Genomic DNA, 71345 nt, shown 5'->3' on the forward strand with positions numbered 1-71345 from the left:
GAGGGCGGGAGGCCTGCTGTTGCCAGGTCCACCACGTGAATCACAATGACTGCATGAGGTCATGGAATGTTGAAGATGAAATGAAAGTGGCTCCTGAGTCACAAAGTCACAGGGTGGTGGGCATCCTTTTGACAGGGCTCCCAGCAACAGAGCAGTCTCACTCTCCCGGATGAGCTGGAGAGGTAGCTACCTCTCCCAGACAGAGTTGGGGTCAAATTCATGCACATCCAATTCCCATCAAAGCCCACTCTTCCCAGGGCTTGCTGGGAGGGAAGGATAACTGCAGGCTCCCCTGGGATGCCCCCTCATGAGAGAAGTTCACAAAGTTTGAGACAGAGGCGAATGGACAGTTGTGCTTCTTAGGGAAGCAGTCAAGAGGTGGCAAGAAGTTGGCAGCTGCCCTCAAGAGGGTCCTGGCACCATGGACAATGACAAGCCTCTTCAGCCTGAGACAGAAGGTGAAAGGGCATCCCATCTCTCACCACTCAGGCCCATCCCCGCTGCATCAGTACAACACCTAGTGATCGCAGGACCCTGAAGCCCACTTCTTTCCTCACCTGGGACCCTCTAGAAGTGGGATGATGTGTTATACTGACTTGGGTTCAGGGCTTGGCAAACAGGAAGAGTTGGCTACAGTGCTATGCTAGAACTACATCATACTGGCTCCAGCCAGCTTTAATTTGTATTGTGTGGGCTGGTTGATACCATATTTATAGTCTGAAATCAGCCACATTGGGAATATTTACACCACATGAATTGGCTAACACTATAAATCAGGATGTTTTTGGTGTTGTTGTTGTTTTTTTTTTTTTCCTGGAGAATCAATTGTTAAATATTTACCAGCATCCTACTGGTTGTATGGAATGCTAAATTGTTTGACAAGGAAATTAAGACTTAGAAATTCATCACTTTTCTAAGGCACTCAGCAGTCTGGCTGCCATGCTGCTGTCTGTCTTCTAACTACCAGGCTACTGCTACCTGCACTGTGTATCCCAGACAGGCTGGGAGATAAATGTTGGAACCTGGGTCTATGGACAAGGATTAAGAAAGAACATGGACTCATTAGGAACGCCACCATCCTAGAATCTGGGTGGTCAAAACTGGCGACCCCTGCCACAAATGCTCAGCCCACCCAATGAGTAGGTTGGCTAAATTCTGACAGGTCATTCAGAGGCATGGTGTGGCTTCTTGAAACTACTGAGTCCTGCTGATGCCCAAGGATTGAGCTCTGGATTTTATGTGTGGGTTCCACAAGCCTATGGCTTATCCCAGGTCAATGGCCCAGAGGTGGTAAAACCACATCTAGCAAGCGCAGAGGACTGGTGTGAGGGAAGCTCTGTTCCCAGTAATGAATACGATTAATTCATCACTATGAATTAATCATAGTAATTCATTTCAACCCAAGGGAGATTTTCAAGCCCCTCCTTCTTCCTGATCACAAATCAATGTTAGATTGGAAGGAAGAGAAGGTAAGTCAAATTCTTACCCATGCCTGGGTATCGGGACTGGCTGAGCTGAAACAAAGACTCTGTTAATGCAAACAGCACCTTCACCCTCTCTCTCCTCCCAGTTTCCCCAAGAAGGGAAGCATCAAAAGAGAACACTTGTGAAGCAAGGGGAGAATGACACTGGTTCCATCTGACAGGGCCAGCCTCAAACTTCCCAGGCCAAGGCTAGCCCAGTCACCCTTCCTTCTCTTGCTCTCTGGAACTGCTCCTGGTCCATTTTACTTTCTATTCGACCTAAGTTGCCACCTGCCCTGCCCTGCCCTGCCCCTTATACTCCCTGGCACCATTTGTGCCTGACAATAAGGAAGCCTGTGTATCGGGACCCAACCTTTCACCTGAAAGAGTACCAGCACACCTCAAAACCCACCCAAACACATAAGAAGGGGAAAGTGTGAGCAAGGAGCTGATCTCCAAGGCAGGCCTCAGACAGGGAAGGGGGCAGGAGAAGCCAGTCTCCAGGGAGCAGAAGGGAGTCGGTTTCACAAGCCCCCATGGACCCAGCAGTTGGAGGCAGCGCTATTGGGGAAGGCAGGTTTGTAGAGTGGACTTGCCTTAGCAGGGCTTGGCACCTTGAGGACCTGGGACTCAGAGGAAGGGAGCAGAGACAGAGGGGTGGTAGCGGCAAGCTTTACTGGAGAGGCCAGCAGGTTTTATTCCTGGCATCAAGGAGATGAGTTCTTTTCTTCCAGATGAGACTGAAACTGAGCTAGTACCACAGAGCAGCGATAAAACGCTCTACTGTGAGGCCGAACCCCCGCCAACTGTAGAAAAAGTGAAACCAGCCCAGGAGAATTCGGAAACAGACCTGGAGATTGAAGGTAAGCATGGGCATTTGGGGGCGGTCAGGGCAGCTTCTCCTCAGAAGCTGGAGAAATCTGGTTTCCAGGAGCTGTCATCTCACTCCTTTCCAGAGTCTGCCCCGTGGATGGCCTGTGGAGAAAATGTGGCAGAAAGGCCTGTGCTTGATTTTGCCTGGAGTCCTCCTCCAGGCTGGCCAGGGACAGCAGCTTCAGCTTCCCACGCTTGTCACCTGCCTCAGGAGCAGTACCCTCACGTCAGCTTGTTAAAAGCTAAATCAATACACAAACAGGGTTTTCTGATCTAAATATTTCCACATGGGGCATCCTATGCAATCTTTGCAATAGTCCTAGAAGGTAGACATCATTGCCCATTTTTAACAGAAGAACTGGGCCTTAAAAGAGATCACAGGCATTGCCCAGGGACAATGGGAGTTTGCCCAGCATATTGGCTGATCCCATGTTTGACTCACTCTGATGGTCCTGCCTTCTGTATTCCATATTCCAGGCCCCTGGAGTGTTTCTATGGCCTATCTTGCATCCCAGTGAGTTTCCCACACTCACCTTAGAGCTCTGGTTTCCCCTACTTTTCTTGATAAATCTAAGCATGCCTGGGTATCGGGACTGGCTGAGTTGAAACAAAGACTCTGTTAATGCAAGCAACACCTCCAGCCTCTCTCTTCCCCCAGTTTCCCCAAGAAGGGAAAATCAAAAGAGAACACTTGTGAAGCAAGGGGACACTGGTTCCATCTGACAGGGCCAGCCTCAAACTTCCCAGGCCAAGGCTAGTCCAGTCACCCTTCCTTTCCTGTGGCCTTGCAGCTGGCTGGTGGGCAGTGATTCACAGGCAGCAGAGATGGAGGAAGGCCAATTCTGCCAAATTAAACTGTGAAGTTCATCTGCATCGAGTCAGTTTATAAACCTCTCCACCATGGTCAACATACAACATACATCTTCACCCTTCCACGCAGACCTCCTCCCCACTGTCCCCCAGGCAGCTTGTTGCTCTTTTTCTAGCTTCTTGTCCACTTCAAGTCTGTTGCTAACGTTGCTTCCAACACCCAACTTCATTCACCTGGTTGGAGGAGGTAGCAAAGGACAACACTGGATGTTTGGCCAAAGGGTCCTGTTTCTATCTCATTCCCCCTACCTCTTCCCCTGACCGCAGCAAGTGCTAACACTGTCTCTAGCTGCCCATAAAACATAACAATAGGGAACACAGCTAGAAAGGGTCAGCATCAAACCCAGCAGAATTAGTCCCAAGGACAAAACTGGGGGTTACCTTCCCTGCTTTGGCCAACAGGAACCTCTAATGGCTGAATTTGGCACCAAAAACTGTCCTGAAGGGAAACTCGGGGCTCAGCAGCCCTGGCTCCTGGTGCCCCTGCTGTGGTTGCTGAGACACTGGGAATGAGCAGGGAGGGCATGGGAAATGGGCCAGCTGGGAGCAGTGCTGGCTGTGAGTCTAGAGAAGAGGGGGAGACGAGCCTGGTTTGCTCACATGCCATGAGCTGTTTTTCTCCACAACAGTGGTTCCCACCTGGAAGCAATTTTGCACCAGGGGACATTGGGCAAACTAGGGGGTGGGGGGTTGCTACTGGCATCTTGTGGTTCCATGCCAGGGACCCTACTAAACACCCTACTATGTACAGGACAGCCCTCAAAACAGAATTATCCAACCCAAAATACCTGCAGTGATGAGGTTGAGAAGTGCTGCTGTACAAGCATCCCAAAGATAAGTCTACTTTGTAGTTGTGCTTGCAAAATCAGCTTCCCTGTAAAGCACTTGTCCTTTTACCAACAAAGTTCCCATTGTCAGCCTTAGATTGTTTGGGCGGGGAGGGTGTTGGCCAAAGGTCCTGGGATCTGAAGGAAAAACAGATGCAGACGTAGAGGCCAGCTGGCTCCAGGAAGCCCTGCCATAGGCTGGACTTGCCTAATAAGGACACAGCTGTGGGGCACCCAGAATCCAGGGAGGCCTGATGCCCAGTGACGATGGGCCAGGCTGGCCTAAAGCCTAAGGAATAAAGGCCTCCAGGGGTTAGAATGGAAAGGTGCAGTCCCTACTTCTGTTAGCTGGTTTTAGCACTGACCAACTGTGTGTTACTTGAGGCTAGGTTTGTCGTCGATAAAGCAAGGACGACAGTCCTTTTTATAAGGAAAATGACATGCAAGCTTTCGAAAGAAGAAAGACCATTCACATGCAAGCATGCTTGTTTCTCGCTGATGTGGAGGTCTTTCCATATTCACTGGTTTGCCATTTTGAGAGGTCCACCCTGTCCTAGTTGGGCTTTTTAAATGTCAGTGCCTCTATTAGTCTTTGGTGAAGCTTTTTTCATGACTCAAAACCTTGTGATAGTGGTGGTGAAATTAAAAGTGAAATGGAGACTCCATCAACCATCAAAAGTCATCTGCTTTTGGCCTTTCAGAATTGTCCAAAGGTGGGCAAGAGGGCTTGGGCCTTCTATGTCCTTGACCAGTCACTGGATGTGGCCAACCTGGGCAGGTGGGGTGAAGCACACTGCTCACTTCTAGGAAAGCTTCTGGCCTAAAACCATGGGCCTCATCTCCTACCCAAAGGAAAACATTCATCTGGGATTTTCTGGAGTTAGAGTCTCCCTCTCCCACCATGGACTGATGTCCCAGACAGGAGCTGGCTTCTTAGCACATATCCACAGGGAGAGATCCTCTGGCAGAGGACAGTCTAGACATGAGTGAATGTGACCTGGGGCTAGAGGGGAGAGAAGGCAAAGGTGGAAGAGAAATCCTATTTCAGCCCATCTTTCTCTGCAGATAATGAGAAATTTTTCACCACTGGACAAAAGGAGCTGTACCTGGAGGCCTGCAAACTGGTGGGTGTAGTGCCTGTCTCCTACTTCATTCGGAACATGGAGGAGTCCTACGTGAACCTCAACCACCACGGCCTGGGCCCCAGGGGTACCAAGGCTATTGCTATAGCCCTGGTGGTGAGCATGCTAACGGGGGCTCATGAAACCTCGTGGAGGTGGATGGTTGGCAGAGTGGTAGGCCCAAGATTCAGAGGGCCCTTCCTATGGAGCCTAAATAGTGACCTTTATGCCCACACTGCCCTGGGCTCTGCTTGGCTGCCAGATGGTTTATTTAGCTCCTGGTAGGAGGCTGCTAGCAACCTGGGCCTTAGAAGTCTATGCTCCTTGCAGAGACTTTGGGGAGAAAAAAATAGAAGTCTATATACTCTTTACTGTTCAGGAAGCAAAGGCACCAGCCTCTGGGGCCAGAAAAGTGACCAGGCCCAATGATCAATGTAAGAGCACCAACAAAATGCCAGCCTGGGTCTCCATTCCAAAGCTCACCTTTGCTATAAATGGGTTTACTACTGACCCATTCCATTCAACGTCTGCCTTGTGCAACATTATAATTCATAAAGACTGTGCTGTAGAATAGATCAAGTTTTCCCACAGAAACAGTGTTATCTCTCAGCTTGGTATGACCAAACAAGGACTTGACCTTGAGTTCATCATGACTTCATATAATTATAACTGACTTACACACAAAACTGACTCCCATCACAGAAAAACAGAAAACCTAACAACTGCATGTCAGCACAACACTGTTGAGTCACTTAGAAAAGTAAACAGAAAATTCCATTATACAACAGCTCAGTAAGGTAGAGAGGTAGATGTGTCTTTAGGGGTGACATTTAAAATTGATAATAGTTAAATTATCCATGGAAAGAATTAACAGAGAAAAATAAAGAGTACTTACAGTACCACCAGGTTCATATGCTCACTTTGCAATAAGGACCAATGCACTGAAACAGCAGAGTTTGCAACAAAGAAAGAGTTTAATGATCACAGGGTGGCCAAGCAAAGAAATGAAAGGAACACTTCCATCCATTTCCCTAAGGAGTTCTGGTCTAGAGTTGTTTGTTTGAGACAGGTTTTCTCTATTGCCCAGTCTGGAATGCAGTGGCATTGTCATGGCTCACTGCAGCTTTGACCTCCTGAGCTTAAGTGATCCTCCTGCGTCCGCCTCTTGATTATCTAGGACCACAGGTGTTCACTACTGCACCCAGCTAATTTTTGTATTTTTAGTAGAGAAGGAGGCTTGCTGTGTTGCCCAGGCTAATCTCAAACTCCTGGGTTCAGGCAATCCACCCACCTCAGCATCCTAAACTGCTGGGATTACAGGCATGAGCCACCGGACCTGGCCTGGCCAACAGTTTTTAAGGGGATCTTGGAGGACAAGGGACTGAAAAATTAGGGTCATTGATTGGTCGGGACAAGGGGGATGAAATCATCAGGAGGTAGCAGCTGCATGCTTTGGTGAGTCAGCTTCTCTTGGGGTCCTTCAGACCAGCTGATGTCAGTATAGTTTCACCAGCATCTCAGATGGAAAACTTAACATTTCACAATGCTTGCGATGTTATCTGTAGAGCAGTGAAAAGGAACTATGATCCTGTGACAGAGTCTATGTGATTCTAGGGCAACAGGCAGCAAACAACTCTGAGGAAGGGGTCAGAGAGCAGCTGACCTCATGACCAATGCTGTGTGTGCTGCAAGCTGGGCTGATTTCCGTTTCTTCCCTCCCTTGTTCCCTGATCAATTTTATAAAGTTTATAGGGACAGTTTCAGGACTGAGAAAGAATTCTTTAAAAATATTATTTATAAAGGATCTGAAAGAAGAAAAAGAGTCAGTAAATTCAATAGAGAATGAGTGACTGAGAGACAGGAGAAGCTACAGAATGGTAGAGACAGCCAAAGACAAGCTGCAGGAAGACTGAGTAGGCCAAGTTCAATGATGCAGACATCTGAGAGAGTGATGAATGAGGAAGGCAATTCTGTGCGTCCATATCTATTCAGTTATGAAATGTATGGTGAGCTCCAAAAAGCCTGGAAATACACTGTCATTGTTGGTTGCTAGAAGGTACAGTAGTCCACCCTTATCCACAGTTTCACTGTCTACAGTTTCAGTTGTTCTTACATTACAATAAGGTATTTTGAGAGAGAACAAGAGAGAGAGATGCCACATCCACATCACTTTTATTTTTTTTTTTTTGAGAGACAGTCTTGCTCTGTCTCCCAGTCTGGAGTGCAGGGTCATGATCTGAGCTCACTGCAACTTCTACCTCCCAGGTTCAAGTGATTCTCTTGCCTCAGCCTCCCGAGTAGGTGGGATTACAGGTGTGCGCCACCACGCCTGGCTAATTTTTTGTATTTTTAGTAGAGACAGGGTTTCACTATGTTGGCCAGGCTGGTCTTGCACTTTTGGCCTCATGTGATCCTCCCCACTTGGCCTCCCAAAGTGCTGGGATTACAGGCATGAGCCATGGTGCCCTGGCAATATTACTTGTATGATAGTATATTTTAATAATTGTTCTATTTTATTATTAGTTATTGTTAACATCTTATTGTGCCTAATTTGTGAATTAAACTTTATCATGGGTAAGTACGTATAGGAAAAAAACATAGTATATTTAGGGTTTGGTACTATCTTCGGTTTCAGGCATTTACCAGCAGTCTTGATGTTTTCCCCCAAGGATAGGGGTGGGCTACTGTAATCATTGTTAGAATGTAAGTTCCTTGTACGATAAGAGGGATAAGCTTGTGTGCTGCTGTTCATTTTGAGTGCCTAGCCCCCAGTTGGCATCGAACGGTGTATTCCTAGAATACATGGTCTTATTTTTCTTCACTTTCCCCAACACACTCATTCTTTCTGAAAAATATAACAGCATTTGCATTTAGCATATGCACTTTAAGAAGTGACAGGAAATGTGAGATTGCACTGTTTTCCGGGGATGGGAAGAAAGGGCGGAGAAAGAACAAAGCCGTCTTGAGATTTGTCAAGGGTGGAAAGGCTGATTAATGAAGCGTTAGGAATGCACCATTACCTCAGGAGCTTTGGGGGAAAAACATGGACAATAATGACATCCTCTCGGGACTTGGACCACTTGTTTCTTAGTAACGGCAGTTTCTGTTTGGGAGGAGTTTCTTCTTCCCCCATTCTGTGTATCATTCATTTGACAAGTAATCATAGTGACATTCTGGTGGACTGAACTTCTATTTGCTCTTTGTACTGATTAACGTTTCACGTATTTGTGTTTCCCTGGCTTAGATTAGGAGCAGCCTAATAGCAGGGATAGTATTTCATCCTTGCGTGTATCCCTTGACGGCCCATTACCGTGCCCTTGTATGTGGGGGCAGCAGGTGGGGTGAGAATGGGAATGTTCTCTGTTAATCCTTGTTTCACCAGCAGTGAACACAGAGAGTGACAAATAGACACTGGCCTGTGTGGAATAAACGTGGATGGATTTGAGGACTGGGCCTCCTGCTTCCCCCTAGAATGTGCTGGTCGCCAGTATGAATCTGGCAGTGGTGATTCAACTGATGTTTCTAGACACTGCTAAATATAACCTAGACTGGGAGGCCCCCTGAGCCATCTCCCTCGCCTTTGAGCACAACTCAAGGCAATTGAATTTTGCCCAGCCCCTCACAGAAATGCAGACTAGTGGCCAGGCGCGGTGGCTCATGCCTGTAATCCCACCTCTTTGGGAGGCCAAGGTGGGTGGATCACTTGAGGTCAGGAGTTCAAGACGAGCCTGGCGAACATGGTGAAACCTCGTCTCTACTAAAAAAATACAAAAATTAGCCAAGTGTGGTGGTGGGCACCTGTAATCCCAGCTACTCAGGAAGCTGAGGCAGGGAGGATTGCTTGAACCCGGGAAGCAGAGGTTGCAGTGAGCCGAGATCGTGCCACTGCACTCCATCCTGGGCGACAGAGAAATTACTCCGTTTCAAAAAATAAAAGAAATGCGACTAGTTTGGATCTAGATATTCACCAGACTTATATGTCCAATTCCTTCCAAACGGACTTCAGGTCACCTCCTATTAAAAAGTGTACCAGAGCCAGGTGTGGTGGCTCACGCCTGTAATTCCAGCTACTTGGGAGGCTAAGGCAGGAGGCTCACTTGAGCCCATGGGTTTGAGATCAGCCTGGGCAACATAGACCCCATCTCAAAAAATAACAATTAACAAATAAATAAATACGAATTTAAAAGAGTGTACCAGATAAGACTTAAGCCTAAATTAGAAGAAAGGCCTCTGAAGAAAACAAAATCAATGCTTTAAAGGACCTCCTTGCAAGAATCTTTATGTTTAAATATCCTTATTCAATGTATCAAGTTTTCCTGAATCTTGGAGTAGGTCACAGTTCTTTCTCCTTAGGGCTCAATAGTTCAAATCTGTTTAGCTCATCCTTGTGCCTCCGACTTGTCAGGGTTTTAATTGCTTTCAGGATCCTTTTCTAAATTCTCCCAGAATCAGCGTATTGTCCTAGCAAAACTCTATGGGTTGGTTCGGCCGCTGTTCTGGTCTCCTCACCCTTGCCAGGCCTTCAGAATTCCTAGCCTGCATCTCCATGCCCACTCACATGGCTGGCCCAGGGCGAGCAGAGAACTGACTGGGTCACCAACCGCTTCTGTCTCTCTCTCCCTCCCCTTGTGCTGGCTGAAGTCCAACACGGCTGTTACCAAACTGGAGCTGGAAGACAATTGCATCATGGAGGAGGGCGTCTTGAGCCTGGTGGAGATGCTACAAGAGAACTACTACCTCCAGGAGATGGTACTGTGCCCCGCTGTGCTGGCTCCTACCATCATCCCTGGGGATTCACAACTCACTGGAGACAAGCCGGAGGCCCTGCCGGCCCCTGCCCTTCCCACGTGACTTCTTGGAGGAGGGTCACACGTGACAGGCTGTGTTTCCTATGGCTGTAGAAAATCCTAAGAAACAATTTATGGCCGGGCATGGTGGCTCACACCTGCAATCCCAGCACTTTGGGAGGCCGAGGCGGGTGGATCACCTGAGGTCAGGAGTTCGAGCCCAGCCTGGCCAATATAGTGAAACCCCGTCTCTACTAAAAGTACAAAAATTAGCCAGGCGTGGTAGGTGGGCACCTGTAATCCCAGCTACTCAGGAGGCTGAATCAGGAGAATGGCTTGAATCCAGCAGGTGGAGGTTGCAGTGAGCCGAGATTGTGCCACTGCACTCCAGCCTGGGCAACAAGAGTGAGACTCCATTTCAAAAAAAAAAAAAAGAAAGAAAGAAAGAAAAAAGAACCCATTTCTGTCTGGAACTTAGAAGCCCTTAAAAATGATAAATGTGGCCAGGCATGGTGGCTCACGCCTGTAATGCCAACACTTTGGGAAGGCAAGGCGGGCAGATCACCTGAGGTCAGGAGTTCGAGACCAGCCTGGCCAACATGGTGGAACCCCCGCCTCTACTAAAAATATAAAAAGTTAGCTGTGCATGGTGGTGTGCACCTGTAATCCCAGCTACTCGGAGGCTGAGGCAGGAGAATTGCTTGAACCCCAGAGGCAGAGGTTGCAGTTAGCTGAGATGACGCCACTGCACTCCAGCCTAGGTGACAGAGTGAGACTCTGTTTCAAAAAAAAAAAATTGATAAATGTAGCTCTGCACAGGTGCCTTAAAGTGAACTTTCTTAAAGAAAGTAAAGACATGAAATAATTTCATGAAAGACAATGTGCCTAGAGATGGCTGGTGGTGATGGTTACTCAACGGGAATATGCTTAATACCACAGCACTGGACACTGAAAAATGGCAAAGATGGTAAATCATGTTATGCTTATTTTACCATCTTAAAAAGAAATGCAAAGAAAAGGGGGAGACAACCAATTAAGACCATAATGGCCACTTTACATAAAGTCCTTCCCACTAGCTTAAAAGGACAATTCATACTTCCCGAATCAATGAGTGAAATTTACAATAATTCTGCACTCTGAACTCAATTTTCACTGTTTCACTGCCAAGCTCTCCACATGAAGCTGTTCTGGGTTTTAACACAAAGAAACAAAATAGCGTGCTTATCTGAAGCACCAAGGCTATATTGGGAAAATAGGGAGTCCTTGAAACCAACTTCAAAACACTGAGACCAGCCTAGCCCACGGGTCCCACAGGGAGGCCCTGGAAAAGCCGGCTCTAGAGCCTGGTTTCCTATTGCCCTTCTCTTCGTCCTTGGCACCACCCTATTCCTCCTAAATCCTTCCCCATCCCAACCCGACGCCCTCAGCACAGGACTCAAGTAAACCACAAAAGACATCATTTGTTCATAAGGGCCCTTTGGTGAGCTTTTTTACATACCAAAGTATTTTCTTGCCTTTTAGAATATTTCCAACAATCACCTTGGTTTGGAGGGGGCCAGAATCATCTCAGATTTCTTCGAGAGAAATAGTTCTTCCATCTGGAACCTTGAGCTTTCAGGTGAGCACGTGGAAAGGAAGGGAGAAGGCGCTGGGAATCAGAGGAAGGGAAGAGGGGAAAAACAGATAATTCAATGTCTCTTTGAACCAGACCATGTTCTTCTAGTCTTGGAGACCAGAATACTGCATCTATGCCTGTTAAACCCTCCCAGTCACACTCCTCTAGCCCCCGCCATTTATCATCCATATCTGACATTACAGATGATATATAAACAATAATTTATCATATACTTTACCACCCAAACTGAATAGGGCACTATTAATTAACTGGAACCACAAGCAAACCGAGATATCTTGCACCCAATCATAAACTATGTTTAATATGATTAAGAACATAAAATAAAATCATAAAAGAACAAATCACTTAAAAAAAAATACCTCGGCCGGGCGCGGTGGCTCAAGCCTGTAATCCCAGCACTTTGGGAGGCCGAGACGGGCGGATCACGAGGTCAGGAGATCGAGACCATCCTGGCTAACACGGTGAAACCCCGTCTCTACTAAAAATACAAAAACTAGCTGGGCGAAGGTGGCGGGCGCCTGTAGTCCCAGCTACTGGGGAGGCTGAGGCAGGAGAATGGCGTAAACTCGGGAGGCGGAGCTTGCAGTGAGCTGAGATCTGGCCACTGCACTCCAGTCCGGGCGACAGAGCGAGACTCCGCCTCAAAAAAAAAAAAAAAAAAAAAAATACCTCTCCTCCTCTCCACACCAAGAGTTTCTTACAATGAAAAATTTATAATCACTGATATTAAAGGCTCAACAAATAAATTCAATGGCACATTAGTTACGAGTGAGTAGAATTAGTGGAAAACATTTTACCTTTGCAGCATAGAAAGACAAAGACATAGAGAATATAAAAGATAAAAGAATTAAAAGAATGAGTAGTTTCCAGATGGAGAAGAAATGAATGAGCAGCAATATTGAACAAATAACAGCTAACATATTCCCTAAATTGATAAATTTGCAGATACACGAATTCAAGTAACTCCTAAGAAAGATATATAAAAAGGAATCTACACTGGAGTATATCTCTGAAAAACCCTTAAGATACAGAGAAGATATGAAGAGTGTCTAGGGAAAAAATACAGAAATAAAGTTTGTGTATTTTTCTTTATAAAGATGGAGTCTTGCTATGTTGTCCAGGCTAGTCTTAAACTCCTGGGCTCGAGCAATCCTCCCACCTCAGCCTCCCAAAGTGGTGGGATTACAGGCAAAAGCCACCTTGCCCAGACTTAGTTTGTGTATTTTTAACATAAATGTTATTACAGGTCAGTTATTATTCTCCAATTTCTCTTGTTTTCCACTAAATATATCCTGGATTTCTTTCTATGGCAAAACAAATAGATTTATCTAATTCTCTTGAACTGCTGGCTAGTATTCTGAATTATGGACATAGTACAGTTTATTTAACACTCCCCTATCTGGGAGAAAAGAGATTAAAGTCATTTCTAATTTTGCCTTCAAGTAATGTTTTAAAGGACTTTCTTGTTCATGCATCTTTTAGGCACATGTTCTTGTATTTCTAGATAGACACCCAGGAGCACAATTACTGAATATAAAGATGTATCCATTTTTGTGAACTTAACAATTGATTTCCAAATTTCCCTTTAAAAAGACTGCCAGGTTATAATTCTACCAATGAACTGTTGCCTATACCATCCCCAGAAGGGAAATAGCAAGCTATTTGTGAATCAAAATGGTTAAGTGTGTGGGTGTAGAAGTCACAGTGCTTGGGTTCAAATCCCAGCTTTGACACTGGGCAAGTTTTTTAACCATTTTGTGCCTCATTTTCTCATTCATAAACTAAAGATAATTATATTACCTCAGATGGTTATTGTGAGGATTAAGTGAATTAAAATCTAAAACTCCCAGAACTATACCTAGTACATAAGTATTCGATGTGTTCCTCGCTATTATTTTCTTTGTTACTGTTACACATTCTATTACTATTGAAATAGAACACCTTTTGAGATGCTCACTTCCACTTCTATTTTCTCTTCTGTGAAATGTCAGTTGTTGCATGGGGTTTATAGTATGACTAAGTTTTAGCCATTCTTCATAAACTATAGGTAATCATACTTGAATGTTAGAATGTTAGATAAGGCTATATTTATGGTACTTTCTTTTTTTTTCCTTTTTTTTTTTTTTTTTTTGAGACAGTCTTGCTCTGTCACCAGGCTGGAGTGCAGTGGCTCGATCTCGACTCACTGCAACCCCCGCCTCCTGGGTTCAAGCAATTCTCCTGCCTCAGCCTCCTGAGTGGCTGGGACTAGCATGCCACCATGCCCGGCTAATTATTGTAGTTTTAATAGAGACAGGGTTTCACCATGTTGGACAGGATGGTCTCGATCGCTTGACCTCATGATCTGCCCGCCTCAGCCTCCCAAAATGCTGGAATTACAGGCATGAGACACCGTGCCCAGCCTGTTTATGGTACTTTCTTGTAGCAAAGTTTATGTCTTTTATTGATGTCAAGTTTTATAGTCTTTTTCCTTTATGGATTTAATTTTTGTAGTCTTGCTTTAAAACTCTTTCCCAAAGTTTAAAAAAATATTTTCCTGAACCAGCAGTGGTGGCATGCACTGATAGTCCCATTTACTCAGGAGGCTGAGGTGGGAGAATTGCTTGAGCCCAGGACTGGCTCCCCTGGGCAACATAGTAAGACCTATCTGTGAAAAAGAAAAACAAAACAAAATTAGGTAACAATATTTTCCTTTATTTTCTTCAATTTTTGTTTTTGTTGTTGTTTCTACTCTTAGCTCTCTAATATATCTAATACTTGTTTGTGCATGGCATGAGGTAGAAATCAGATGTTTTATTTCCAAAACTGATAGCCAGGTACTCCAGCATCTCAATGTCATAATTCATCCTTTTATGATTAATTTAAAATATCATCTTTATCATGTATTAAACTCCCATTATAAATATAGGTTTCCTTCTAGATTCTCTATTTCATTTCATTAATCTATTTATGTATTTCCATGTCAACACTGCATTGTCTTAATATTTGTTTAGAATATTAAAATTATAATTACCACACATTATAACATAAGATGTTGTGACTAATACAAAAAAAGATGATGTACTGTTTAATATATGTTATAAAATCTTATAATAAATATTTTTTGTTTGTTTTTGTTTTTGAGATGGAGTCTCCCTCTGTCACCCAGGCTGGAGCGCAGTGGTGCCATCTCAGCTCGTTACAACCTCTGCCTCCTGGGTTCAAGTGATTTTCCTGTCTCAGCATTCCGGGTAGCTGGGATTACATGTGGCTGCTGCCATGCCCAGCTAATTTTTGTATTTTTAGTAGAGACAGAGTTTTGTCATGTTGGCCAGGCTGGTCTCAAAGTCCTGACCTCAAGTGATCCACCTGCCTCGGCCTCCCAAAGTGCTGGGATTACAGGCATGAGCCACTGTGCCCAGCCAATAAATATGTTTTGTATGTGAGTGAGCATACCTTTTTTCAAAGTAATCATCTTGAATCTTTTTTTCAAAATAGTTCTGCAATATTGGCTATTAGTATTGTAAGTAATAGTAATCTTGGCTATTCTTGCACAGTTTCTCCTCCAGGTGAATTTGAGAATCATTTTGTCAAGTTCTATTTAAGAAAAAAATAAAAAGAAGAAAAAAACACCTGTTGGGGTTTTGGTTGGGGTTCCATTTAATATTCTAGATTAATTTATGAAAGAACTGACATATTCGCAATATTGAGTCTCCTCATTTATGAACATGGTTTATCTCTACTCCTTCAGGTCTTTATATATATACATTTTTTTTTTCTTTTTCTTTCTTTTTTTTTTTTTTTTTTTGAGAAGGAGTTTCACTCTTGTTTCCCAGGCTGGAGTGCAATGGTGCGATCTTGGCTCACCACAATCTCTGCTTCCTGGTTTCAAGTGATTCTCCTGCCTCAGCCTCCCAAGTAACTGGGATTACAGGTGTGAGCCACCGTGGCCAGCCCCAGGTCTTTTTATATTCTTGAGTAAAGTTTTAGTTTCTTCTATTATAAGCCTTACATTATTTATATTAGGGTTTATTTCTAGGTCTTCTATTATTTTATCTTATGTGAACAGAATGTTTTTTTCTATCACATTTTCTAATTGGTCATTACTGGTGTGTCTGAAAGCTATTAATTTTTATACATTGATTCCATATCCAGTCACTTTATTAAATTATCTTATGAGTTCTAACATTTTGTTAGTTAATTTTACAGAATTATTTAGATAGGTGACTATATCTGCAAATAATGATATTTTTTTCTTTTCCAATATTTATATCTCCTAATTATTTTTCTGGTTGCATTGGCTAAGACCCCTAACATAATGTGTTAACATAGTACAGAAAGCTCTTTATAAAAATACAAATTGCCCAGTCCTATCCCAGTCTGGTGAAATCAGAATCTTTAGCAGGAGAAATCTTGGAATCTGTGTTTTTTCAAATTTCACAAATAATTCTTTTACAACCAGCTCTGTACTATCTGTAACCACTGATTTAAACACAAGAATTTGAATAACTAATCACCTAGTTTTATGCATTGACTAGCTTATTATCTCACTTTATTGGACCGTTAACAGACACAGCCAAACAAGTATTTGTGTTCCAGTGAATGCATTCATTCATTCATTCGTTCACTCACTTTATTAAGGACCTGTTATGTGCCAAGCACTATGTAGATGGTAAAGATACAAAGCTTATTGAGGGTTCAAAGGAGGAAATTTGGGAATAAGGCTCTATGTCGTGTACTTCCCAGAAATCACCAGTGTCTTACATTGCTTAGCAGGGCCACAACTCGGGTAGAGTGAGTGAGCCACTTGCGTTGGTCACAAACGTAAGGAGTGCCAAAATATCATGATGAGCAAAATATCAAGACATTAAATAAAAACAGCATCCAACAGGTATAGAATGGACTGAGGTGAATAAGGTCTAGTCACGTGTGTGCAGTGTCGGATTCTGTCTCTATTTAAAATTATAAACACACCGGGCATGAAGCCCAGCACTTTAGGAGGCTGAGGTGGACAGGCACGAGGTCAGGAGTTTGAGACCAGCCTGACCAACATGATGAAACCATGTCTCTACTAAAAATACAAAAATTAGCCGGGCGTGGTGTCACACACCTGTAATCCCAGCTACTCAGGAGGCTGAGGCAGGAGAATTGCTTGAACCCAGGAGATGGAGGTTGCAGTGAGCCAAGATCATGCCACTGCACTTCAGCCTGGGTGACAGAGCGAGACTCTATAAAAAATAAATAAATAAAAATTTAAAAATTAAAATAAAAAAACACTTGTTATATATAGATGATTTTGGACTAATTTTGATTTTTTTAGTGTATTAGGATATTCTTCTTCTTGATCACTGAATTTTTAGGTACCCCTTAAATTTTGCACCCATGGCAAGTGTCTCACTCACAAGTGTCCCAGTCCTGCTGCTTGAACTTAGATGAGCATTTTTAGGATGTTACAGACTCTAGGCACTAGACTGGGGGTTGATGTTGCTAATGAATGCACAGGGTATGCTACCAACTCCTGGAATTTCATGGCAGAGAGAAAAGGCAATGTTAAAGGAGACAGTAAACAGTTGCCTTGTTCTCTTTTGTCCACATAATACTTGCTTTAAGTCCCCTTCCCTCCTCTCCCCTCCCCTCCCCTCCCCTCCCTTCCCTTCTCTTCCTTTCCTTTCCTTTCTTACTTGATTTTATTATTTTATTTTATTTTTGAGATGAAGTCTTGCTCTGTCACCCAGGCTAGAGTGCAGTGGTGTGATCTCAGCTCACTGCAATTTCCACCTCCCAGGTTCAAGCATTTCTCATGCCTCAGTCTCCTGAGTAGCTGAGACCACAGGCATGCACCATCTTGCCTAATTTTTTGTATTCTTAGTAGAGACAGGGTTTTCCATGTTGGCCAGACTGGTCTCGAACTCCTGACCTCAGGTGATCCACCCACCTTGGCCTGTAAACGTTCTGGGATTAGAGGCATGAGCCACCATGCCCAGGCTCCTTTTCTTTTTTTTTTTTTTTTTTTTTTTCCAGACAGGATCTTGGTCTGTCACCCAGGCTGGAGTGCAGTGGCACCGACATAGCTCACTGCAGCCTCGACCTCCTAGGTTCAAGTGATCCTCCCACCTCTGCCTCCAAAGTATCTGGGACCACAGGTTCATGCCACCATGCCTGGCTAATTTTTTAAAAAATTCTTTGTAGAGACAAGGACTCACTATGTTGCCCAGGCTGGTCTCAAACTCCTGGGCTCAAGGGATCCTCCCACCTCCGCCTCCCAAAGTTTCTCTGTCTGATTGTTCTAAAGGGAAATGGACTGGGAGGGGCAGGGGGTGGGAGAGGCCATGGTGAACTAGCAGTGCATCGCTGACACACCACCCTCACTACAGGAAATGACTTCAAGGAAGAATCCGCAGCACCGCTCTGCCAAGCCCTGTCGGTAAGAGGCAGGGAGTGCAGCCAAGCCACGTGGGTGATGTCCCTGGGAGATCTGGGCAACCTGGGGCTGCTATGGGCACAGTGACCTGAGGCTACTTTCACATGTTAGGGACTGGGGAGTGTTTAGACCCTGCCAACCCCAGCAAAAGCCGCAGCAAATGGTAGAGCTGTTTATATGGCACTAAGTTCTCCCAGTACAGTCCAAAAAAAATGCCTAAGATAACGTCTTCACCTAAGTTTTGGTACATGAGAGCCCTGCCATCACACTGCCCTAAGTAAGATATTTGCAATCAGAAGACAAAAAATCTTTCTCTTTCCCCTGTTTGTTTCTGTAGACCAATTACCGAATTAAGAAGCTGGATCTCAGTCACAACCAATTCTCTGATATAGGAGGGGAGCAACTGGGCCAAATGCTGGGTGAGTCTCCCTGGAGGAAGGGACAGCAAAGGGGAGGGATAGGGAGGATTACTTGGCAGAGCTGAATCTCCCTTTTTAACATTATTTTTAAATGTTGTGATTATAAAAGTGATGTAAACCATGCCCAAAATATATTCAGAATTGGCTCGGTGCAGTGGCTTATGCCTGTAATCCCAGAACTTTGGGAGCCTGAGGCAGAAGGATTGCTTGAGCCCAGGAGTTCAAGACCAGCCTGGGCAACATAGGGAGACCCCTGTCTCTTTAAAATATCAAAAAATTAGCCAGGTATGGTGGTGCACACCTGTAGTCCCAGCTACCTGGAAGGCTGAGGTGGGAGGATCCTTTGAACCTAGAAAGTCGAGGCTGCAGTGAGCTATAATCATGCCACTCCACTCCAGCCTTGGCAACAGACACCCTGTCTCAAAAGAAGGAGAGGGAGAGGGAGTTGGAGAAGGAGAGGGAGAGGAAGAGGGAGAGGGAGAGGGAGAGGAAGTGGGAGAGGGAGAGGGAGAGGGAGAGTGAGGGAGACAGGGAGGGGGAGGGGGACAGGAAGGGGGAGGGGAAGAAGCAGCAGCAGCAAACACCTGAACATGGGAAGCAAAACTTTACAACGATTAGAAGAACATAGAAACAACTAACAACTGGCTGATCTCAGGAAGGCTAATGACTGTTAAGTAAGGCCCAGTAAGCGTAAACGGTCCAAAAGCAATTGAAAAGTATCTTTTGGGTACTATGCTTATTACCTGGGTGATGAAATGATCAGTACACCAAACCCCTGAGACATGCAATTTACCTATATAACAAACCAGCACATGTACACCTGAATCTAAAAGTTTTAAAAATTCCCATATTTGACAACAATACATTTGAAACATGCATATCATAAAAAGACACATAACCATGAACAACCTTAAAAGACAAGCAACAGGCCGGACGTAGTGGCTCATGCCTGTAATCCCAGCACTTTGGGAGGCCAAGGTGGGTGGATCACAAGGTCAAGATATCAAGACCATCCCGGCCAACATGGTGAAACCCTATCTCTACTAAAAACACAAAATTAGCCAAATGTGGTGGTGTGTGCCTGTAGTCCCAGCTACTCGGGAGGCGAGGTAGGAGAATTGCCTGAACCCAACAGGTGGAGGTTGCAGTGAGTCGAGATCGTGCCACTGTACTCCAGCCTGGGCAACAGAAGGAGACTCCGTCTCAAAAACAAAAACAAAAGACAAGCAACAGACAGGGGGTAGACATTTGCAGCATTTGTAGAGTACAAAAATTAGTATTCAGAATGTTGATAAAAGATCCTTAGCTCAATTAGACAATGGTAAATAGCCTCAATAGAGCAATGGTCAAGGCAAATGCCTTGAAAGTCGAGTGCCCAAATCTCTTTACTAATTAGAGAAATGAAAGGTTCTCCTTGTCATCTATTAAAGCTGTGAAAGTTGAAAGCCAGTGAATGTCAAAGGCTGCGGACAACCGAGCAAAATAAGAATACTTCTAAGCTGCCGGGCACTTTTGAGAACAACTTGACAATCCTGGGTAAATTTGAAAATGTGTCTATTCTCTGATGCAGAAATTCCCTCCCATCAAGGGGAATTGTCTCAGAGAAGCTGTCACACATACACAGAGAAATGTGTGAGGAGGTTATTACAGCATCGTCATAAAAGAGAAAAAAAAATAGTAACAACCTAAATAGTCATCCCCAGGCAAATGAGTAGAAAAAAGGAAGTTGTCACAGGAGTCTAAGCAAGACAGGAAAAGAGCTTGAGCTCAGGGAGGAGGTGGGGATAGAGAAGAGTGAATGAATTAAGAATATATTTTGGGGGTAAAGCCAAAAGGACTTGCTGATGTGAAGAATGGGGGAAAGAGAGAGAGATAGACTCATGGTCATTTTGCTTCAGCTATTGGTTGGATGACGGTGTTGTTTACATGGATGGAGACAACTCAGGGAGTAACAGAGACAGGAGGGACAGGAGATAGGAGCCCCGTTTTCCATTTTGGCTACGTGATGTTTGCAGTGGCCATTTGACACCTACATAGAGAAGTCAGGTAGATGGTTCGCTGTATGAGTTTAGAGCTTGGTGAAGAGATCAGGGCTGAAGATACACATTTGTGGGTCATAGGTATATAGATGTATTTAAAACCATGAGGCAAGATGAGGTCATCTAGGCAGGGAGTGTAGACAGAGAGTTGAGTAGGTGGCCATCGAACTGACCTTTGGGTCACTCCAACATTTTTAGGTTTCACAGAGGAGGAAGAGGAGTCTGAGGAGTGGTCAGTCAAATAGGAGGGATACCAGAAAAGTGAGATGGCAGGAGCCAAGGAAGGGAGCAGTTCAGGAAGAAGGCCGGCAGTTGCATCAAATGCTGTTGAGAGGTCAAATAAGACAAGGATAAAATAGTGACCATGCCACTTGGCAGCATGGAGAGTTAGTGGCTTTGAAAGTACTATTTTAACTATTCACAGTAACAAAGACATGGAATCAACCTAAATGCCCATCAGTGGTAGACTGGATTTAAAAAAAAAAAATGTGGTGCATATACACCATGGAATACAATGCAGTTACAAAAAAAAAAAAAAAAAACAGTGAAATCATGTTCTTGGCAGGAACAGGGATGGAGCTGGAGGCCATTATCCTTAGCAAACTAATGTAAGAACAGAAAACCAAATACCACCTGTTCTCAATTATAAGTGGGAGCTAAATGATGAGAACACACGAACACAGAGAGGGGAACAGACACTGGGGACTAACTGAGGGTGGAGGGAGGGAGGAGGGAGAGGAACGGGAAAAACAATGAGTACTAGGCTTAATACTTGGGTGATGAAATAATCTGTGCAACAAACCCTGTGACACAAGTTTACCTATATAACAAACCTGCACATGTACCCCTGAACTTAAAATTAAAAAAAAAAGAGGAAGTGCTGTTTTAGCGGAGTGGGTGAGTATGGAAACCCAACTGGAGGAGGTTGAGTTGAAAATGGAGGCCTGGCACAGTGGCTCATGCCTGTAATCCCAGTGCTTTGGGAGGCTAAGATGGGAAGCCAGGAGCTCAATACCAGCTTGGGCAACATAGTGAGACCCTCTCACTACAAAAAATTCAAAAATTAGGCCGGGCACAGTGTCTCACACCTGTAATCCCAGCAGTTTGGGAGGCTGAGGCAGGTGGATCACCTGAGGTCAGGAGTTCAAGACCAGCCTGGCCTTGAGGCAGAGGTTGCAGTGAGACGAGATCCTGCTGAAGCCTGGGTGACAGAGTGAGACTTCATCTAAAAAAAAAAAAAAATCAAAAATTAGCTGGGCATGGTGGCACATGCCTATAGTCCCAGCTACTTGGGAGGCTGAGGTGGGAGAATTGCTTGAGCCCAGGAGTTAGAGGTTATAGTGAGCTGTGATCATGCCACTGTACTCCAGCCTGAGCAACAGAGTGAGACCCTGTCCTCTAAAAATAGAAAATAGGATGCAAAGCAAAAAGAACACTATAGGCAACTGCAGAAGTTCTGCTGGGAAAGTTGGAACAGAAAGAGGGGGCAGGAGCCAAGGGAGACATAGAGTCCAAGGAGGGTTCTTAAGGATGGAAAATGCTGAGAGGAAGAAAGAAAAAACTGATGTTACAGAAGAAGAAGGAGGTAATTACAGGAGCAAAGTCCATGAGAAGGCTGCAGGCAATGGAGTCCAGAACAGAAGTGCAGAGCTCGCCAGCCTGAGAGAGCAGGAGGGACAGTTCATTCATGGAAAAACAGACGAGGAAAGGATGGTGCAGGTGCAGGTAAGTGGATAGATTTCATGGTGGCATTTGAAGCCTGTCATTGCTGCTATTTTCTCAGTGAAGTAGGAGGCAAGATCTTCAGCTGAAAGTTCAGTTCACATCACTAGGGTTGATGCGAGGGCAGGAGGTATAAAATACCGTGTAGGAGGGAGGAGCAACATGTAATGGAAGCACCTTTCCATGTGGGGCAGTTTGAGTCTCTGTCTGAAAGCTGAGGTCATAAATTTAACGTGAGACAGACTGTGCTCTCTTTTTTGTTTTTGACACGGAGTCTCACTCTGTCGCCCAGGCTGGGTGGAATGCAGTGGCACGATCTTGGCTCACTGCAGCCTCTGCCTCCCGGGTTCAAGCAATTCTCATCCCTCAACCTCCTGAGTAGCTGGGATTATACACCCAAGCCATCACGCCCAGCTAATTATTTTGTATTTTTGGTAGAGATGGGTTTTCACCATGTTGGCCAGGCTGGTCTCCAACTCCTGGCCTCAAGTGATCCACCCTCCTTGGCCTCTCAAAGTGCTGGGATTACAGACGTGAGCCACTGTGCCCGGCCTGTGCCCTCTTTTAAAATGGTTATAATCGTACTGCAAATGCAGCTTTTAAAAACATTTACTATTGCTGGGTGCGGTAGCTCATGCCTGTAATCCCAACACTTTCGGAGACTGAGGCGGGTGGACCACCTGAGGTCAGGAGTTCAAGACCAGCCTGGCCAATATGGTGAAATCCTGTCTCTACTAAAAATACAAAAAAATTAGCTGGACGTGGACTTGGGTGTATAATTCCAGCTACTCGAGAGGGTGAGTAGCTTGAACCTGGGAGGCGGAGGTTGCGGTGAGCAGAGATCGCGCCATTGCACTCCAGCCTGGGCAACAACAGCGAAATTCCGTCTCAAAAATAAAAAAAAATAAAAAACAAAAAATTAAAAAAAAAAAACACTTATTATTTGAAGTGATTGCTATGTGACAGGCATCATGTTGGGCATTTTACATCGATCCTCATAAAAACTCTATATAGGTTGATTTATCCATTGTACAGATAAGGAAACAAATGTAAAGGAAGGATAAGTAACCTGCCTGAAATCACACATGTAGTAAGTGGTGAGATCAGAATTACAATCTAACATGTGTGGCCATTTGAGTGATGCGGGTGTGTAAGGTGTGGCTTAAATGAGGGAACTGGAGAGAAGAGGAAATAAGGGTAAGAAGAGAGTGAGGGAGAAAGGAGAGGTGGTAATGAAGACAGGAGAAAGTTTGTTCCCAAAATTATATAAGGTGTTGTGCACTTTTTACTAAAAATTCACACTGAGGGTTGACACAAAGAGAAGCATGATCAGAACATAGTGCACTGTTCATAAAAAATAAGAAATAGGCCAGCTGCAGTGGCTCATGCCTGTAATCCCAGCACTTTGGGAGGCCGAGGTGGGTGGATCACCTGGGGTGAGGAGTTCCAGACCAGCCTGGCCAACATGATGAAACCCTGTCTCTACTAAAAATACAAAAAATTAGCTGGGCGTGGTGGCAGGCACCTATAATCCCAGCTACCCGGGAGGCTGAAGCAGGAGAATCACTTGAACCCAGGAGGTGGAGGTTGCAGTGAGCCGAGATTGTGCCATTGCACTCCAGCCTGGCAACAAGAGCAAAACTCTGTCTCAAAAAAAAAAAAAAAAAAAGAAAGAGCAAAAGAAAAGAAATAAGACATTATTCCTGGGCCAGAGGCCTAAAGGCAGTTCCTCCCATTCAGTAATGGTTCAAGAGGACTTTAGCCTTTCCATCAATGGCCTCCTTGGCATAACTGTCCTACCCAAATAAAAACAACAATAATAGTGTGTTTAAATAGGATGTTCCAACCCTGTGGAACATGTAAGCAAAATCATCTTCAGGTCAGAACAAAAGTATGATTTCTGTGCAAACCCAGCTTCTCACCAAGCCTGATGCCTCCCCACTTCCAACTCATTGTGCCCCTGAGCCTCTCCTGGAGAGAAATTCTAGAGTCACCACTGCAGCCATGGCCTGCCATGATAAAGACATCACGTGACGTAATATGCCAGGTCCATCACAGCCTTCCTGTGTAAATACAGCCCCTGAAGATGTTTTCCAGCTGCTTCTATTTTAATTCATAAAATTCCACCAGATAAATAATTCTTGCTTTTATTTATTTATTTATTTTTGAGATGCAGTCTTGCTCCGTCACCCAGGCTGGAGTGCAATGGCGCCATCTTGGCTCACTGCAACCTCCGCCTCCCAGGTTCAATCAATTCTCCTGCCTCAGCCTCCTGAGTAGCTGGGACTACATGTGTGAGCCACCATGCCCAGTGAATTTTTGTATTTTTAGTAGAGACAGAGACAGGGTTTCACCATGTTGGCCAGGCTGGTCTCAAACTCCTGACCTCTGGTGATCCACCTGCCTTGGCCTCCCAAAGTGCTGAGATTACAGGTGAGCTACCATGCCCGGCCAAATAATTCTTACTTTTCTTTTTTTTTTTTTTTTTTGAGACAGAGTCTCGCTCCATTGCCAGGCTGGAATACAGTGGCACGATCTCGGCTCACTGCAACCTCTGCCTCCCAGGTTCAAGCGATTCTCCTGCCTCGGCCTCTCAAGTAGCTGGGACTAAAGGCACATGCCACCACACCCAGCTAATTTTAGTATTTTTAGTAAAGACGCAATTTCACCATGTTGGCCAGGATGGTCTCGATCTCTTGACCTCGTGATCTGCCCACCTTGGCCTCCCAAAGTGCTGGGATTACAGGCGTGAGCCACTGTGCCCGGCTAATTTTTACTTTTATAAATGATGCCATGGTAAACATCTACAAGCACCTTGCTCTTCCCATATTCTGTGCTGTCGTCTTAGATAGAGTCTCAGAGGTGAGTGATAGAGTATGCATATTTTAATGGGAAAATATCTGTGATCAGATAATATCTGCCAAATAGACTATACCAATTTCCTTCCCACCTAAACTGTGTAAGGAGGATTATTTCACCACATCTTTGCCAGCTTTGGGGATCATCTTACAATTTTGTGTTTAAATGAATAACTAAAAAAATTATTATCTGAGAATTTTACTTTGCATGACCTCTGAGTGGTCTTTATCCCCAATGTCATGGGCATCTGTTAACTCTGAGAATGCGGTTTTCTGGGCTGTGGGAGATGCTAAGCCAGTTCCCTCCCTGTTTCAGCCATCAATGTGGGGCTCACGTCACTGGATCTGAGCTGGAATAACTTCCACACAAGGGGAGCTGTGGCCTTGTGCAACGGTCTCCGGGTAAGGCACTCTCCAGGAGGGGTGGGTGGGGTCCAGTTGAAGACAGCCAGGGCCTCCCATTTGGCCATCCTAAGCCTCTTCCTCATGGTCCCCATCAATGGTCACCATCAATGAGGGTATACTGAGCTCTCATCAGATACTTTTCAAGACCAATGTCTCCCTCCCACAATTCCTGGATGCACGTTATTCTTTTTTTTTTTTTTGAGATGGAGTCTCACTGTGGGGCCCAGCCTGGAGTGCAGTGGTGCATTCTCCGCTCACTGCAACCACCACCTCCCGGGTTCAAGCGATTCTCCTGCCTCAGCCCCCTGAGTAGCTGAGACTACAGGTGTCCGCCACCATGCCCAGCTAATTTTTGTATTTTTAGTAGAAACATGGTTTCACCATATTGGCCAGGCCGATCTCGAACTCCTGACCTTGTGATCCGCCCGCCTCCCAAAGTGCTGGGATTACAGGTGTGAGCCACCGCGCCTGGCCTGTACATTATTCTTTAGTATAAATCATATCTGCTGAGGCCAGAGTGGCATCTTTGGATACACTTCAAGAGGGCAGTTTAATTAGTGGGTAGGGAATGACCAGAAGCCAAAGGGAGGGAGTCTCATGAGCACTTGAGACTGAGCCCAGCTGGGAGCTCTGAATGATCTGGCAAATCCATCAGTCCTGGGGACCACTGAGCGCCCAGTCTGGATGCCAACAGGGGGTGGAAGTCAGGGCCCTTGTGGTTGGATGAGTCACGCGCAACCTTGATGCTGGTGCTGTTCTCCCCTCTTCCTGGAGGGTAATGTAACCCTGACAAAGCTGGATCTCTCCATGAATGGCCTTGGGAATGAGGGGGCTGTGGCCCTAGGGGAGGTCCTCCGACTCAACAGCTGCCTGGTCTACCTGGATGTCGGCAGCAATGACATTGGCAATGAAGGGGCCTCCAAAATCAGCAAAGGACTGGAATCCAATGAAAGCCTCAGAGTTCTGAAGGTAGTCTTTAGCTGGAAAGGTGCTATTTTGTGTGTGTGTGTGTGTGTGTGTGTGTGTGTGTGTGTGTGTGTGTTGGGGTGAGTTGGGGGCTGCATAATACTGGAGAGAATAATTGGAAACATCTGTACTTCATATATGCATGTATTTTTTTTTTTTTTTACCACCTCTTGGCTGTAAATGCAGTGACCATTCTCTACTATAAAGCCAGTGTCACCCTCAGTGTTCCCTGGTGCACTACAGATCTTACTAACAGGGCTTCCTTCCTCCCATCTGGGTCTCCTTCAGGATCTTCTCCACATTGCCACCAGAGTGTGATTTTTTTTTCTTCTTTTGAGACAGGGTCTGGCTCTGTCCCCCAGGTTAGAGTGCAGTGGTGCAAACTCGGCTCACCGCAACCTCCGCCTCCCAGGTTCAAACCATCCTCCCACCTCAGTCTCCTAAAGTGCTGGGATTACAGGCATGAGCCACTGTGCCTAGCCCTCAGAATGTGCTTTTTGAATACAAACCTGACGTCCATTCCCCTTCCTCCAGCCCCTCAGTCTCCTGTCTTTCAGCTTACACCCCCACATGGCTTCCTGTTGCTCAGATCCCGTTGGCTGAGCCCCAAGTGCCCCTCTAGCCTCAGTCCACCCGGTGCTCTCCCTTGCTCTGCACCCAAGACCCCCTGGTCTTCTCTCCGCTCCTTTCCTCCTACCACAGAGGCTTGGCCGCTCCCCCTCCACTTGCTTGCTGCTGGGATCCTCCGTCTAGGGGACCTGCTCCGAGAGCCCTGCTCCCTACTTCCCATAGAACTTGCTGCCCTTTCTAATTCCATGCACATAAGGGCTCTTTGCTCACCTGTCATCCCCTCGAATGTGAAAGCTTCATCAGAACGAAGACTGTGTTTGGGCCAGGTACAGTGGCTCACGCCTGTAATCCCAGCCCTTTGGGAGGCCGAAGTGGGTGGATCACTTGAGGTCAGGAGTTCAAGACCAGTGTGGCCAACATGGTGAAACCTGTCTCTAATAAAAATAAAAGGCCGGGCACGGTGGCTCAAGCCTGTAATCCCAGCACTTTGGGAGGCCGAGACGGGCGGATCACGAGGTCAGGAGATCAAGACCATCCTGGCTAACACGGTGAAACCCCGTCTCTACTAAAAAATACAAAAAACTAGTCAGGCGAGGTGGCGGACACCTGTAGTCCTAGCTATTCGGGAGGCTGAGGCAGGAGAATGGCGTGAACCCGGGAGGTGGAGCTTGCAGTGAGTTGAGATCCGGCCACTGCACTCCAGCCTGGGTGACAAAGCGAGACTCTGTCTCAAAAAAAAAAAAAAAAAAATACAAAATTAGCCAGGCGTGGTTGTGCATGCTTGTAATCCCAGCTACTTGGGAGGCTGAGGCAGGAGAATCACTGAACCCAGGAGACGGAGGTTGCTGTAAGCCGAGACCATGCCACTGCACTCCAGCCTGGGTGACAGAGCGAGACTCCGTCTCAAAAAAAAAGATCAAAGACTGGTTTTCCCATCATTAAACTCCTTATACCTAGTCCCTCATACCTAGCATAGTGTTGGGCACATAGTAGAAGCCCAGTGAATATTCATCAAATGAATGAATTAATGAATACATATTTCATTTTAAATTAATTTACTTGTAGATGCTAATTTATAATATAGATGCTATTGAGTGGTTGGAAAATAAATGAAAGGTGAGGACTTCTATTAATCATCTCCCTTTCTGGGGCTCCTGCCAAGAGCCAGCTCTCATTACTCATAGCCTCACCTGGTAATGTGGGCTCTGTTAGCCCTACTTGTCAGATGAGAAAACTGAGGTTGTGTGACTTGCTTACGCCACACAAGTAGCAGGAGGCAGAGGGAAGCCTGCTCTACCTGGTTTTCCATGGCAACTCCAAATCCCTCAATATGTGAGGGTGACTGGGGAGACCACAGATGTCAGGGTCCTGAAGAAAAAAAAAACAGTAAGGAAACAGTGAGGAAGGGGATGCCATCTGAGAGGACAACCATGAGGAGCTGCTAAGAGGACAGGAGGAAGCCAGATTCTGACAGGCAGGAGCACAGTGACTACAGACCAAACAGATTGGCCATCTAGTGACCAGTAGATCTGGGAGTCCCAGCTGGGGTGGAGTGGGGCCAGGCATAACTCAGATAGAGACTGACCCAGGCTGTGGGTGGCTCAGCCCCATTGGCTGAGGAAGCCAGGGACAGTCTGAGAAACTGAATTTTAAAAGACTAAGCAGTTGCCTCAGCAAAATGGCAATAGGGGGCTTTGCTGTTTTGTGGGTATATATGGTTTAAATCATTTTTGCCGCTTTTCTCATTTTTCCGCAATTACCATATGTAATTAATATATTTCAATTTTCTAAAACGTTTTAGAAGTAAAAGAGAAAAGTTTAAGACAAAACTCTTAGTTTGGCCACCACGGAAACCACATCAACTTTGCCACAGGAATTATCAATGGGTCTCCACATCCAGCCCTGGTGCCCATTTCCCCTAAACTTGGAAAAATAAGGAATTCCCATTAGGAAGTGAGTCCAGCAAAGGATTCTAGATGCTGAGCTCCACGAGGCCTGGGCCCCAGGCCTGCATTTTCTTACAGGAGTATATCAGAGCCTGGAACACAGCTGACATATACTAGGTGCTCAGTAAGAGTTTTGGCTGCCTCATGATGAAGCCACTTAGCTGAAAGCCTTCAATAATAAGAACTATTGTTCATTGACAGCATACTGCTTACCAGGCACTCATTTTAATGCTTTGCCTGAATTGGTATGGTAAGTCCTCAGAGCAGCCATAGGTGATAAGTACAAAGCGATCAGGGAATTAATGAAACGCCAGGCAGCTGGTAAGCAAAGCCACCAGGCTCCAGAGTCCCTTCTGTTAACTTCTATCCATGCTTCAGCAGCTCCTAGCACCACCGGGATAATGTCCTTGTTCCTTCTACAAGCCTATAAGGTTCTCCATGATGTGGTCCATCCCAGCTCTGTGGCCTCATTCTCTCTGCTTCTGCTCACAAACATCTCATGCTGTTTCACACACCTATGCCTTTGCACTTGCCTACTCTTTACTTCTTTGATGAATCTTGTTTCCTCCTCTGGTTTTGCCCCCCTTCCTCAGACCTCACTAATCCTCATTAGTCCTGCAAGGCTTAGCTCCATGGTCCCCTCCCCTATGCTGCATGCTCCTTTCCTTGCTCCTGCAGTACCCAGGTGTACCTCTGTCACTGCTGTCATAACACTTCTGATGCTATTGGCTTGTTTGCCTTTCTCTCCCAGTTACAGTGTTAAGCTACCCAAGGGCAGAAACCTTGCCATGTCTGCCTATGTGTCCCTCAGTGCTTAGTCCAGTAGCTGGCATATGGCAAGCCTCTAATTAATATGTGCTGGATGGATGGATGGATGGATGGATGGATGGATGAGCAGTGAGATGAACAGATGGCTGGCTGGATGGATGGATGGCTAGATGGATGGATGGATGACAGGTGGATGGATGAGTAGATGCACAGGTAGATGAATGGATGGATGGATAGATATATGGTTGGATAGATAGATGGTTGGATAAATGAGCAGTTGGATGGACAGATCTGTGGGTGGATGGATGGATGGATGAGCAGTGAGTTGGATAAGTGAGTGGATGGATGGATGGATGGATGGATGGATGGATGGATGGATGAGAGGTGGATGAATGAGGAGATGAACAGGTGAATGAATAGGTAGATAGATGGTTGGGTGGATGAGCAGTGAGATGGACAGATGAGTGGGTGGGTGGATGGATGCATGGAGGGGAGAGCAGTGAGATGGATAAGTTGGTGGTTGGATGAATGGATGGATGGATGGGCAGATGGATGAGCAGTGAGATGGATGAGTAGATAAGTGGATGAATGGATGGATAGATAGATGGTTGGATGGATGGATGGATGGATGAATGGATGAGCAGTGAGATAGGCAGACAGATGGATAAACAAACAGATGGATAAGGAGATAATTACTTACAGAGAAGTCTGGGTATGAGACAGAGGTTGTGATTTGATGAGATGTAGCAACTGTGCTCTGGGCCAGCCTCATCCTCCCATCTCAGCCTCCTCTTGTCTTGATTCTCCCTCTATAGCTTTTCCTGAATCCCATAAGTATGGATGGGGCTATTTTACTTATCCTGGCTATCAAGAGGAACCCCAAATCCAGGATGGAAGAGCTTGATATTTCTGTAAGTGATCAAATGGTAGTTGCTTGTGTCTGGGCACAAGTCAGTGACCCTGTCCACTCTATACTCTGTGTTGGCCGGAGCCAACAGCTCTATCCCTCACAGGCCCTCACACAAATGCTCCATGAAAGGGTCACTTCTTTTGTTACAACTCTACCCTCTCCAGGGATCCTTTTAGGAAGCGTAGCTATTTAGTCAGTAACATCATAGTGAGAAATAATTTACCAGATACTGGAAACTAGAGCTATGAAAACCTGAGAATAGAGATAAGGAAATGCCAAAAAGAAAGGCAGGAGGACTCCAAAACAGAATTCTTTAACATCAGCTTCTCTGATGGAGTGGCCCTGGGTCCCAGAATGTTTCCAGAATCACAAAATTTATAGAATCTGGGTATTAAAACACATACTTCAGTTTCATTTCATGAGTTGGCCTGTTAGACTCAGAGCAGTATTTTTGGGTGAATATCTCTTGATAAAGGAAGAAAGCCCCAGGAGGTGACTTCAGATCCTGCTGGGAACTCTTGCCTGAATCAGCATATGGGTGGCATGTGATAATAGCCTATACTTGTCTACCATTTTACACTCTTTTTTTCCCTAAGTGATTTTGTATATGCCAGCTCATTTTTATCCTACTCTAGAAGGTAGATAGAATACTGTATTAATTTCCTAAGGCTGCTGTGAAGTACCACACACTGGGTGGCTTAAACAACAGACGTGTATTGTCTCACAGTTCTAAAGGCTGGAAGTCCAAGAGTAAGGTGTCAGCAGGCCTGATTCCTTCTTAGGGCTGTGAGGGAGAATCTGTTCCTGACCTCTCCCCTGGCTTCTGGTGGTTCCTGTCATGCTTTGGTGTTCCTCAGCTTGTAGAAGCATCACTCCCATCTCTACCTTCTGCTTCACGTGGCATTCTCCCTGTCTCTGTATCCAAATGTCCCCTTTATATAAGGACAGAGTCGTATTAGATTAGCACCCACTCTAATTACCTCATTTTAACTTGACCATCTGCAAAGACCCTATTTCCAAATAAATTCACATCCATGGGTCCTGGGGGTTAGAACTCCAACATCTTTTTCTGGGAGGGGGCAAAAGTCAACCCACAACAAGTACTTTTCCTCATTTTCCCATTCTACATATAAGGAAATTGAAACAGAGAGTCTCACTCTGTTGCCCAGGCTGGAGTGCAATGACACAATCTTGGCTCACCTCTGCCTCCTGGGTTCAAGCAATTCTGTACCTCAGCCTCCAGAGTATCTGGGACTACAGGCGCGTGCCAACATGCCAAGCTAACTTTTTGTATTTTTAGTAGAGATGAGGTTTCACCATGTTGTCCAGGCTGGTCTCGAACTCCTGACCTCAAGTGATCCACCCACCGCAGCCTCCCGAAGTGCTGGGATTATAGGTGCACTCCAGCCTCCAGTGATGGCATTTTGAATATTTAAACCCAAGCTCCTTAGAACTGAATAATTAATACAATGCGGGTTTTTACTTGCCACAGATTTTGAGACATTGTCAAACATAGTCGCTTTTCTTTCCCTTTGTTCTCTCACCCATCCTCCCTGCCCCAGGCCATTCTTGTGCTTCCTGGGTCTTCTTCCCTTTCCCCATCCTCATGCTCTGGTTCTGAATCTGCAGGCCAGGATGCTGCCTTCGCCCCTGAGTCTCCACTGCAGATTCAGATTTTGTTGGCATCTGTATTTTCCTCTCCCAGGCAGTACATGTGGAAGGCGTGAACCCAGGCACTGCCTTGGTGTATTTGAGAGAACATTAGAAATGGTGCTGTTAGGCCAGGTGCAGTGGCTCACACCTGTAATCCCAGCACTTTGGGAGGCCGAGGCGGGTGGATCACCTGAGGTCAGGAGTTCGAGACCAGCCTGACCAACATGAAGAAACCCCATCTCTACTAAAAATACAAAAAATATAAAATTAGCTGGGCGTGGTGGCACATGCCTGTAATCACAGCTACTTGGGAGGCTGAAGCAGGAGAATCACTTGAACCTGGGAGGCGGAGATTGTGATAAGCCAAGATCGCGCCATTGCACTCCAGCCTGGCAACAAGAGTGAAACTCTGTCTCAAAAAAAAGAAAAGAAAAAGAAATGGTGCTGTTTAGGCCGTAGACGGCCCATAAATCTGTACACTGTGACCACATTGGCACTTAACAAACCTACCAGAACAAATAAGTCTGAATTAGCCTTCTTTTTTTTTTTTTTTTTTTTGAGATGGAGTCTCGCTCTGTCGTCCAGGTTGGAGTGCAGTGGCACAATCTCAGCTCACTGCTACCTCTGCCTCCCGGGTTCAAGCGATTCTCCTGCCTCAGCCTCCTGAGTAGCTGGGATTATAGGCACCCACCACCACACCTGGCTAATTTTGTTGTATTTTTAGTAGAGACGGGGTTTCACCATGTTGGCCAGGCTGCTCTTGAATTTCTGACTCAAGTGATCCACCCACCTCAGCCTCCCAAAGTGCTGGGATTACAGACTTGAGACATCATGCCTAGCCTGAATTAGCCTTCTCCTTCCCCTTTGTCAACAATGCTGCCATAACTTTGAACAGTATGGAAATTCCTCTTCTGTAGATGCTCCTAGAACTTTCTCTAGAATCTCTACAAAGCCTACTGCTCTTAAGCAGGGGTTTAATTCTTTGGAAGGGCGAAATGTACTCCAAGCCACATCTGAGGAATGAAGTAGGTTGACCAAACTGGTGGAGCCCAGGTTTGATGAAACACTATTTCACAGGACGCATTTTCTCCCATGCCCTACAAACCAGCTCTGAGGGCACTTCCAGAAGGGGAAGTTTCCAGTTCGTCCCTGGTCACTTATTGGAATCAGGGATCCTCTTCCAGGGCACTTTCTCTGACGAACAACACTCACGCAGACATGGACATTTCAGGGCTTTAAGAACCGTCTTGCCACTCCATAGCCATATCTCATCTGTCAGATGCAGATGCCATCTGAGAGCGGAGCTGAGCTGGCAGCAGGTGACAAGCCACCAGCACTCAACAAAAACATCCCATCAAAATTACACAGGAAACTTACAAGTCAATTTACAAGCTCCAAAATACCCGAACTATCCCAGTCCGGGAGCAGCACTGAGAACAAACTGAAAGAGACAAAACTTCCTGACTTTGGCTCGGGTGGAAGGGGTAGGGTGCACTGGTTGGGCAGTCATGATGGCAGTGCCCTCATCATCATGGGTCCCCTCTCTCCCTGCCACAGAACGTGCTGGTGTCCGAGCAGTTCATGAAAACGTTGGACGGAGTGTATGCCGTTCACCCGCAGCTGGATGTGATGTTCAAGGCAGTACAAGGCCTCTCTGCCAAGAATACCATCTTTTTGTTGACAAACCCCATGAAACTGATCCAGGTGAGCTCCTGCCTTCCTCTCAGGGCCTCCAGGGAGCCCTGGGGAAAGCTGGCTAATGGCTCCAAATCAGTTTCCAGACTTTCCCTCCCGCCCAGTATCTGTACAGCCCCCTCTGATAAGGAATATCTCAGTCCCTTGGACTGCAGATATGGAATGAATATTCTCTGTGGCTACTGGATCCCTCAGCAGTGCTTCCTGATCCCCAGAGGAAAGGAAGAGCTGAGATCTAGCTGAAGGGGACAGGTGGACAGGATGGATTCTCCCACCAGGGCTCCTCCACCTGCTAGCGTATGACCAAAGGCAAGTTACTAAAGCTCTCTGGGTCACAGTCTCTTCACCTGTAGAATGGGCACAACAGTAGCCACCCAGTAGGATTGCTTGGAAAATCAAATTATGTAAAATGCATGAAGTGCTTAGAAGGTTGCCTGATATAGAACAAGCACCCGCTTATTATAGACACAGTTTCTTTCCAACTGCTGGTAAGGAGGTCAAGACATCCCTGTGGTCAGGATGGCTATCTGGCAGCTTCAGCCAAAGAGAGACGCTTCAGTCCTTTGTTTCTAATGGTAACTTGCGCCCGACTCATCTTTTCTTAGATTAGCTCTGGCAATCACAGGAGGCAGATGTAACAGTGGAAATACAAAATCAGAGAATATTAGCACCTAAAGGGATGTTATTGCTCCTCCAGTCCCATCGTCTCACAGACCAGTGCCCAGACCCTGCTCTGGTGTTTCCACGGCAGGCTTCTTACCCTGCAGTGGGGGCGAGGAGTCTGCTGCTGGCCTCAGAGCGGTTACTATCTGGGCAGCAGGCATAGGGATGGCCCTCTGCCAATGCACGTTCTACAGGATGTGTCCCTGGGCTGCTTCCTGCCCCTGATGGGTCTGCTCTGTGCCTCAGTTTCCAGAACTAAATAAAAGAGCTCCCACATGAAAATTGCTATGTGAAAAATTCTAGAAGGCAAAGTGGTGTCAAGTATTTGTACGAGTAAGATGACTTCAGATGGAACCAAGGGCAAACCTGTTTTGCAAGGGGAGCAGGGTGCTCCAGTGAACAGGAATGGAGCTGTCTGATGCAAAGTGGAGGCCCCGCCTCCTGTTTTAAAGACGCACACAAAAAGAATCTTGGAGACCAAACAAGACATGCAGAGTCAAACACAGCCCTTCCCCTCAGGGGACCGACAATCTGGTTGGAAAGATGGGATGGATACAGTGATGACCCATAGATCATAGAAACTTTCATATGGCCAGGCACAGTGGCTCCTGCCTGTCATCCCTGCACTTTGGGAGGCAGAAGCAGATGGATCACTTGAGGTCAGGAGTTTGAGACCAGCCTGGCCAACATGGCGAAACCCCGTCTCTACTAAAAATACAAAAATTAGCCAGGCGTGGTGGCAGGTGCCTATAATCCCAGCTACTTGGGAAGCTGAGGCACAAGAATCGCTTGAACCTGGGAGGTGGAGGCTGCAGTGAGCTGAGATTATGCCACTGCACTCCAGCCTGGGCGGCAGAGTGAGATTCTGTCTGAGAAAAAAAAAAAAAAAAAAAAAGGTGTCATATGATACACAATTAAAAAGTGACAGAAGCAGAAAATGTAGTCGATATCCAAATAAGAGATCAATGTAGGATTGGGCAACCAGAAAAGGATGATTTCCTGGAAGAGATGGGATGGGGTAAGGGCCCTGAAGAATGTCAAAGACTGAGGTGAGCCACAGAGTGTGGGAGGGTGTTCCGGCGAGAGGCTCCCGCCAGCAAAGGTGCCGAGGTGGAACTGCATGCAGCACATTCAAGGGATACTAACACATGGCTACAGGTTCATAGAGGAGCCCAAGAGGCAAAGTTGGCAAGGGAGGCTGGGCTGCAAGTGGCAGCCCTCAGATTTTAGGCTCCGAGTTTGGCTTTGATTCCATCGGGAACAGGGAGCCAGTGAGAGCTGTTGGGCAGTGGATGTGATGCAAATCCAGCAGGATTGAGGGGTTCTGGCAATGGGGAGTAAATTGAAGAGGGTTAAATAAAAAAAGTAGGAAACCATAGAAGCACACTATTGTAGCACTCTGGATGTAGAATGACGGCGTGGCTGAGAATAACAATGAAATTGAAGGGCAGATGTAAGAGCTATCATTATGGAAACATCTCCAGGACTTGGCCAATGGTCGGGTATGTGGGGTTGTGTATTGCATGCATGTGAGTGTGTGTGTGTGTGTGTGTGTGTGTGTGTTGGGATAAGAAGGCCTGTGATAAGAGAAACCCGAAGATAACCCAAGATTTCAAGCCCAAGGGACTGAAGGAAAGATTGCCAGAGGCAGGGAAGTGCAGATGGGGAAAGTGCCTGCCACCTGGCCCTTCCTGTCTCTCCACAGTCCAGCCCCACTGGAGTGCTTCCGGATCCTCTTTGCATCAGCCCTCCCTTCACTGCAGGCCTGTGTACGGGCAGGGCAGGTCCTTCCACCTGGAACACTTTTCTTCTTGCCCTCTGTGTCTCGCTCATTCCTACCCATTCTCAGGTCTCTACACAATGTCACTTCCTAGGGAAACGCTTCTTGGATTCCCTGGTCAAGGGCGAACGCCCTTTGTGTTCCTGAAGCCCTTGGCTTCACCCTTTCATTGCAATCCTGTGAACTCCTCCAGGGCAGGGCTGTGTGGGGTCTTAGTAGTAGCACCTACCAAAGTAGCTGGGCAAGGTTCTTAGTTGCTGGCCACAGAATTTACTCCAACTAGGTTAAGCACACAGGGGTTTATTACGGGAGAGAGACCATAGAAATGTCAGGAGGGCTGAACAAACAGACCCTTGTTAGATTCCAGAAATGGCTGTCAAAGCACCCCAACTGAGTTGCCAAGAGGGTTGCTCCTTCTGCTATAATCAAGAAGCTGCATGACTGCAGAATGCCCTGCCCAGTCAGGAAGCAACCACAGCCGCTGCCCACCACCTGCCTCTCTCAAATCAGACACAAGCCTCACACTTACATCTCAGGCAGGTGCTTGGCAAAGGCCATCCATTCTGACCCCCAGCTGCAAGGGGGCTTGGGGAATGTCACTTTCCGCTTTCCAGCCTCTGCATGGATGAGAAGCCTGCTGTGAAGACACAGCAGTGGGTGCCGCGGGCTCACCCACGGCATCTGCCACAGCGCTCAGCAGCAGTGCGCAGGATTCGGGGGATGAGGGGCACTTCGGATGTGTTGACTGAAGTGCCGGTGGGGTGTCAGCAGCCGTGGAGGATGGAAAACTGGAAATGTAGCTTCGGGAGGCACTCCGGAAGGGTGGGAGGCCGTGCACTTCGGAAGGGGAAGTGTGGGGAACAAAGAGCAAGGGCCCCAGGGCTGAGCCCTGAGAAAATGCTTCGTGAGCAGGACGTTGCCAGAAATAGCTATCGATACAGCAGGACCCTGTCCGACTTTCTGAGAGTGAGGGGAAGGTGGGGGGGGGGGGGGGGGCGGGGTGGCCGGGGGGAAGCAGGGGTCACAGTGGGGAAGAGAAAAAAAATGCTTAAAAAGGACCTAAAAGAATATTGTAATATTGTAAGAGTGGGGGCAGTAGCTCATGCCTGTAATCCCAGCACTTTGGGAGGCCGAGATTGGCGGATCACGAGGTCAGGAGATTGAGACCATCCTGGCTAACATGGTGAAACCCTGTCTTTACTGAAAAATACAAAAAACTAGCCGGGCGAGGTGGCGGGCGCCTGTAATCCCAGCTACTCCGGAGGCTGAGGCAGGAGAATGGCGTAAACCCGGGAGGCGGAGCTTGCAGTGAGCTGAGATCTGGCCACTGCACTCCAGCCTGGGTGACAGAGCGAGACTCCGTCTCCAAAAAAAAAAAAGATAGATGATAATGTTATACAGATAGATAGAAGTTAGACAGATTGATGTCAGATAGATAGCTAAAAAGATAAAAGGGTCTACACCAAGATATTACCTCTCTGTGGTGGTATTAGATTTATGGGTGATATTTAAAATTTTCTTCTGCTAATCTAAAATTGCCTTGCAACATGAGTAATAATACACTTGACCCTTGAACAACATGGGTTTGAACTGTGCCATTTCATCCACTTTTACATATTTGGATTTTTTTCAATAAATACAGTCAGTCCTTCGTACCCGTGGGTTCTGCATATGCAAATATGGATCCAAAATACAGCATTTGAGGAATGAGAAACCCATGGATATGGAGGACTGCCTTTTCATATTGGTGGATTTTGGTATCTGAGGTGGTCCTGGAACCTATCCCTTACAGATATTAAAAGATGACTATATTTTTTAAATGAAAAAAATGAAATATCCTTTTAAAAATACTCTAACAAAGTATGTTTCCATGTGAGCATTAATGTGAAACTGTGAGAATCCTAGGAATTCCTAGAGCCAAACCATCACATTATACAGTTGTGGTTTAACTTTTTGATCTCTGAACATCCGCCCACCATCCACAGCACACCGTCCACACCAATGTTAACAGATCTCATGTGTAGATAACGATCATGCCCCATCCCGTTGGTACTGCGACACCTGAACAGCCTTGACTTCAGTCCTTCCACCTTTGGAATGGAGGGAGTGTCTGTGCCGTGCCAAGGGGTTCCTGGAAGCCTGGCGAGCACACAGGAATCATCCCGGCATGCACCCTTGCCAGGCCTGGTGGGTCTGCACTCGGCTCTTGGTCTTAGGGAACAGCCAACACCTGGGAGACTCAGACTCCTCACTTTGGTCTTCTGCCCTTCTCAGCCGTGCTAGGCCTAGAAGCACGGGCCACCCTTTTGTGGGAGGTGAGGGGGACCTGCGATCACTGTTAGAAGGCCAAGTGTTTGCTCCTGGTCTCTTCTGCTTCTCTCAGAACTATGCAGACCAGCACAAAATCACGGTCATGGACTTCTTCAAGAGCTTGAACCCTACCGGGACAATGAAGATGTCCGTGGATGAGTTCCAGAAGGTGATGATAGAGGTGCGCTGGGTCCTAGTGGCCACAGGCTGAGTGTGAGTGTGAGTGTGAGTGAGTTTGTTGTGTATGTTTGTGTGTCAGAGAGAGGGGAGAGGAGGAGAAGGAGCAAAAGAGCTCGTGGGCACTTCCTAGAGCTTCCTGGGATGGGCTATGGGACACTCCCCTCATTTATCTCGACCCAGAGGGAACCTAAGACCTCCCTCAACCCCTGCTGAAGTCATTCCTGTACTATGGCTTGATGCCACCGGTGACCCGAGGTGCCACCCAGAGACACATCTTCTATCTTGAGGTTTTCCCCCCATTGCATTTCACTACTGGGCAGATAACAAAGGGAGTGAGAGAGGAGACCACATCCCAAAGTCCCAACATTTCCACCTTGGGCCATATCATTTTTCTGAAATCCCACATTCCTCTCACTCCCCATGTAACAAAGGTGCTGAAAGCCCCCTGTAATGCATACTTGAAGGGGTCTATCATCAGAGCATCCCAGGAGAGACCTGGGCCCTGCAGGAATAGGACTCCAGAGGAGAAGTTCCTGGGGCCCAGGCAGGGACGGATAAGGCAGTCGGTGTCCGGTGCCCAGTGCTCAGGCCGGGGGCGAAGAGGCTGGTCGGGACTCAGCGGCAGGAAGTAAGAATGAACTTCACAGGATGCAAAGGAGAGTCCTGTCCCCTTCCCCAGCCACTCACTCCACCTGACTCTGATCTCCTCCTCCCTTATTGCCCCCAGAAAGGGGAGGCCCTTTGGAGTCTAGACAATGACCCATGGGCAGGGAGCTTTTTCCAGCCCCTCCATGCTGTGGAATAAGTTTTCCCCTGAGCTCTCAATCAGTTGCCCTCCACAGTCCCAGGAGGAGTGAGGCATTGTATGTGGGGTGTGTGTGTGTGTGGAAGGTGTGTGTGTGTAGTAGTGGGGGGGGCATGCGTAGGGAGGGGTGAACAGAGTTCTATTAACTGCACATGTTCCATCCACCTCCTCAGCAAACCAAGGTCCCTCTGAACCAGTACCAGGTCAGGGAGGTGATAAAGAAGCTCGATGAGAAGACAGGCATGGTGAACTTCAGGTCAGCCCAGGCCCGGCGTCGCTCCCCGTTCTCTGCAAGGGGCCCTGGCTGGGCTGGGCTGATGTGAGCTCCCCCAGCTGCCCTGTCTACACTTTGTTACTAGCGGCTTCACCCACCCGCCTGTTCCCTGCATGCCAAGGCCAGGCCCCGCTGTCTACCCTCCTTCTCATCCCCAATTCACTTGTTTAGCGAAACTTGAGCCGAATCAGTCACTGCTGGCTGCTGGGCCAGATGCTAGGGACGCCAGCGGGAGGAGCCGGAGCCCACATTCACGGCCCAGGAAGAGGACAGGCAAGGGAGCAGATTTTTAGGCCCTGGTGAGGTGAGAGGAGCCATAGGGGTGTGCACTAGGCACCCCTGCAGCCCAAAGAGAAAGTGTTGCTCAGGCGGGAGGAGGCAATGTTTCAGGCGAGACAGAGCCCTAGACAGAGGGCGGAGGCACACAAGTACCAAATGCTAATGGTGTGTTAGGGACTACAGGTCCCTGCACTCTGCCGTGGCTTGGCGAGTGAAGGATGTTGTATCTTAGGCCGAAGTCCTTGAAGAGAGAGGACAGGTCCATGGTGCTGGTGATGCCTGTAAGCAACCCACAATGAGTCCCTACCACATGCCTGTCCTCTCCACTTGCCCAACAGGCACGCTCTCAGCCTCACGGTGCCCCATGGCAATGCTGCCATCACCCTACTTAGCAAGTGATGAAACAGAGCTCTAGAGACGTGCAGCAAAGAAGCCAAGTTCACCGGGTGCAGTAACCCATGCCTATAATCCCAGCACTTTGGGAGGCTGAAACAGGAGGATCACTTGAGCCCAGGAGGTCGAGACAAGCCTGGGCAAGAGAGCGAGACCCCCATCTCCACTAAAAACCAAAAAAACACATTAGCTGAACATGGCAGTGCATGCCTGAAGTCCCAGCTACTTGGGAGGCTGAAGTGGGGGGATTACTTGAGCTCGGGAGGCAGAGGGTACAGCGAGCTGAGACTGCATTACTGCACTCCAGTCTGGACAACAAAGTGAGCCCCTGTCTCAAAAAAAGAAAAGAAAAGAAAAGCAGCCAAGTTCTCACAGCTGGGAAGGACAACTCTGGCCGAGACTCCAGGCCTGAGGGGACCACACCTGTTCTGTCTCTCACTGTGCTAGACCGCCCAGCCCAGGCGCAGGACACAGTTGTCCCTGCCAAGCCTGGGTCTGCAGCTGGGCTCCCATCTGTCTTGGTGGCCCTGTGGCTGGACTGTGTTCTTAAGGGCTTCTGTGGGACAAGGCCTCCCATCCAGCCCTGCCCCACGCGCCTTCTCCCAGTACCTCTTTCCTTTGCTCCACTCAGAGTCGTCGTGTGGAGAAACCACAATGCAGACAAGAAAGGCAGCCTGACCCAGCTGCAAGCCCTGCTCTGCGGAACAAGGCTGCAGCTGTGTGCGGATCTGCTCTCCCTTTAAAACGGGGAGATAACCGTGGCACCTGGGAGGGGGCTGTAAGGAGTGAGTGGGAGAAATGCACACAGCGACCAGCACAGGGGACGTCACTCAGTAGTGACACTGGCATCCAGCAAGAGGGCCCCAAAGGTGGCTCAGGCCCGCCCTGCTACCACCGGGCCTCCCACTCCTGTGCTGCTCAGCAGCCTGCCCTGTGCCTCCTCACCTGCCCCCTACCTAAAGTGGCACCTCTTGTTCCTGGGGAAGCTGATGGCAAGTGCCCATTTCAGAGGCTCCAGACCAGGTTTCACGTCCAGCAAAGTCTCCAGGTTTGCAGGCAAGGTCACATGGCCTTCGAGAGACAGAACTGGGGTCTGGGTCCCTGAGTCTCAGCACCCGAGCAGGGAGCCCTTGGGGTCGCTTCAAATTGCCCTTCAGATCACACACTGCCACTTTATCAGCTGTGATTGAGGAGCAGAGTTTTAATTTTTATTGTTGCATGATCCTTTTCATTGTTGTTTTACGTTACAAATATCTCATTGTAAAAATTCTAAACCCGGCTGGGCGTGGTGGCTCACGCCTATAATCCCAGCACTTTGGGAGGCCGAGGCAGGCTGATCACTTGAAGTCAGGAGTTCAAGACCAGCCTGGCCAAGATGGTGAAACCCCACCTCTACTAAACACAAAAATTAGCTGGGTGTGGTGGTGAACACCTGTAATCCCAGCTACTCAGGAGGCTGAAGCAGGAGAATTGCTTGAACCTGGAAGGCAGAGGTTGCAGTAAGTTGTTGCGCCATTGCACTACAGCCTGGGTAACAGAGTGAGACTCCATCTCAAAAAAAAAAAAAAAAAAAAAAATCTAAACCCCCAGAAGTATAGCAAGGGAAAAAAATGAAGGTCCATTTTTATCTCCCTCCATAGTTCACTCTGCCTCCCCAAAGGGCTCTTGCAAATGGTCTTAAGTGCACATTTGCATGCCTTTCCCATGTACTTATCATAAGTGTGTGTGCGTGTGTGTGTGCGCACACACACACATGCACACATGTGTAGTGGGGGAGATATAATGGTTAACAGCATGACCTCTAAGGACAGAGATGGGTTTACAAATGGTCTCCTTTGGATTTGAGCCTATCTTAACATTCTTGCCCATCAGCCATGAGGCTGTATGGGCGCTCAGCATCTTTCCCTTACCTTTCATACCAGTTTGTTGAACACAATGAAGCCATAGCAATAAGTCTGGTCTGGAAAGACGTCTTGGCAAGAGGAGTCCTGGCAAGTCGGATGGTGGCAGGAAGGAGAGCAAGAGGTGGCAGAAATCTCGATGGACAGATGCTGTGGCCAGGGCTGGGCACAAGCAAATAAAGTCTGGCTTGGTTCTGGGCGTCCTGGGCTGCTAGTGGTGTGCCCATCACCACGGGGGCCACCTTCTGCTTTTAGTGACCGCCAGGGGACATGTCAATGCAGCCTCGTTAAGAGCTGCACAGACAAATTGGGGAGTGACGGGGTTGCTAGGCAGCAGGGAAAGAGCCTCAGAGAGCAGGTCAGAGCGTGAAGGTAATCGTCATAGTGATTAGAAATGGAGTCCAGGGAAGACCTCCATGGTGGGAGGCAGTGGCAGCGCGAACAGATGCTGAGGGAATGAGGGCAAGGGCCTTTAAGAAGCAAACAAATGCTGTGGGGTCACAAGGAGGGAGCCAGGACAGGAGACCAAGAGAGCGGGCATCCCATCCTGGCCACATGACCTTGGAGTCCCAGTGGCTCCCCTTGAAAATGGAGCAGCTGCAATAAAGCCTTCCCAGTCCATTGTAGGAATCTATCATTCTGCATTTCACCTTTAAATTCATTAAGAAACTGGGGAGACAGGAAGAGTTTAGTGAAGGAAGAAAAGGAATAGCCAAGAACAGCATTCACTGATTAAGTGGGTGAAACAGGCACCTTTGGGAGTTTTGATTGATCTTACCAGACACCATTGTAGATTAGCAAGGCAGGAACTTTCTTGTGCCCCTCTGCAGCCCCATGTAGTGCTTGGCACATAGTAGATGCTCAATAAACATCTGTGAAATGAACAAGTACATTCACCTGGTGATTGTTTGGGGTAAGGGGTGAAATGTAGGGAAAGTGTAGGGGGCGAGGGAAGGCTGATATATGGTAACCCACGCTTTGGCACACCAGCGAAGGGTCTAGGAACCAAGTCACTATCCCTTGTGTTTCACTTGCCTTCACCAAAGGTGGAGGTGAACACCAAGACCCCTCTGCACATGCAGCAGAATCATTATTGGAAATAATTTATGTCCCACTCATTAGCTGTATTCCTGCCCTTTCTCTTCCTTATTAAAGTCTTTGCTTTTGTGAGGTTTAGGGCCAGGATAGAAGTTTCTAGGAAGACTCATCCCTTCCTAGTGCACATTTTCGCCAGCCTAAGCTCACTGGGGAGAACAGAACTGAGGAGAAGAGTGAGAAGGGTGGGCCACAGCAGCCCTCACAGCACTGCCGGGAGGAGAGGGAGGCCTTCAAGTCTGGCAGGACCTCAGAACAAGTAGCTGAGCTGTGCCCTGGAGGCTGACTCTTGGTCTGGGCTCCCAACCTGGTAGAGCTCCCCTGCCCCAAACATAGCATGAGGGCAGCAGAGCTGTAGCTCTGCAGGGACCCCCTGAGCTGGGACCAAAGACCCCCAGCAATAATCAGTGTGGACTGGTGACAAATAGGTAGAGGGCCTCTCCTGACAAGTGAGCACCATGGAGGCTCAGTGGCACCACCTTGAGCATGTTCCTGAAATGGAATTTCCATCAACTGGGTGGATTAGGAGCTCAGAGTTCAAATGAGGACAATGAAGGGAATATAAAGAAATGTAAAGGCCAGGTGCAGTGACTCACACCTGTAATCCAGCACTTTGGGAGGCCGAGGCAGGCTGATCACCTGAGGTCAGGAGTTCGAGACCAGCCTGGCCAACATGGTGAAACCCCATCTCTACTAAAAATACAAAAATTTGCTGGGCATGGTGGCGGGCACCTGTAATCTCATCTACTCAAGAGGCTGAGGCAGGAGAAGCGCTTGAACCCGGGAGGCAGAGGTTGCAGTGAGCTGAGATCATGCCATTGCACTCCAGCCTGGGTGACAAGAGCAAAACTCCCATCTCAAAAAAAAAAAGAAAGAAAAGAAAAGAAAAAGAAACGCAATAAGGAGTCTATGGACTGAAACATCTACCATAACATTGGGTGCTCTGTAGACATCTGCTCTATCTCCCCAAATAAAGTGAAGTCCTTGACGTCTGGGATCAAGTCTTTTTTTTTTTTTTTTTTTTGAGAAAGAGTCTCGCTTTGTCACCCAGGCTGGAGTGCAGTGGCGTGAACACAGCTAACTGCAACCTCTGCCTTCCAGATTCAAGCGATTCTCATGCCTCATCCTCCCAAGTAACTGGGATTACAGGTTTGCACGACCGTGAGCAGCTATTTTTTTTGTATTTTTAGTGGAGACAGGGTTTCCCCATATTGGCCAGGTTGGTCTTGAACTCCTGGCCTCAAGTGATCTGCCTGCTTTGGCCTCCCAAAGTGTTGGGATTACAGGCATGAGCTACCATGCCCAGATGGGATCATGTCTTTTAAATCTGTTACAATCCGTAAAATTCTCCAGGTTCCCTGCCTGTAACTGAGTGTCCAATCAATGTTGGTGCCCAGGTGGAACCCTGAGGGTTATGTGTGGGCAAGAAGGAGAGGCTATGAAGTATCAAAATGTGTAATGGACAAGTTATACATTTGTAATGGTTATGGATCAATGAAAACAAATTTTTTCAAGATAATTTTGTTGCATAAAATGGAAAAGATGTTCTTATCAAATCTTATTTTTGTTTGGGTGCCTTTGGCGAAATGACGGAGATTACAGGGAAGTTAAAATCTCCCCCATCCCCCACCTCAACCCTCCAGGCCACCCCTTGACGCTCAAGTAAGCAAGGGATGGGTGGCCAAGCCCAGCTGCCTCAGCGGCCCTAGGAGCCTCCAAAGGTGGAGTAATTCCCACTTGTGGCCGCTAGGTGTCAGGTCAGCTCCAAAAGTCATCGGAGAATTGGGCTTTGCCTTCTCCTAAATTGGGGTCTTGGTAAGTTTCTCTGATCTCCCTAAGTTCTGCCCCTGAGGAACGCCGACTTAGAATCTGAGCCTCGAAAGGCCCAGCAGCCCAACCCCTGGGCAGACCTCTCCAAGGCTCCGTGTCCTCATTGTGACCACCTTGCACCCTTGTTGTGAGGAAGAAAATCAGGCACCTGGGAAGAGCTCCATAAATATTCATTTCCCTCCTCCAGTCAGCCCGCCCTTGAGCCGGGCAGGCCACAGAGAGGAGTCCTGCTCCTTGAAGGCAGGACTGCACAAGCGCGTCGTCAGCTTGGCAGGTCAGGAGGCTGGCAGGCAGGGGGACCCCAGTAGCGGCTGCAGCGCTCAAATGGAGGACGAGGCGGAGGTAGAGGGGCCTTGCAGGAGCAGGAGGTGCGTCAAGGTCAAAGATGGCTCAGAGGCGCTGGCCCAACCTCCGAAGGCGGTCAGGCTGCAGTCCAGGGAGATGGCACCCTGGGCTTGCTGTTCTTCCATACCCAACTCAATGCGGCTTCACGCACTCCTCGCATCCTCACAGTGATTCTGCATGGTGAGCTCTGTAGAATCCCCGTTTTGCAGCCGGAGAAGTTAAGCATCTTGCCCAAGGTCCCCCAGCCAGTAAGTAGCAACGCCAAGATCCAGGCCCTGGCAATACAGCTGTGGCTCCCTGAGGGCTTAGCCACGATGCCTCCCTGCCCCTCTGCCAGGCTGGACTGGCTAATGGAAGGGGGCAAAGGCTGAGATGGTGCTCTGTTGTGGCCAAATTCTCAAGGGCAGGTTGATGCACTCTCCTCACCAGCCGCGTGGCTCAGAAATTGTGCTGGGGGTGGCCAGGTGGGAGAAGAGGATTGTGGATATCTGTGTGCTAGAACTGGGAAGGGGTTAAAAATTAAGCCTATGAATTCTGGCATTTGACACTCCTGGGTCTGAATTCTGTTTGGCTTCACCAATTACCATCTCTGTGACTCTAAGCAATTCATTTATCCTTTCTGAATCTCAGTTTGCTCATCTGTAAACAGAAATGATAGTGGTACCACCTCCTCTATAGGGTGTGTCCTCTGTGGCTGGAGCAGATGGAGAGAAGGAGAGCGTGTGGGAGTGAGTTCAAAGGGAATGTGGCCAGGTCAGATGGGACCTTGAAGGCCATCGGAGAACGTGGCTGTGAAGATTTAATGAAATCACACACATGAAACACAAAGCCCAAGGCCTGGCATACAATAAGTCCCTAATATAAGGATGTGCCTATATATGTTACAGTGGTGTTCCACTGCTAAGAGGGAGAGGTATGGGGAGTTGTAGGACCAGCAGAGCACAAGAGGGGCCAACCTGAGCAGCTATCTTTGAAACACCCAACTAATGGGTGTTGGAAATACCATGGGGGGTGTTCCAATCTCAGGCCATAAAAACAGAAGAATTTGTCCAGGGTCTTGGAGGGTGGGGTGGGAAGACCAGGGCCAGCAGCCCTGGGGGGTGTGGTATGGGCAGTGCAGGATCATAGGCCTGAAAGAACAGGAGACACAGAGACATCTGGCATTTTTTGGGGGGGGGGCTGCCCTCCCAGCTGGGACATAGGATCATGCCTACCCAGATAGCCACTCCAAATACAGGAGCAGGCACCGAAGAACCAAGGGCCACAGAGAATTCCATGTGGTAGCTGCAGCGTTGAAGCTCAGTGGAGTTCCCAGGGCAGCGGTGGTAATGGTGCAGGGTGTCACTCATGGTCCCGGGCCTGCAGGTTCACAATACAAACTGCACCCTCTGGTGTCTGACTGTAGTGGCAGCTGTGGTGTCCTCGGGACCAGGCCTACCTTGCCAAGTGGGGGCTTGGGATTTGTTTCGTTTTGTTTTAAACAAAATAGCACAATGATTGGCAAGGCCAGCCTGTGCCCTAAACACGAGCTTCTGCCCAGTGGCCTTGAACTGTTCTTCAGGAAGCAGGCGTCCTGGAGGGGAGGGAACCCAAGGGCAGCTGGGGCGAGGTTGCCCCGGGCGGGGGGGCTCGTTTTATGGAAGGTCATCCAGGGAACCCTCAGAGGGCTTTGGCTTGTTTTGCCACCACCCTAGGGAGTCTGTGAATGAAACAGAGTGGCTGGCTAAATGCTGTGGTGTCCAGGCTGCCTGAGACATGACTCTTGTGCTTGTGTGGATGTGTTATTTGATGATAAAGAATATAATTGGTCTTCTTCCCGGTTCTTGGCACAGAACTTCAAAAACCCTTAGAATTTCCTGAGAGATGGAAATCTTTGTTATGCTAAAGAGGTGGCTCAGGGTGGACCCCTAGATCACTTTAGGCAGGGGCTGGTCACCCGAAAGACCACAGGATTAGAGGTTGGGACTTTCGGCCAACATACTTCCAGGAAGGAGAGAGGGGGCTGGAGATTGAGTTTAGTCATGTGGTCAGTGTTCACTCAATCAAGCCTAGGCAATGAAACCCCAATAAACACTCTGCACACTGAGGCTCTGTGGAACTCCCTGGTTGGTGAACACATTGAGATGCCAGAGGCTGGCGATCCCTGATTCCTTGGGAAGCGAACATGGAAGCACTGTGCTCCCTCCCAGACCTTGCCCTCTGTCACACTTCCTGTGCCTGTTCCTAAGCTGTATCTTTATAATAAAGCTGTGATTTTGTAAGTACAGTATCGTGCTTTCAGTGAGCTTTGAGTCATTCCAGCAAATTATCAAAACTGGGGAAGCAATGGGGATGCTCACATTTGTACCTGGCTGGTCAGAAGTGCAGGTGGTCTAGGTACCCAACTTGCAGCTGGTACTGAAACAGAGGCAGTTTTGTGGAGGACTCAGCCCTAAAACTAAAGTCTGCTGCCAACCCTAGGGGGATTAGTGTCAGAACTGACTTGCAATTACTCCTGTTGGTGTTCCTCCAGGTGGGATGGAAATGGAGCACATGTGCACAGCAGCACACTCGCATTTGAATTTCAGAGATGGGGTGTGTGTGCTCCAATGTGCCCATGCCCCAAAAGAGGGGCTTGTCAGTGAGCTAAGTCCAAGCCCCTCCTGCTTTCTGACCTGCGTCTTAATAACCCTGGTTCAGTGCAGCCATCCTGGCTGTACCTCTGCTTTCCCAGCAGAGGGTGCTCCGACCTCACAAGTACCCCATCTCTGTAGCCTTTCCCAGCTCCCTAAGGCTCAGTGAAGATGCACAGAAGAAAATAGGACCCCACACTGGCTCAGGGAAATCAAATTCTCATTAGGTGCCCTCAGAAAAGCAGCAATGCAGCCGACTTCAGTGACACAGATTGCACCTGGGGGAGCCTGGGCCATAGCCTTCAACCTCCCTGCGACATCCAGGTTCTGTGGGAGCTGAGCTTATAAAACTTACGGGCCCCTCTTTAAAAAAAAAAAAAAACATGGCCAGGTGCAGTGACTCACGCCTGTAATCCCAGCACTTTGGGAGGCAGAGGTGGGTGGATCACCTGAGGTCAGGAGTTTGAGACCAGCCTGGCCAATATGGTGAAACCCTGTCTCTACTAAAAATACAAAAATTAGCCAGGCATGGTGGCAGGCGCCTATAATCCCAGCTATTCGGGGTTGGGGGGCTGAGGCAGGAGAATTGCTTGAACCCAGGAGGTGGAGGTTGCAGTGAGCTGAGATCACGCCATCGCACTCCAGCCTGGGGGACAAGAGTGAGACTGTCTAAAAAAAAAAAAAAAAAAAAAAAAAATACAAACTCACAAATACAATGTTAGGGATAAAAAGTGGATGTTTAGAATAACGGGGAAGAATCACTACAAATAACACATTTTCTTAAAGTTGACAAAACCATAAGCATCAAATCCCCCCAGGGCCTCGGAAGGGGCCTCATTGCAGTGTGGGTCCCTGCAGCTTGAGTTTTCTTAGCTTCTCAGCAACTCTGGCCCACCTGCCATATATAGAAGCGGCAGGAAGGAAAATCCGGGCAGCAACCAGACACCTTGTGAATACAACTACAGCCTTGTGAGTAGCTTGTCTATTTCTCCATGCCTCTCTCTTCTTCCCTGTCCTTGGAGCAGCCAGCTGTGGTCACATAATAAACACGGGTGAGATGCTATCCCTTCCTTCCCTCTCTGTCAAACCCAGGAGGCTGCCTCCCACCCCCTCTGATTTTGAGGAGCATGAGGCAGTTCTTTGGGCTTCTCTCTCCTTGAGTCCTTGCACCCCAGTGGGTCTTCAGTCTACTAAGTGTTATTTCAAGACTGTAAAACCCACAGCCCTAAAATGTCCTTTCCCAAGTGCACTGTGATGTGAGAAACAACCCCTTCTAGAAATTATAGGGAAAAAACAGAAGGCAAATTATCTGGGGTAAAGGGATAGAATGCATGTTTATTTATACTAAAGTGTAAATGACTTCACTGACATTCAGTAAATACTTATTAAGGGCTCGCTCTGTGTCCTGTGCTGTGTGGGTGTTTGGGATACATCAGTGAATAAAAAAAGACAAAACCTGTTTCTCATGTGAAGTTTGCATTCTAGCAAGAGAAGACTGGCAAATAAGGTAAGAAATAAGTGAATCATACAGTATGTTAGAAGTACTATGGGGAAAAATAGAATCAGGAGGCTAACAGGCTTGCAGGCCACATGGGAAGCCACGTGATGTCTGGGGGAAGCGCTTTCCAGGTAGAGGGCACAGCTTAAGCAAAGGCCCCATGCAGGAGCCCTCTGGTGTGTCCCTTGTGGCCGGAGCAGATGAAGGGAAGGAGAGCAAGCATGGTACAAGCAAGTTCAGAGGGAACATGGCCAGGGCAGGTGGGGTCTTGAGCCATCAGGGAATGTGGGTGTCTAAAGGAGACAGCTCTGCAGGGTGAGGGCACAGTCATAGCATACCCCAAGACCTTTTAAAATGATAGTGTGGGTCAGGCACAGTGGCTCCCACCTGTAATCCCAGCACTTTGGGAGGCCAAGGCGGGGGAGTCATTTGAGGTCAGGAGTTCGAGACCAGCCTGGCCAACATGGCGAAAACCCATCTCTATAAAAATACAAAAATTAGCTGGGTGTGGTGACGGGCAGCTGAATCCCAGCTACTCGGGAGGCTGAGGCAGGAGAATTGTTTGAACCCGGGAGGTGGAGGTTGCAGTGAGCTGAGATCATGCCACTGCACTCCAGCCTGGGTGACAGAGCAAAACTCTGTCTTTAAAAAAAAAAAAAAAAAAAAAAAAAAAAAAGCTACTGTGGGCCGGACACAGTGGTTCATGCCTGTAATTCTAGCACTTTGGGAGGCCAAGGTGAGAAGACGACTTGGGCCAAGACCAACCTAGCCAACACAGCAAGACCCCATCTCTACTTTTTTTTAAAGAGAATACTGTGGCTGGTGTGTTGACAACCGACTTTAGGGATCCCAGGGAGAATCAGGAAAATCAACTGAGAGGCCATTGCAGTAATGCAGGCAAGAGAAGAAAGTGGAGGCAGTGGAGGTGATGAAATGTGGGCAGCGCCTGGATATATTTTAAAGGTGAAGACAAGATTCCCTCACACATGGGATAGGGACTGTTGGAGAAAGATGAGTGAAGAATGCCCCCAAGGCTTGGGGCCTGAGCAATGGGAAGGATGAATTCTTCATCACTTGAGGTGGAGAAGACACTGGTGGAATAGATTTGGGTGTTGGGAGGTGGAGAGAAAGAAAATCAGTAATTACTTTGGGGAAGTCTACTAAGTAATATAGAGAGGAGTCAAGTGGGCATTAGAAATACAAAAATGGGCCAGGTGTGGTGGCCTGTAATCCCAGCACTTTGGGAGACTGAGCCAGGATGATGGCTTGAGCCCAGGAGTTCAAAACCAGCCTGGGCAGCAAAGTAAGACCCTGTATCTACAAAGAAAAAATCAAAGAATTAGCTGGGCATGGTAGTGTGTTTCTGTGTTCCCAGCTACTCAGGAGGCTGAGGTGGGAGGATCGCTTAAGCCCAGGAGATCAAGGCTGCAGTAAGCTGAGATCAGACCACTGCACTCCAGCCTGGGTGACAGAACAAGATCCTGTCTCAAAATTAAAAAAAAAAAAAAAAATCCAAAAGTGGGCTTTGGCTGGGGGGCATGAACTAGGGCACATATTTGGGAGTGCTGTGTGCGTAGATGGTATTTAATGCCATGAGGCCAAATGAGGTCCCGAAGTGTCTGAGTGCAGACAGAGAAGAAAAGGGACCAAGGCCCGAGGAACATCAGCGTGATGAAGACTGCCAGGAGGGAAAGACCCCGCAAAGGGGACGCAGAGGAGAGCCCAGTGAGTGCACAGCCCAGAGCGTGGGGTTCTGGAAAGTGACCAAGCAAAAAAGTGGCCCCCGAAAGCCTTTCCCAAGAACAGTGGGGTGGGTGGGCAGCGCGAGGACAGCACAGGTGGGCCCCAAGTGTCTGATTGACAACAAAGGAGGGGGGCAGGCACTAAATTCCAACTCTCCCAACAGGACCCCACTCTGGTCTTTGGTTGTCACTGTCACACCAGAACTCAAGGACTCTGTCTAGCTGGGAGGAAATCAGAGGTAGGAGACACTGATTTATGACACTGAAGTCGTAAATCTCATGGTCTCCAAGACTAGGGCAGTTTCTCCCACAACCCCTCCTGCCCACTGGTGTGCCCGTGTTGCCAGGAAAATGGCTCCAGCTGTAGCAGTGGTCATCAGTCATGTAACAATTCCATTATCAGTGCTGCCTCATAAGCATCAGGTATAGTGGATGAAACACTGGGCTTAAAGACCTGGTTCTAGCCCGTGTTCCACCTTCCCCAGCTCTACAACTCCACATCCTTCAAATCTGAGCTCAGTCAGTACCTCTTCCAGGGAAACCTTCCCTAACTCCTCAGTATGGCTTAGGGAAGACTCTTAGATCAGTGCTTCCCCGTGGAGGATGGGCTGGGCATGGTGACTCACACCTGTAATCCTAGCACTTTGGGAGGCCAAGGTGGGAGGATCACTTGAGGCCAGGAGTTCAAGACCAACCTGATGAGGGTGATTTCACTTCCCTCCCCAGAAGGACATTTGGCAATGCCTGGAAGTGTTTTGGGCTGTCATAGCCCGGAGGAGAGGTGTAGGGGTGCATCCAGGGGCTAGAGGCCAAGGAAGCTGCAAAGCTTCCTGCCCTCACAGTAATTTTTTAGGCCAGAATATTGATCATTCTTTGGTTGAGAGCACCTGTTCTAGATAAAGCAGGAGCAGATAACCTCTTTCCAGCTCTATGCCATTTCCCCTGTCCTGTTTTCTACTGAGACAGAACTGAGAATGCAGGCTACTCCATTTCCCAGCCTCCCTTGCAGCTAGCCATGCCCATGTGACCTAGCAGAGCCAATTAGATATAACAGGATGTCTGGTGGTGGCTTCTGGGAAAGATTTTCCTTCTTGATAAAAGGAACAGGTACAGGAGAGCCTGCCTTTCCACTCTGATTTTCAATAAGAGGATATAATGCTTGGCATTGTGGTATCACCAAAAGCATTGAGGATGGCTGAGCAGAAAGATGGGATGAGGCAGTCTCGCTAGGCAACACTGTCCCAATCCCCTCCCTGTCAAGTGAACTAATAAGCATCCTATGTCACCAAGCAAGGTGGCTCATGCCTGTAATCCCAGCATTTTGGGAGGCTGAAGCAGGAGGATTGCTTGAGCCCAGGAGTTTGAGACCAGCCTGGGCAACATGACAAAACTCCATCTCTACACGAAGTACAAAAATTGGCTGGGCATGGTGGTGAGCACCTGTAGTCCCAGCTACTCAGGAGGCTGAAGTGGGAGGATTGCTTGAGCCCACGAGATCAAGGCTGCAGTGAGCCAAGATCACACCACTGCACTCCAGCCTGGGCCACGGGGTAAGACCCTGTCTCAATAAAACAAACAAACAAACAAACAAACCCACAATCATATCCTATGTCTAGGATGAGTTGATTTCTCTGTTGCTTGTAGCCAAAAGCACCCTAGGACATTCAGGCCCCCTCCATGTGTCCCTGCACACTAGCATCCCTCTGTGATTGTTGTCTGGTGGCATGTTTTCCTCCCCTACTGGCCTGGCAACCCCTTGAGTCCAGGGCTGTGCTTCCCCTGGTGGATCTGCCTACTTAGCCTGGGACAGAGGAGAGGCTCAGAGAGGATTATAATGAATACATTTAAAGGACAGTGAGTCCGCTCTCAGCAGCCCAGCTGTGGGGTTTCCTGAGCGCCTCTCTGGCACATACACACTGCCCCAGTAGGCTGGCAGTGCCTAGTGTAAATATGTCTGGGGTGAATGCCCTCAGATGCTTCAGACAACAGAAGTGTTGGCCCGGAGGCTGAGGTTCCAGCAAAGCTGTGAGAGCAGACGATCCAACTGCACCGTGAGAGTCGAGGACTAAATTGCTCCATGGAGCAAGATTGGAAGCACGCTACAAATGTAGATATTTCTTCCAGGAAAGGCCTCCCTGTGGAAGCCCTCCCTGCTACCCAGCCCATGTAGGGCCAGACTCCTCCAGCTGCCCACGACCCCTGCCTTACGGGGCTGGGTAATTAAGAAGCCACCCAGGAACCAGCTGGCCCTGTGAGGTATCCCATGGAGGAGGGACCCTCCCAAAGCCTCAGGAGTGGGGACTCTTGATAGGGGGATGGAGAGGGGGAGACAGGGCCTCCTTCCCCCTTTCTCTAAGCTCCTTCCATGAAGTCAAGGCCAGTGCTGTCTGCTTTCCAGCCTAGACTGGGTGTAGGGCTCCATCTGGGTCTGTTCCCAGGACCTTCACCAGCCTCCTGGAAGTTTGTCAACAGAGCCCTCGGGTGACAGTGAGGTAGTGTGCGCAGCGGTGAAGCGCAAGGGCTCAGGATCAAGCTGATCTATGTTGGGATCCTGACCCAATGGTCTCCTTTTTCCCATATTACCTATGGAGGTCCTATTATGTGCCAGGCACTGTGTGTGGCACCAGGACTACAACGTTGAACATCGCCTCGGCCAGACATGAGTGCACGTGGCAGCTCTGCTCAGTGACATAGAACTTAGAGCCTTAATCAGGGAGGTGCATGTTTTACAAGTAGCCCCTAAACATTCCCACTGCGATGACCTCCACGTGTGGGCCGACACAGCAGCTCTGTGGGCTGGAAGCAGTTGCTCAATTAATCTGAATCTCGTTATTGTAATAACAGGACCCACCTCCTTGGCTTTTGTGAGAATAGGTGCAGGAGGTGCCCCAAGACCACTTTGCCACTCACCAGGCCCTGACTAAGTGCTCCCTGGTGGGAGGGGTGTTGGGTCTTATGGTCCCTGAAGCTGGTGGCAGGCCTGGAAGCCTGGGCCATTGGCTGCATCCTGCGGGGCCTGCCAGGGTCATTCCACCTTCCCCAGGGCCTGGCCTTTCTCTGCTATTGGAGAGATCATTTCCAGACCCCGTGGATAGCCTGCCTGCTTTCCCTGACTTCAGCCCAGCTGGGGCTGCCAGAGTCAAGCAAATCAGGACACCCCTGGACCCCGATCCAAACCCCTGGCCTCTTCCTGGTTCAGGGGACTGAACAGCCCAAGGGTGGCCATCCTGCCTGGTTGCCAGCAGAGCCAGCTGCTATGCGTCGGCTGCAAAGAACAAAGTGCCCCAGCTTTGGCTGCGGGGAGGCCTGGCCTGGAACTGGCAAAGTGCCCCCAAAATCCGCTGGCTCCCTCCCCTCAGGAACGCTGGTGCTAATGGGCAACAGAAGGCCAAGGCAGGGACTTCTCCCTGGCCCCCCACCGAGAACACTGAGACTGACACACCATGGGCAACGCAGGGAAACCCCTGGACTCAGCCACCACCATCAGCCCTCCCTTGGCCAACTGGGATGGGTGGGACTACATGGGATCTGGAGGCCCCAGTCCTCCCCGCTGCCTCAGTTTCCTTGGGAAGAAGGTCGAGATAGAGCATTAGACACTTCCACTGAGGACACTGTGAGAAGCGAAGGAGGGAGTAGGGTGGAGGTCCACCTAGACTTGCCTTCCAGCCAAGGTCTCCGCCGCACCTCTGGTCCAGGAGAGAGATGGCGAGGCCGAGGAGGGCCTAGGGCTTTCCGGGGGCAGGGCTGGTTTTGTGGGTGTTCAACCTGTGTGGTCACACGAGCCTCCACACAAGGAAGGATCAGCCACTTGGCTTCATGCTCTGTTGTCTCTGTCTTGAAATTCTTAACAATTTTTTAACAAATGGCCCATACATTATCTAGCAGACCCCATCTAGAGTGAGGACATTTATACACAAAGGGCCTTCCTGTCTGGGAAACAGAATCGGAGGGTGTTGGAAGAGACAACCCATCCTTCTCCCCGCCCCAACCCCACACCTCTCCACAGCTGGAAGGAGAAAGACGAAGAACCCAGCAGGGCCTCCTTTCGAGGTTGGCCGGGTGGCATGTGGGTTCCCAGAAGAGAGGAGAGAGAGGGAAACAGCCCTGACCTCCACAGGCTGCAGGTCGGGTCAGGGAAAAAGAAGGGCAGGGGCCAGGGAAGGACAGGCCCCTCTCTGCCAAGGCCCTCCGTGGGTGGTGGGCAAGCGGGTGAGCCCCTTCAGCTAGAACTCACCACGGGAGGAGACTGCAGGTCTGAGGTGGGCACAGGGGAGTGTGGGACAGAGGGTGGTGGTGATGAGGCCTGGAGCCGGGAGAAAGCTCTTCAGGGCCTCCACCAGCAGGGCCAGCCCAGGCCCGCTCTGGCCTCTGGTCTTATTACAGAAAAGGGATCCTGATTCAGACCCCCCAAGAGAGGGTTCTTGGATCACACGCAAGAAAGAATTCAGGGCGAGCCTGCAGTGCAAAGTGAAAGCAAGTTTATTAAGAAAATAAAGGAATAAAGAATGGCCACTCCATAGACAGAGCAGCCCTGAGGGCTGCTGCTTGTCCATTTTTATGGTTAGTTCTTGATGATACGTTAAACAGAAAGTGGATTATTCATGCTTCCCCTTTTTAGACCATATAGGGTAATGTTCTGACGTTGCCATGGCATTTGTACACTGTCATGGAGCGGGTGGGAGTGTAGCAGTGAGGACAACCAGAGGTCACTCTTATCGCCATTTTGGTTTTGGTGGGTTTTGGCCGGCTTCTTTACTGCAACCTGTTTTATTAGCAAGGTGTTTATGACCTGTATCTTGTGCCGACCTCCTATCTCATCCTGTGACTTAGAATTCGTAACCATCTGGGAATGCAGCCCAGTAGGCCTCAGCCTCAGTTTACCCAGCTCCTATTCAACATGGAGTTGCTCTGGTTCACACCCCTTTGACAGTCTCAGCCAGTAGGCAATTCAGAAACTCCCCCAGCAGGCAGCCAGCCAGGTGCCTTCCTCCTCCAGCATGGGCCGGGCTTCCTGGTTTCCACCTCCCGGATGCGGCTGGCTGCTCCTGCGGCTCCCCTGTCCCTCACAGTTGGGCCAGGGTCAGGCAGTGCTGGGACACAAGCTGGCAGGAGGGGAGCGGGCCCCAGGTCCCAGACCAGGGCTGGAGAGGATACGGGCTCCACAGAAGAGGGTGGGAAGGGAACCCCACCCTGCGTAGGAGGCAGGGAGAGTGGAGATGCAGCCCAGGGGATCTGCCTGAGGCGCAGCCCAGACACTGACCCGACTTTCGGAAGCCAGGCCACCCCATCTGTCCCTCCCTGACACAGTCGGGCCAGGCTGGAGCCATAGTCCCTGGGCAGGGTACACTCAACACCTGGTTTCCTGAGGCTGAGGGTTGGACCAGCAAGACTCCTTCCTTTGCACCTCCCAGGATCCAGGCTGCCATTCCCTTCCATTCAAATGCACATGTTCCCGGGAGCCCAGGAGAGGGTGGGCTCAGGTCAGAATTTCACTCCTCACACTCAGTCAGAGGTTTGTGAACAGCCAGCCCAGAGGAAAGCCCAGAGGGCAGGGCAGGGGAGGAGACTGAAGGGACCGGCTGTGGGAGACAGGAAGGGTAGATGAACCCAGCACTTTCACACTACGCCTGGGCAGGCCTCATCCCGACCCCCACCTCTGCCCTCTCCTTCCCACTCCCAGCTCAGGTTCCTGGGCCCCTGGCACTTCCACAGCCCCTCCTGGTTTCCAGAGGTTTGCTGAGGCTGCTGCTCTGTCGTTGCCATCCTTCCATGTATCCTCCCATTTTCACAGACAGGAAAACTGAGACCTGAAATGTCAGTAGAGGCCAACAGTTAAGTGACGGGGCAACAACCCAAATGCCCAAGGCTTCTGCTGCCAGCCTCCCAGAGCCCTCTGGGCTGGGTGGCAGTGGCACAGAGCAGTGTGGAGCTTGCTCCCTGGCCTCAGGACCCCAGGCAACACAGGGCAGCTTTCTCACTGTAAAGGAGGAACTCACAGCCTCCTCCCAGGGTGACTGAGAACACAGGCTTCCATAAGGATGAGGAAGGGGCGGGCACCCTTGGTTCATAGGAACTGTTCAGCCAATGGATACCACCCCTTCCACGGCAGAGACTCTGCCCATGCCTAACACATTTTCACTGCCATTGGCAATCCCAGGCTCGTTTCTCAGACTCGGGTATTTTCAGGCTAGAAGGGACCTGAAAACGTGTCCTCAGAAGAGCGCTGGGCCCGTGTTTTTCCCTAAGCAGCTGGTCCAGCCACCGCAGACACAGATGACAGGTGCACTGACTCAGTAGGGCCCCATTCCAATCGCCTTCCATTGTTGAAATAATCTAAAAGAACCTTGACTCCCCTCCAGGTCTACCCAATCTACAAACACTGCAGAGCACAAACCTTCATTCATTGTCTCCTTTAAGAACAAGAGAGGTCCCCCTTCCCGTGCAGCAGGAAAAGCTCACACAGAATGAAAGCTATTAGGTCGGCAAATTTCTCCTTCCTCCTGGGGGTAAATTCAATTTCAGACCTGCCTAGGGATGGGGGATGGTGTCTTTCTTGTTCACCCACTCCACCTCCGCACCCATCCTGGGGAGAGAGGACATGCCACTACTGAGCCCAGGCGTGATGTGTGGACTCTCCAGGATGACAGGGATTTTTTTTTTTAAAGAGAAAATGCTCTTTTTGTCTTTCCATTGAAAAGGCACCTCCCATGCTGGTGTTTCCAGAGGGTAGAGACCATAACCCTTCAACAGAAATAAGAAACTTCAGTGAACATCTTGTTTACATGTGTTTTATGCAAAGCACCACGGTTGGTGGTACCATGGGGAACAAAGAGATAGCCAAGATAAACTCCCTGCCCTTAAAGGGGTTCTTAATATATTTTAGGTCACAGACACTTTTGAGAATCTGATGAAAGCTATGAACTTATCCCAGAAAAATGCAACACACACACACACACACACACACACACACACACACACACTCAGTTCTGTATCCATTTCAGAAGGTTTGCTGGCCCTCTGCAGCCAATCCGCAGACCTTCATAGACCCACACAGTTATCTGTGGAAAAACAACCAATAGGCAATTTCAACAGAACACGGAAATGAAGCCAGGCTATGACAATGAGCCACCAAGTGCTCTGGGATTGCAGCGGACGACATCATGAATCGACATTGTGAATCTCCATCTCGATCAGGGAGCCATAATCAGCTGGCCCTGGAGGACCGGCACCATGAAGGGAAAGGGCCCAGGGCCTGAAGGGCAGCACTGTGGAGCATCTGGGATCCACTCCAAGCCGAGAGAAGCAGGAAGTAACAGATCCTGAAGGCTCTAACAGAATTCTAAAGAATTCCAAATTATAGCTGCAAAGAAAGATACTTCTATCTGGATGTCCCTAGGAAGAAGATTGGAAAGCTCATTACAACACAGGTTGATGTGTTGACTTTAACACAACCTCCTTTCCCTGAAATTCTTATGCACACTAAAACTCACGTGCATAAACTGAGACCCACAGAGGACAATGTATCCAAGTTGACACCACCTGTTGGTGATAGGACTCAAACCCAGAAGCTCCTAATTTCCCCCAAAATTGTCTTTCCTCAACACTGAGGCAGTGGGTCTCCCAGAGGTGATATTCACAAATTTATGCACACTAAAGTTTATGTGCATAAGAATTTCAGGGAAAAGAGGGCATGTTAAAAGTGCAGACATATGCCCTTACCCTCTCATTCTAGGGGCACAGGAATCTGCCTTTTATAGCATCCCAGGTAACGTGGCTAATCCACAGACCACATATGTGTGGCCTTTGAGTGAGGGGGAGCTCTCATGTTCAAGAAAATTCATCTTTGGGGGTTCCCTTTCTGGGTGCAAGTCACAGAGCTACTACCCCGTTAGAGCACAGATATGATCATGCCACCTCTCCCTGGAAGACAGCACATCACCTCTAAGCCCGCAGGACTTGGGACTCCTGACGGGAAGGTGAGGGCAGGAGGACTGAGCTTGCCCTGCACTCAGGGAACAGGGGAGGAGCCAGGAGTTTCCTCTCTGCCAGCACCCTAGAAGACCCCACCCATTCTCCAGTGCTGGGGGAGGAGCTGCCTCCTTCCCCTCACACCTCTTCCCCGCTAGCTGCGACAGATGCCAACTCCACCATGTTGGCCATGCCCACTCCGGCCCCATCCTCATCTACGCTTGGACTTTGGGAACATCTAGTACCTGTGCTTACTGGGAGTCTCCCAAGCTGGGGTCTGGCAGGGCTGAACCTGGGACTGGGGTTGGGAAGAGGAAGGTAGACAATGAGGAGCGAGGAGCAGCTCAGAGTTAGAAGCAGTTCTGCACAGCTCTGCAAAGCTCAGCGGGAAGAGCTGGCTCGAAAAGGGCTCTGGCTAGGTAGACAGAGGGTCTGAGTCTATGCAGTTGTGAACAGTCCAGGGTTGAAGGGGAAAGGGACCCAGAAGGGATGGGAGCACAGGCTCCAGGCCCCATGGCTCAGAGACTATCAGGCATTTGCCCTGGGCCAGCCTGAAGGTGTAGGAGGTAGCAGGCTTTGTTGCACTTGGAAACGAAGCTCAGTAGCAAGGAAACATGGGAATATACACATGTACACTCATGTACACACATAGGTGTACACACCTGTTTTGAGGATGAGGATGGAATCACAGGATTCTGTCAAAACCTTCAGAGCTCACCTGGCCCAGTACCCTCATTCTATAGGTAAAGAAACTGAGACCCACAGAGGACAATGTATCCAAGGTTACACCGCCTGTTGGTGATAGGACTCTAACCCAGAGCCTCTAATTGCCCCCAAAATGGTCTTTCCTCAACACTGAAGCAATGGGTCCGGCCAGAGGTGATATTCACAAATATTAACAACCTGCACAGCAACACAGCCCCAGCAATCAGAATTGACATTGCAACTGCATTAGGATCCCAGAGACACGCTGAGATGCTCTTTTGCTTGCTGGATTCAGAAGAAGTCTTGGGGTCCCAAGGAAAGCAGGCTAGGATGATGAAGGAGCATTCAGGGGGCTTAGGGATAGCTATTTGCTGACTAGAATGAAAGTATTTCAATACATTAACAATGCTGTATTGGTTGGCTGTCAGACCTACAGCCAGGAATCTCCTCGCCAGGGGAGCCAAAGGAAACAGACCCATCGTTCTCCTTTATTATTATTATTATTATTTTTTTTTTTTTTGAGACTGAGTCTCGCTCTGTCGCCCAGGCTGCAGAGGTGCCATCTCAGCTCACTGCAAGCTCCGCCTCCCGAGTTCATGCCATCCTCCTGCCTCAGCCTCCTGAGTAGTTGGGATTACAGACACCCACCACCACGCCTGGCTAATTTTTTTTTTTTTTTCTGATTTTTAGTAGAAACAGGGTTTCACCGTTTTAGCCAGGATGGTCTCGATCTCCTGACCTCGTGATCCGCCCACCTTGGCCTCCCAAAGTGCTGGGATTACAGGCATAAGCCACCACGCCCAGCCATTATTTTTTTTTATTATTATTATTTTAGATGGAGTCTCGCTCTGTCACCCAGGCTGCAGTGCAGTGGCACGATCTCAGCTCACTGCAAGCTCTGCCTCCCAGGTTCAAGCGATTCTCCCACCTCAACCTCCCGAGTAGCTGGGATTACATGCATGTGCCATCATGCCTGGCTGATTTTTGTATTTTTAGTAGAGACGGGGTTTCACTGTGTTGGCCAGCCTGGTCTCAAACTCCTGACCTCAAGTGGTCTGCCCATCTCGACCTCCCAAAGTCCTGGGATTACAAGCGTGAGCACCTGTGCCTGGCCCATCCCTCCCCCATACGACAGGTTTCTCAGGAGGGCAAGAACTGGTCCTTCCTCCCACTCTATAAACTGCTAAGTCCTGAATTGCCAGGTACCACGGGCACCTGTGTGTGTGAAGTATGGGGGTGGGAGAGAAGGCAGTTAAAACCAAACGGCAGGTACCAGCCTTTAACCTCTAAACACCTGGCCATGTCACCAAATAATAAAAGACCCCCAGCCTCGGCCTGCCCTTTCACGTGGCCAGCAGTAGCAACTTTTTTTTTTTTCAAGCTTAAAGTGGGGCTGCCCAAGTACTGCCCAGGACCCCATGAGGCACAGCCTGCAGCAGCACAGGGACATTCTCTGACTGGCTGCCCTCCCAGAGCTGCAGCCAGAAAGCAGGGTGCAGGGCCCTCTACTCAGTTATCTAAATGTAACTGGAGGCTGGGTGCAGTGGCTCACCCCTGTAATCCCAGCACTTTGGGATACTGAGGCGGGTGGATCACCTGAGGTCAGGAGTTTGAAACCAGCCTGGCCAACATGGCAAAACCCCGTCTCTACTAAAAATAAAAAAACTAGGTGGGCTTGGTGGTGGGGACCTGTAATCCCAGCTACTCGGGAGGCTGAGGCGGGGAGAATTGCTTGAACCCAAGAGGCAGAGGTTGCAGTGAGCCGAGATGATGCCACTGCACTCTACCCTAAGCAACAGAGTGAGACTCCATCTCAAAATATAAATAAACGTAACTGGAGCTTCCAGTGTCCCTCTTTGCAAGCATGAAGCCTGGCTTGAGAAGGTGGGGGTGGGGTGCAGGAGAGGTTCCAGGCAGAGTTGGCCACCACATGCCAGCCCAGAAGTGAGTTTCCTGCTTCAGATGGCTGCTTCCTCCCTGATCCTTGGATTTGGTGAGAAAAGGGGCAACGGGAGGGGGTAATTAGTCTTGCCAGATATTATCTCCCACTTCAGTCCATCTTTCACCTCAAAAAATAATGTAAAACCCCAAATTTGACATCTGTATTCATCACCTTGCTGCTGGACGACTGAAGAGTGTCCTAGAGCTAAATCATCAGCTAGTACTTAACCTGTCCTGTCACAACCCCAGTGGGAAGGACTGGTTGTAAAACCACCTGGTGGGAGCCAGTACCAAGCACTCAGAACCTACAAGGGTCTGATGCTGCCAGCTGGAGCCTAGAGCTGAACTGCAAACTGCAGAGGGGAGAGGCTGCCTCCTTCCTCTTCCAAGGAAATGAGGAAGACATGACCTCTCTCAGTTCCACCCAGCTTCCCAAAATAGACCAGAAGGAGCTGCACCAGCTGCCCTGAAGCCTGGCTTCTCCTACCCTCCCGTGGGCCCCAGCTCCTTTCAGAGAAACTCACTGAAATCCTGCTCTGGGCTCTCCTCCCTCGTCACTCACTTGAGGCCTCCATGCCCTAAATCAGAATGTGAGCTTTGAGTCAGATAGAATTGGGTTTCCCTACCTCCACTGCCAACTACCTGTGTGACCTGGGCGGGTTGCTTAAAACTTTGAGCCACAGTTTGCTTATCTGTGAAATGGGAGCAATATTCACACTTTCCCCTCCGTATCATGATCATCATTGTGAAAATCAGATGAGACAGTGCATGGGAAGTGCTGAGCACAGTGCCTGGCTCAGTCAACAGAGGGTGGTCATCATTGCCATCATCGTCATCCTCATCATCCCCACCACAGCAGCAAAGGAAGCTAATAAACTGCTCCCTAACGGAGCCCATTTCAGGAGGCCTGAGGTGCAGCTGACTAGAGCACTAACCCAGAAGGAGGTTCAGCATCATCGGTCCCGCAATAGGACTGGAAAGCTGTGTCCTCCGGCACTTCCCCAGGGGGACACCCATTTTGATAAGCTACGTGGGGGTGGAGACAGACCTCGCCAGAGTACACGCTTGATACTGAGTACACGCTTGATACTGAGTACACGCTTGAAACAAGAGCTCACTGAAGCCCTTCTAAGGAGGATATATTCATCATCTTGCAGCTCAATGGCTGAGGAGTGTCTAGTCCTTAGCAGGGTGTTTGCTTGTGAGGAGGTGTCAGCAAGTAAGGGCAGAGCCAAATTGTTGAGGTGAGTAGTAGAGAAACTGAGGCTGCTGCCAGCCTCCCCTCCTTTACCCTGTGCTCCTCCTGCAGGGCTCAGCTTCTCCTCCAAACAAGTGTTAAGCAAATACTTAAATAACACTAGTGTGAAGGCATTCTGAATTATTAATATGCCAAAGCACCTCGTATCCCAGCCTAGCCTGCCTGCCCCCCGGAACCCTCTCCTAGCAGTGCAGTCATATATCCATAGGCATTTTAGAAGTGCAGTCATCAGCCGGGCATGGTGGTTCCCACTTGCAATCCCAGCACTTTGGGAGGCCGAGGCAGGGAGATCACCTGAGGTCAGGAGTTTGAGACCAGCCTGGCCAACATGGTAAAACCCCATCTCTACTAAAAATACAAAAATTAGCCAGGCATGGTGGCGTGTGCCTGTAATCCCAGCTACTCGGGAGGCTGAGGCAGGAGAATCACTTGAACCGAGGAGGTGGAGGTTGCAGTGAGCCGAGATCACACCATTGCACTCCAGCCTGGGTGACAAGAGCAAGACTTCATCTCAAAAAAAAAAAAAAAAAAAAAAAAAAAAAAAAAAAAAAAAAAGAAGATGCAGTCATATATCCAGGGGCACAGGTCAGGGGAGAGATGGGGCTGGGAAGCAATGTTTTCAAAGCCCACCCTTTGGCCACCTCCTCTGAATGTTTCATCATCTTGATCTCCAAGGTTCTCTCCTATGCGGGGCCACTCAAAGTGTAGTCCACCACCCTTCAGCAAACTGCTTGCCCCAGGTCCAGGATAAGTGCAGGAATTGACAGGAAGTGTTTAGATGCTGTACTTTTCTAGCAATTTGACAAAGCAATTTTATGTCAGTTTAATCTCGTATTTAACAACTTGAGTTTATATTTTGTGGGTCTCTTTTTCCTTTCATTTTTCCAGCAATTCTTTCATATTCTGTTTTACAAAAGAAGCAGTCTGTAATTGATTAGAAATTAAAAAGAAAGCAATTTGCCCTTGACCACACAGAGCTGAAGAAGCTCTTCTCCAGATGTCTTTTCCTTTTGGTCTCAGCAACCTTCATGTCAACATATTACATGACAATGTGCAGGGATTCAGGGGATGCAAAAGGCCCCCACTGCTCCAACCCCAGCAGTACCCTCTGGCCCTGGGCAGCTCTCCATCTTTGCAGCCGGCTCGGAACTGTCTTTCTCCACAAGTCCTTCCTTACACTCAGTTCCCAGCCCCATCCCCTCCCCTGGAACCCATGGGACTTTCTGTCTGCACCACTTATTTGGCAATTTACCTAATTTTTAAAAATAATAACAGTTGAGTACAAGGCTTTGTGCTATTAAATTAAGCATAAACCTCCTCAAGCTTATCCCTGCTTTGTTCCTCTTGCGGTTATTTTTCAGCCCCTTGTCTTTGTGTGTGGAATCCTCCCCTGCTGGGTTTTTTTTTTTTTGGTTTTTTTTTTTTTTTTTTTTTGACAGAGTCTCGCTCTGTCGCCCAGGCTGGAGTGTAGTGGTGTGATCTCGGCTCACTGTAACCTCTGCCTCCCGGGTTCAAACGATTCTCCTGCGTCAGCCTCCCGAGTAGCTGGGATTACAGGTGCGCACCGCCACACCCGGCTAATTTTTGTATTTTTAGTAGACACAGGATTTCACCATGTTGGTCAAGCTGGTCTCGAACTCCTGACCTCATGATCTGCCCGACTTGGCCTCCTGAAGTGCTGGGATCACAGGCATGAGCCACTATGCCCGGCCCCCTGCTGGTTTTGAGGCTTCTTGGGCTGTGTGCCCTGTCCACACTTCTCAGCAGCCCCTGCCCTGCTGGGCGCAGGACACTGCAGTGGTAGAGGTGGAACAAATAGATCCAGCACCAGGGCAGGAAAGGGAGGAGTAAATAAACTCCTCTCTCCTTTTTCCATTTTTATTTCTTTTATTCTTTCTTCTTTTTTTTAATTAATTAATTAATTTTTTTTTTTTTTTTTTTTTTTTTTTGAGACTGAGTCTCGCTCTGTCATCCAGGCTGGAGTATAGTGGCACAATCTCGGCTCACTGCAAGCTTCGCCTCCTGGGTTCACACCATTCTCCTGCCTCAGCCTCCCAAGTAGCTGGGACTATAGGCACATGCCACCACGCCCAGCTAATTTTTTGTATTTTTAGTAGAGATGGGGTTTCACCGTGTTAGCCAAGATGGTCTCGATCTCCTGACCTCGTGATCCACCCGCCTCGGCCTCCCAAAGTGCTGGGATTACAGGCGTAAGCCACTGTGCCCGGCTCCATTTTTATTTCTAAGCACGAGGGCTTTTTGCTTTTTGTTTTAAAATATATTGTTGGGTTTTTTTTTTTTTAAGTCATGCATACAAAAAGTTAAAAAAAAATTCAAAACCTAAAGGAACAGGCTGGCTCACACCTGTAATCCCAGCACTTTGGGAGTCTGAAGGTGGGCGTGTCCTGAGGTCAGGAGTTCGAGACCAGCCTGGCCAACAGGGTGAAACCCCATCTCTACGAAAAATACAAAACCAAATTAGCCAGGCATGGTGGCACATGCCTGTAATCGCAGCTTCTCAGGAGGCTGAGGCAGGAGAATCGCTTGAACTCAGGAAGTGGAGGTTTCAGTAAGCCAAGATCACACCACTCCACTTCAGCCTGGGCAACAAAGCAAGACTCTGTCTGGGTCGGGGGGGTGGGGGAGGTGGGGGAACCTACAGGAACAGACAATAGGAAGGAAGCATGCAGCCCACCCAGCCCAGGATCCTGCCACAGAAACAGCCACTCCTGCCCTCCCTGCAAAGCTGTTCCTGCAGACACAGCCACTTTGCAGATCTACCCCGTCCTCATGCAGGTGCGAACACACCACATGAGCATCTGCACTAGCTTCCTTTGTTTTAACAGTAGATCTTGCAGCCAGCTACCCTTTCTCATGTGTACTGCTACTCATGAGATCCTTTCTTTCTCAGAGATCTAGAGCTAGAGGGGTCCTCAGAAACTGGTTCTTCCAGGGATGCCCAAATGGGGCCTCAGGTGGCGATGCCTGCCTGGCTGTGTCCAGGTCACCTGGGACCACAAGACTAAGCATCAGGATCTAGGGCCACGCCCCCGGTGCAGAGATTTGTGGAGGGCGCCTGGGAGTCATTCCTATGTTTCTTTAAAGCTTCCCAGCCTGGGAATTCAGTGAGTCTCCAGCCCCGCCACATTTTGTCTACTCCCCCTTTTGTTACAAATAAGGAAACTGAGGCTCAGAGAGGGGAAATGATTTGACCCAGGTCACACAGGAAGTTCGTGGCAGGGCAAGGCCCAGAAGAGCCCCGAGTGCCTGATGTGGCGCATCTTCCACTGTGTCAGGTCTTGGGGCCTATATTTGTTTCCTGAGGATACTATAACCAACTACCACAAATGGGGTGGCTTAAAACAACAGATGTTTCTTCTCTCACAGTTCAGGAGGCCGGAAGTCTGAAATCTAGGTGCCGGCAGGGCCATGCCACTGTGAGGGTCCCCAGGAAAATCCTTCCTTGCCTCTCCTGGTGTCTGGTAGTTGCAGGAATTCTGGCCCTGCCCACCTGTCTCTACCTCTGGCGTCACATGGCCTTCTTCCCTGTCTCTCTCCTCTTCTTCTAAAGACCTTCCTCATTGGATTTAGAGCTGTCCCTAAGTCTAAGATGCCTTTTCCTTGAGATTCTTAACTAATTACATCTGCAAAGACCCTGTTTCCAAAGGTCACAATCTGAAGTTTCAGGCAGACATCAGTTTGGGGGGGATCAAAATTATTTGACCCGTCCTTCATAAACAGTTCCTGTGGGCAGACTGGAGTCTTGTTTCCAGGCTCCCAACCTCCAGCCTCTGAGATTCTTGGCAGCCTTAAACTTTGGGGGCCAGTGGACCCAGAAGGACAGCTTCAGGCTAGGAGTTACACATCCACATTGCTGGACATAGTGATCCAGGCCCGCTTTGCAGGCTGGTGCACCCCTCTGCAGCTGCTGTGAGTGGGGACTGCTCACAGTTGAGTGCTTCTGCTGACCTGCCAGGGCCCCCGGCTACCTGGCCAGGAATTCTGGGTGTTTCTAGACAAAGGCAATGATTGAATGATACTAGGGTACAAAATGCCTGCCTTGTTGTCTCAAGGTGTGACAAATCAAGCTTCATTTCCAACAATCCTCCTGTACTCCTCCACGTAGAATGACTGGTGCTTTTATAACCAGGCCATGCTCTCTTTGGGTGCTCGTCCATATTGTTCTCTCTGCCTGGATTGCCCAATGTTTTCTTCTTGCTTTAACTAACTAACCAACCAAACAATTAACTAACAAGAACAGCAAACAGCCCTGCCAACTCTTGGGTCTGTGGCAGGTGGACTCTGGTGGTCTATGGATCTACTCTGCTCCGGAGCTCCCCATGGGATTGGGCTGAGGCTGCGAACCCACACATTTGCCAAGCATCCACTCTACCTTTTCCTTACAAGCTTCACCTGAGAGTCCACCCTTGAAAAGTCAACCCCAATTCAAATTCTGCTTCTAGGCGACCTGACCTAAAAGAATAGGGGAGCCAGACCCCATGTGACAGGTAGAGGAACCAGAGATGAGGGCTCTCCTTCCTGAGTCAGCAAACCTCCCAGCCCTCCTCCTCATTCAGCCCTCAATCTGCAAGTCTAGAAAGCAAGTGTTAATTGGGTGAGCACAACTTGGGCATGGGGCACTGCTGAGGAAGAGAGGATGGGACGCACCTGGCAAAGGGGGAGGGAATAAAATAAACAGTTATCAGCTGGGCACAGTGGCGCATGCCCATAATACCAGTGCTTTGGGAGTCCAAGGCAGGAGATCACTTGAGCCCAGATGTTTGAGACCAGCCTGGGAAACATAGTGAGACTCATCTCTACAAAAAAATACCAAAATTAGCCTGGTGGCGTGCACCTGCAGTCCCAGCTACTCTACTTGGGAGGCTGAGGGTGGGAGGATGGCTTGAGCTCAGGAGGTCAAAGCGGCAGTGAGCTATGATCATGCTACTTGCACTCCAGCCTGGGTGACAGAATGAGACCCTGTCTCAAAAAAAAAAAAATTAAATTAATAGATATTGCCATGGAGCTTGGATTGTGGAAACAAGATGCACAGACAGGAACCAACCAGCTTGATCACCATTTCAGGGTGAAGTGTCAGCATGCCAACACATCAGCCTCTCTCAGCTGCTCCTGGCACAAGTCACAAAGGGTTTCTGAGCAGGAATTCATTTCTGGGTGCTCTTACCACCCCCCACCTCCTTTGCCCTATTGTCTTGTTTAGAAGCAAGTCACTGGTCCTACCCACACTGCACCAGATTTGAGCACCAGGAGATGTGGATCAACAGGGACCACCAGAGTCCACCTGCCACAGACCCAAGAGTTGGTAGGGCTGTTGGCTCTTCTTGTTAGTTAATCGTTTGGTTGGTTAGTTAGTTAAAGCAAGAGCAAAACATTGGGCAATCCAGGCAGAGAGAACAATATGGACGAGCACCCAAAGAGAGCATGGCCTGGTTATAAAAGCACCAGTCATTCTACGTGGAGGAGTACAGGGAGGATTGTTGAAAATGAAGCTTGAATGTTGGGCAAAGAGACCACTAGAATAGGGAGGGCCCCGTGTGCTAAGCAAAGGAGTCAGGACTTAATCTTGAAAGTCATGAGTAGCCACAGAAGGATTCTAGAAGGGAAATTACTAGATCAGGTTCTCTTTTTTTTTTTTTTCTCTCTCTCTCTCTCTCTCTCTAGCTCACTGTAACCCAGAATTCCTGGGCTCAGTTGATCCTCCCACCTCAGCCTCCCAAGTAGCTGGGACCACAGGCACCTTGCTAACAGATTTTTATTTTAGAAAGATTACTTTGACAGGCTGCAGTGGCTCACACCTGTAATCCCAGCACTTTGGGAGGCTGAGGCAGGCGGATCACCTAAGGTCACAAGTTCGAGACCAGCCTGACCAACATGGAGAAACCCTGTCTCTACTAAAAATACAAAAAATTAGCAAGGCATGGTGGTGCGTGCCTGTAATCCCAGCTACTTAGGAGGCTGAGACAGGAGAATCGCTTGAACCCGGGAGGCAGAGGTTGCAGTGAGCCGAGATGGCGCCACTGCACTCCAGCTTGGGTGACAGAGTGAGACTCCATCTCAAAAAAAAAGAAAAGGAAATATTACTTTGGCAGTGGTATGAAGGGTAATTTGGAAAGTGTTGTATTAGTTGTCAATTGCTACATAGCGTATTATCTCAAAATGTAGCGGCTTAAAACAATTAATATTTACTATTTCACACGGTTTCTGAGAGTTTGGAATCTGGCAGCAGCTTGGTTGTCATTCAGGGCTTCCTACGAGGTTGCAGAGAAGCTGTCTAAAGGCTTGATTGGGCTAGAGGATGTGCTTGCAAAATGGCCCACTTCGATCCGGCTGTGATATCTGTCACCCCATTGATTGCCAGGGTTGATTCAGCTGATCCGGATGGGGCAGCAGGTGTCCCTTCCTCTCTCACTGCTCCACATATGTCCTTCCCTAAGCTGTGCACTAGGTTGAAGAGGACTGCCTTCCCCGATAGAGGACTGTTCTTTGGTCAAATGTATATGAGTGGCTGTGCTCCCCTGCTAGAACCTCCAAACAACTTCCCACAATGGCCCACTCATCTGCCATTCACAGAAGGCCTCAATTCCTCACCCCATGGGCCTCTCCATGGAGCTGCTTGCAACATGGCAGCCAACATTGGAGCCAGTGATCCAAGAGGGAACACGGGGGGAACACAGGGGAAGTCACAGTGCTATATGACCTAATCACATACAGTCATTTCTGCCATATTCGATCTGTTAGAAGTGAGTCAGTAAGTCTAACCTCCACTCAAGGAAAGAGGAATGAGCCTCCACCTTTTGAAGAGAGACCTGTTGAAGTTCTGCAGATATATTTTAAAACTGCAGGCCAGGCACGGGGTTCACGCCTGTAATCCTAGCACTTTGGGAGGCTGAGGTGGGTGGATCATCTGAGGTCAGGAGTTCAAGACCAGTCTAACTAACATGGTGAACCCCATCTCTACTAAAAATACAAAAATTAGCCGGGCATGGTGGCACACACCTGTAATCCCAGCTACTTGTGAGGCTGAGGCAAGAGAATTGCTTGAACCCGGGAGGTGGAGTTTGCAGTAAGCCAAGATCGTGCCATTGCGCTCCAGCCTGGGCAACAAGAGCAAAACTCTGTCTCCAAAAAAAAAAAAAAAAAAAAAAAAAAAACCCTGCAAGGCGGTTAACTAGCCTATAGGCAGAGAGACCAGTTAGATTACAGGAGTGTACCAGGAGAGAAGTGTAGTGGTCTGAACCAAGACAGGGGCACTGGAATGGAGAGGAGGGGCATCTTGAAAAGTTATTACTAGAAAGATGGCTTATGGGCTGCAGGGAACTGTGATAGACCAGGGCCAAATGGCAGGAGCAGCCTTTGGAGCACACGCCCTTGGAGGCAACACCCCAGACATCCAAGGTCAGTCTGAACTGCCTCCATCTGCATACGGAAGGGTGGTGGGCAACGCTTGACCAACGGGCCCCCAAAAGTCTTGGATTATGATAGGTTTCTGCAGCAGCTTGGGGGTGGAGCCAGCACTAATCAGATTGGAACTTCCTGGACCCCAGTGGTGAGAGCTTCCAGAATAAGATTAGGATGAAAACAGCTCCCCACAAACCACACAGAAGATAGGAACTGCTGGTAGACAATCATAATGGCAAAGCAATACATTCTGAGTCAATATGTCAATGACAATAGCTTCACCAAACATTCTGGATGTGGCAGGTATCTATGTATTCACTCACTCAATAAACATTTGCTGGATGTCACCATGTCCCAGGCATTCTGCCAAGCCCTGAAGAGAAAACCTAAGATTTTTTTCTAATTTTATTTATTTTTTA

At 48.5% G+C, this 71345-nt stretch overlaps 1 protein-coding gene across 1 annotated transcript; it reads left to right on the plus strand.

The window, feature by feature from the left end:
* The first annotated feature begins 219 nt into the window (after positions 1-219).
* LRRC74A (leucine rich repeat containing 74A) lies at positions 220-42559 on the plus strand. Its single transcript, XM_010382701.2, has 14 exons — positions 220-338; positions 2229-2326; positions 5099-5271; positions 9796-9903; positions 11463-11559; positions 17931-17980; positions 18315-18396; positions 25332-25417; positions 26195-26389; positions 30486-30581; positions 33791-33937; positions 38755-38862; positions 39840-39922; positions 42535-42559. Exons 1-14 carry the CDS (start codon positions 220-222, stop codon positions 42557-42559), a joined length of 1467 nt encoding a protein of 488 aa, XP_010381003.2.
* Positions 42560-71345: the final 28786 nt, after the last annotated feature.

The sequence above is a fragment of the Rhinopithecus roxellana genome, chromosome 5 (genome assembly GCF_007565055.1).
Source record: "Rhinopithecus roxellana isolate Shanxi Qingling chromosome 5, ASM756505v1, whole genome shotgun sequence".
Classification (NCBI taxonomy): Eukaryota; Metazoa; Chordata; class Mammalia; order Primates; family Cercopithecidae; genus Rhinopithecus; species Rhinopithecus roxellana.

Excerpts from the sequence above, each read along its gene's own strand:
- LRRC74A (XM_010382701.2), top strand. The coding sequence starts at position 220 with ATGCACATCCAATTCCCATCAAAGCCCACTCTTCCCAGGGCTTGCTGG. Across the intron at positions 339-2,228 it reads TCACAAAGTTTGAGACAGAG|CAGCGATAAAACGCTCTACT; the intron begins GCGAATGGACAG and ends AGTACCACAGAG. Across the intron at positions 17,981-18,314 it reads CGCTCTGCCAAGCCCTGTCG|ACCAATTACCGAATTAAGAA; the intron begins GTAAGAGGCAGG and ends TTGTTTCTGTAG.